This window comes from Sminthopsis crassicaudata, chromosome 3 (genome assembly GCF_048593235.1).
Source record: "Sminthopsis crassicaudata isolate SCR6 chromosome 3, ASM4859323v1, whole genome shotgun sequence".
Lineage (NCBI taxonomy): Eukaryota > Metazoa > Chordata > Mammalia > Dasyuromorphia > Dasyuridae > Sminthopsis > Sminthopsis crassicaudata.
The window spans coordinates 24,792,910-24,864,998 of NC_133619.1; the positions used below are offsets into that span (position 1 = coordinate 24,792,910).

The 72,089-nt window shown below is 35.5% G+C and overlaps 2 protein-coding genes across 2 annotated transcripts in view; both read right to left on the reverse strand.

Annotated features, from left to right (window-relative positions):
• Window positions 1-7,107: 7,107 nt before the first annotated feature.
• Window positions 7,108-45,239, reverse strand: SERPINI2 (serpin family I member 2). Its single transcript, XM_074307674.1, has 8 exons — window positions 44,972-45,239; window positions 39,489-39,719; window positions 36,254-36,448; window positions 35,434-35,626; window positions 26,680-26,777; window positions 15,561-15,647; window positions 10,573-10,662; window positions 7,108-7,342 (listed from the first exon to the last, which is right to left on the reverse strand). Exons 1-8 carry the CDS (start codon window positions 45,237-45,239, stop codon window positions 7,266-7,268), a joined length of 1,239 nt encoding a protein of 412 aa, XP_074163775.1. The 3' UTR covers window positions 7,108-7,265.
• A 15,537-nt stretch (window positions 45,240-60,776) lies between these two features.
• WDR49 (WD repeat domain 49) overlaps window positions 60,777-72,089 on the reverse strand; it is a 183,617-nt gene continuing 172,304 nt past the window's right edge. Inside the window, 2 exon segments of the mRNA XM_074307675.1 lie at window positions 60,777-61,310; window positions 65,698-65,860. Coding sequence (XP_074163776.1) covers window positions 65,715-65,860 — 146 coding nt within the window. The 3' untranslated portion in view covers window positions 60,777-61,310; window positions 65,698-65,714.

Genomic DNA, 72,089 nt, shown 5'->3' on the forward strand with positions numbered 1-72,089 from the left:
AGTGCAAGCTATTATTTAAATCCTAGTTTTACTGGTATGTAGAGAAAAGACAGCTTCATTTTATGACCAACTCTATATACTTCTCATGGAAATCATGGTCTTGCAAATATTTAGTGAACTTGATAAATTCACATCTCAAGACCCCAAATTCATCTGATTTGTTCAGAGAAAGGCCTTTCCTACATCCAAAAGAAAATAATCTCAAATATATGCAAGTATAAATATAAAGAGAGATAGATAGACAGACAGGCAGATAGATATAGAAGTACTTTGATCATTCTCCCTCATATAACTTTGTAATCACATTTATATTTATAGCTATATATTTGTAGATATATAGATATAGTCATATAGATAGATAGATATTTAAGGCAGAAAAAATCTTGTTAAATTAACTATTAAGCCAATGAAAAACAGAAACAGTAGCTTGCTTCCCACTCCATATCCACTCCTATTACCCCAAAACATAAGTTCCTCAAATACAAGGACTGTTTTTTGTTCTCATTCTTGTTTTTGTTTTTGCCTTTGTTTTTGTTTTTCATGTTTGTTCTTTCGTTAACTAATAAATATCAGGAAATTATTAAATGTTTTTGAATGAATGAATGAAAAAAAAATTAACTCTTCAGTCTGACATAAACCAAATATGTGTATATACATGTATATGTGCATATGTGTGCACATGCTTGTGAGTCTGTGTGTGTGTTTATTCCCAAAGGCAATCAAGTGGTGCAGTGGATAGTATGTTGGCTTGGAGTCAAGGAAATCTGAGTTCAATTCAGCCTTAGACATGAAATAGCGCTATGAGCTTGGTCATATCACTATATCTCTGTTTGCCTTTTTTCTTCAAATTAAAATAAGTATAGTAATAGCATCTAATTATGATTATTGTGAGGATCCAATGAGATAATATTTATGAAGTACTTAGCACAGTACTTGACATAGTCAGTGCTTTTTAGGTGCTAGCTATTACTGGTTTTTTGGTGTTTCTATTCAGAAAACAAGCTGAAAAAAAAAAGTTGACCCATTAGAATTCTGCTAAAATTCTATTTAGGCTGTAGTCAGGCTTTTTTTTTTTTTTGGTTGTGTTTTATTCAAGAAAAACAACATAGAAATTAAATTGCAATTTTATAATTTTAAGCAGATGGTTACAGCTTGGGACACCTTTTTTCCCCTTCTTTGCACAAAGGAAATAAAAGTGTGTGCAGGTTAATTAGTAGCACTTCTGACTTGAAATGTAGGTGCCTGAGGCTTAGCGGATCATTAAGAGATTTGCTCTGCTTCTTCTCTGGACAGATTATTGGAAACATTGGAGGGTGATTTTTTTTTCTCCTATCCTTAACTTTGCTAGTGTGTCAATTTGATCTCCTGAAGTTGTTAAATCTGTCTGTGCTCCTGGTAAACTAAAAACAAACTTGCATTTAATCTGGCAGCCTGTTCTAGCATATGTGCTTTTGCTCTTCTGTGAATTTATCATCCCTTCTTTGGCATCTCTTTTCTCCTGAGTGCCTTCTCTGCTTCCTTTCCTTATTTCCTTTTTTCTAAGAATCCTTTTCAATGATTCTAGCTAAATAGACAAGCTTTTTCTGGTATCAATTTATCAATGTGTGGTCATAACCCCAAGCTCAACTAGCATAGAGTTCATTTTTAATGGTCCCAATCCATGATTCCATTAGGGCACCCCACATATGAATACACTTCACCAAATCAGAACAGTAATTTGTCTGCAACCTGGAGCATCACAAGATTAAGTCACAGTCAATCTATGTCTAAGACAAGATTTTAACTCAGCTCTTCCTGACTACAAAAGAATTCTTGTATCCAGTATCCCCTGTTCCTCTGACACTCATGATAACAGAATGAACAACAAAAGCAATAATAACTGCCATTTACAGAATTTTTTAAGGCTTAAAAAACACTTTCCCTATATTATCTCACTTAAGCCTTATGACTATATTATGAAGAAAGTACTAATTTTGTCCCTGTTTTGCAGAAAAGAAAACAGCCTCAAAAAACTTATGATTGTGTCAATGTGATATGGCAGTCCACACAGTTAATGTTATCTTGGGCTCTGAGAAGGGAAAAGCTTATAATAGCATGCTGTCCTTTGTCCTGATCTGAACATATTAGAAATATTGGGTTCTGTCTGGAACACTCCATTTTAAGGGCATTGATAAGTGGGATGGCAACAAGAAGAGTTGGTCAAGGATGGTGGAGGGCACGAGGCACTATTTAACCTGGAGAAGAAATGACTTAGGAGATACTGATCACTTTCTTTGAGCATTTTTAAAGACTTCTACATAAAAAGGATTAGGCTGGTTTCACTTCATCCCAGAAAACAAAAGTCTGGACAATAGGTTAAGATGTAAAGAAAGACAGAAAATTTAGACTTGATGTAAGAAAAGATATTTCTTAACAGCTAATGCTCTCCCAAAGTCAAGTGGAACATCACGGGGATATAGTCTTCAGACAGAAGATGAATGGCAGCTTGTCAGGTATATTGAAGAAAAGATTCTATTTTTATTGTGGAAGAGTCGGTCCTTAAAATTACTTTCAACTATGAAATTCTGTGATTTTGTGATTCAAAATAATCTCATGGGCTTATTCACAATATCACTGTAAGAATGTGTCCCCCTTTGAGAGACCTCATTAGAGAATTATGAGAACATTCGGTCACACTTTCTTTTACTTAGTAATCATGAAAGGCTTTGCTTTGTTATGTTGAAGACTGATTGGTTCAGGACTGTGATTTCTGATGACTCATGCAACTAGAAACATCATCAACTTGAGCATTTTCAGCTAGTGCATTGTGTCACTCCCATGTATATACCCCATTCATTCAAAAATGGCTTCCTAGACAGGAATAAGGCCAAAAAAGGATTTACAGTAACAAGAGACTCTACAGCAAGGCTTCTTTTATTTTATGGGAAAGATAGATGAATTTGATTTTTAACATGATAATTATATTTCAAAATAATTTATTTCCCTTATAATCCAATGTATTTTAGTTTACGCATTTAAAAAAGGTTTTTCTGAGAAGAGGCCTATAGCCTTGCCAAAAAGGACATAGGAAGGGTTAAGAACTTTTGACCTAATCCATATTTTTATAATGAACATTATACCCTTGATCAACCAACCGTGCATCTACCACTTAAGGAAAAACAATAAGATCTCGTCAAAAACCGATGCTTGTTCCATTGTATTATTGAATCTCTGCCACTAAACTCCCTCCAGGAAAAAAAAAATATTCCTGTTGAATATCCAGGACAAGTTATTTTAATCAACCAGATGGGGAACATTGTGGAACGGGATAGTGAAAGCTGGAACTGGAGTGTCAGGACGTGTGTTCAAATCCCAACACAGTCAGCTACAACCTTAGCAACTATCATCCATCTCTGACTTAATTTCCCCATTTGTAAAGTGATGGCTTGGACTTCAGGAACTCTAAGGTCTCTTTAAGCTTTGAATCCTGAATGTGATAGTTATATGACTTGAGGTTCTTGGATCAAATCTGAATCCTGAATTAATAACAGAATCAAAGAATTTGAGAGTTGTTTTTTTTTCAAATTTTGGAGTTGGAAAAAACCTCAGTAGTGATCTGCCATAATCAAGAGCTGACCAAGAATCCTCTATCCATTTCTAACAAGTAGAGATTAAGCTTTTGCTCAAAGAAGTCAGATAAAGAGAAGTTCAGTACCTTTTCTGATGACTCATTTCACTCTGGCCAGCTCAAGTACTTAGAGGCTTTCTCTCCCTTAAATCAAATCTCAATTTGCACTTCTTGCTCTTTCTTCTTTCTTTTGGGTCAAGGGAGGAATAAATGAGGTATGGAGAAAAAGAGTACTCTAAAGTATCTTAGAAGATCTGATATTACCTGCATAATATCAGAGAAATCATAAACTCTCTGGGTCTCAATTTCCTTTAAAAATGGACAATTTGGGGCAATTAGGTAGCACAGTAGTTAGAGCACCAGCCCTGAAGTCAGGAGAACCTGAGTTCAAATCTGGCCTCAGACACTTAATACTTATTAGCTGTGTGATCCTGAGCAAATCACTTGATCCCAATTGCCTCAGGAAAAAAAAGGGGGAATTTAGACTTTTTGATCTTGAAGGTCTCTTTTCTCTTTATAATTGTGATCTCAAAAGTCTAGGCCTTTTTTTACCAAACAATCCTTACTTTACTTGAAAAGAGTTATCATGTCTTCATTAGACCTCCTCTTCCCTACTAATCCTCATACAGAATTATCTTTAAGCCCTTCCCTCTCCTTACTGCTCATTCAAGTTATGAATGTTATTTTTTCAAAATACACTGAACTAAATCCAATTCTCCAGACGAGAACTGACCCAATCAGAATTCAATGGAGCTTTCATCTCTCTTATCCTGGTAACTGTACTGCTCTTAATATAACCTAATTTTCAATTAACTTTTGGCCAAGCCTCTTATACTATTATTGACTCAGATTGAGCTGATAGATCACTAATTCCCAAATCTTTATTGTTGCTGTTTTTGATCTGCTGTAAACTCAATCATTTTAAACTTAGGTGAAAGGTTATGAATTTATCTCTATTCAATTCATTTTATTAGATTTATGCCAACTTCCTAACCCAGCCAAGAACGTTTGTTTTTAGCTCTCCCTCCCAAGTTTTGTGTCTTCTACATGTTTATTAAGTATATATTTTGTTCATCTAGACAAATCACAGTGAATTCATCAACAAATACAAGGACACCAATTCGTATTCTAATTACTAATTAGTAAGACATTTAAGTGAAAGGATGATGGCCTGAATTCAGCTGTTTCCCATTGGAAAGATGAAGCTCAAATTCCTCTTTCTATCTGTACTTGGTCTAGATGAGATTATATGTAAACCAGCCTACTACCCATAAGCCTTAGAATTAGTGGCAAAGGATCTTTAACTAGAATGGTTTTTCATAAGAATCTTGTCATATTAGGATGAAGAAAGTTGACCAAGAATCATCTCTAAATTATCAAGCTAGTTGAGAAGTTATTGATTTCTAGAGAAAGTATGTAGCACCTCTAATGTAGAGGGGTGGGGAAAAAGTGGGGCAGGTTTCCAGGTTTCCTTCTTTCCTCCACCTTTGACCAGAAGAGGATTCTTTGAACTTATCCTATCCATAGGATATTAACCCTTCTCTCTCCCCATTATTTTCTGATGGTATCTCTCAATCCACTTATGGTGGCATTTATATTGGGAATCAAGAAGAAATTGGATTTATAGATCTACAAGGATCCTTATATTATATAGAGATCACACTAATCCTACAGATCAAAAAGGATCTTTGTAAAGAGACTTTGTATAGAGATCATACTAGTCCCAAGGAAAACTTGTTGAGCACCTGATAAATGGATGTGAGGAAGACTTCATGCAATCAAGAACTAAATGTTACTCTTGCCACATGTATTCTCTAAACTTCTATTCACTTTCCTCTGGATTCCATATACATTTGTGGGAAAATTTGTCAGAGATATTTGGGGGAATTTTTGTACCAACTGGGCATATAGTAAATATTCTTTTCTAAAAGCTACTTAATATTAACCAGATGATCAATTAATTCTAAATTGATTATTAAATGAATGGCTCTCTGGCCATAATATAGGAGACAGTTGAATTTAGGACTTCAAAGGAAACAGCAGAAAAGGTAGTTTAAAAATTTTTAAAGTAAATAACAGAAGGTCTAATAACACCTCCAAAATATGCCTGATCTGAGTGTAGGCTTCCATACTTTGTGTTGCAGCTTGGCTGAGGAAAACAATTGGCAGAGAAGTGTAGCTGAGAAGGTTAAAGACAAGGGTCATGACTACTTCCTGAGAAATCTGGCCAAGAAGAATTATAGATTTCTCTTCTGAAGAGAAAATTATAAATAACACTCACCTTCAGGAGGGGAAGTATAAGTTGCAAGCAGCTATAAAACAACTTGAAATCTTACAAAGGGAAGGTCGGGCAATGCAAAGAGTAGAATGATAGGGCAGAGGCAAGCAAATGTACCCTCTCTCCATTCTAGGCTTATCAACCTCTAGGTAGTGATGGTGGTGGTAGCGTGGATAGTCAGTGTTTTTAAATTGTGTCTGACTCTTTGTGACCCCTTTTGGAGTTTCCTTGGCAAAAATACAGGAGTGCTTTGCCATCTCCTTCTCCAGCTCATTTTACTGATGAAGAAACTGTGGCATATAGCACTAAGTGACTTGCTTAGGGTCACACAGCTAGCAAATATCTGAGGACAGATCTGAACTGACAAAGATGAGTTTTCATGATTTCAGACTCAATAAGTACTCTATCTATTGCACTATTTAAATGGCAGAAGAAGCCAAAAGGATGGATGGAATGGGAACAATATAAGCATCTATCATGTAAACAGCAGTGTTGACATCAGCTGGAATAAGGAGAAATGTACCTCTCTCCTTCCTCCTTAGAAATCTCATCCCCAATCACCCAGCCTGCAAAATCCAGATTCCCTCTGAGGCCCTGAGTTATAGAACCTGGATACTCACATATTCTTATAAAGAAAGCTATTTATGAGAACACTATTTTCAAACAGAGTCTCAAGTGGCAAATCTATAGCTCAGAAGAAGCTGAGAGGTATGGAGTAGAGTGGGTTAGGGTTAGAAGGGTTCATATTGGGCACAACCACTAAGGGAAGAAAGTGGGCCATGTGTTTTATGATAGATTCCTGCTTTCATATTGAAGAAACAGTTTGTTGCTAGCACTCTCTAAAATTATATGCCTTAGGCAAAACTCCATTGCCCTACCCTAGTTATAACTCATATTTCAAACTATCTTTCTAGCCATAACTATTATTGGAACTTTTATAGGATCATAGATCCATGACTGAAAGTGCCCTTAGAGACTACCTAATCCAAGACATTCATTTAACTGATGAAGTAACTAAGACCTAGAGAGCTCAAATGACTTGCTCAGTTAAGTGACTCACCAGCTGAGAACACAGGGAATTTAATATCTCATTTGGCCATGTCCCAGTGTGAATGTTTTTATAACAAAATTTCAAAGAATTTCCCCATCTACTCTGTTTATACCTGCTATAAAGTACCAAGACAATTTACCCAGAGAATAGCGACTACATATACAGCGATAAGCCAATACATAACGTTCAATTTATTCGTTATACAGCCCTGTATTTTTCCATACTAGAAAAAAAGGGAAAGGAAAAGAAATGGTATTTTCATAGTAATCATGTTTGGCCAATCATTCATTTTCTTAGAATTCGTTTCTCTTCAGAGTCTATGTCTTCATTTACAGTGAATCTATATCTCGGCCCCTCATCTTTTGTGCCTCTGGGTTTGTCACCCTTCCCATAAACAAAATTGATTCTAGGAAAAGAAAAGAAAAATCATTTTTGCATTTTGGAAGGAATATGTAGGTTGGAGGTAACAGGGAAACCAACCATTAATTTATTTTTAAAACACCTCCTCCCCCAAATTAAAAAAAAAAAATCTTTTTTCCTGTGTCAGAATAGGCAGCATGAAACATTATCCCCTTCTCTTTCATGTTCCATTGTTCAACTGGCTTCATTTATTCACATCCTTACTCACCATCATTATTCATGTTATTTATTATTAATCATATCACATGGAAAATTATAAAGCATTTATGAAATAACCACATTACAATGGAAATCCTTCTTTGAAAGAGCAAAACAAATAAAGTATCTGTGGAAACCATACTCTAATAATATGCAGAGAGAGACACATTCGAGGTATAATAGCATGGTCATCGCCATGGTGGAGGCTTTATCTAAAGCTTAGTAGACATTTTTTAAATGCATGTTATATGAGCCCTGGAGGTTAGAGATACTACTTCCAAGCTCTCTTTATTCCACTCAAAATCAATATTTAATACTCAAGGAGATGTTTTTCATCATTAATGCTTTCAGACCTTCATAAGAGATATAAGGAAAAGATATAAAAGCAAACACCTGTTTCTGGCCATCCCTTTGATTGCTACTTAAGAAGAACTAAAGAATTAAGTACAAAAAAAGTCACAAATAAATATTGTGTCAAAATTAATTCACCTTTTCTCGAAAATGACCAAGGAAACTGACTCAAATGGGTTAAGTGTATGCAAAACTGTCAGTGCTTTAAAGGAATAGATTTCCTCCTAAAGTGAATGCATGACATTTAGAAAATTATAGTATGAATTCTAATGCATTAAAAAACAGACAATTAAAATAAAAATACTTGGCATTCAATATGATTATGGAACAATACTTTGTCATTGTCCCAAAGAAGGTCAGAGTCTTAAAAAATACAAAAACTACTTGTCAGTTGTGGTCTGTTATCAATTAATCATCATGTATTTATGAAAATATAGTTATGAAACACTTAGTATATGCCAGATATTGCAATTATCAAGGCCTGCTGATGCAAATGTAAAATTAAAACCATTACTGTCCTCAAGGAGCTTATAGTTTAATGTTGTAGAGTCGCTTAGTTGTGCCCGACTCTTCATAATTTCATTTAGGGATTTATTGGCAATGATACTAGAGTGGTTTGACCTTTTTTTCTCCTCCAACTAATTTTAATTGCAAGAAAATTGAAGCCAATAGGATTAAGTGACTTGCCCAGGATCATACAATTAGTATCTCAGGCCAGATTTGTATTCATAAAAGTGAGCCTTCCCGACTTTAGGTCCTGCACTCTACGTACTGCACCCCCTAACTGCCTGTACAGTCTAATACTCATTGATGAAAACTGATCATCAATATTGTTGAAATAGATGGCATACACAGACCCTAGCACTTGGAAGTAAGGACCGCAGGAGATAAGGAAAAACAAAATCCCCCCACCATCAACTGATCCTAGTAGGGTATTGACTGTCCATTCATCATATGATCAGTACTATCAGAACCAGCCAATTGGTTCCACCCTTTGCTGGCTCTCAAGCTCAGCCTCCCTTTTAGACCTTCTCATCTCAACACTATCCATAAAGTGGGAATTTTTCATTAAAGCCTAATGGAAGCTTCATCACAAATAAATGAATAAGTAGGATTTGTTTAGAACAGAGCTACACTGTGGTTTTGCTGATTGCTGTTATTTGGCCTTACACTATAAGCAGGTCACCCCTTACCCCCTTGGAACATTGGGAAATAAAGGAGGCAAACATAATCACAGCAAATGCCATTATTCTCTTGTCCATTGGTGCCCCCTGATGTTTTATTTCTCTCTGCTCTTGAGATTCAGTGATTATGTACTCATTTTAGAGAATAATAGTTATCTAAAGGTCAAAGATGTGTAGCTCAAATGACCTACTCTCAGCACATTTTTACATAGGCTTATCTCCATTTGCATTTATGGTGAGTGAAGAAAGTTCTAAAACTGTTCATTTCTTTCAAGATGTACTACTTCTCCTGGCTCAGTCAGCAAAAGAGACAGGTATATTCTTAGGTAATATCTGGTAGCACTGGGAAGAATACAGACAAATATGACAATAGCTGTCATTTATATAACATAGCAACTTTTCTAAAGAGAAGCAGTTGGGCAGAGAGAACCAACCAGGAAGGGCTGATTACAAGAGCTGCTAGAAATAATAATATATGTAATATATTATTAAATAATAATTATTATTAATTAAATAATTATATATAATAAATAATAATGATGAATACAGGCTGTATGAACCTGGATAAGTCATTTATTCTCACATCTGTTCTAATTTCATATGTTCAGTTGCCATTTTAATGTACCATGGTGTCTCTTTAAATGTAGTAGAAGCTAGTGTATATATCCCATCTGGATTTAACCATGAATCTTTCCTGTGTAAACTACTTGGTCTGGATAAACTTTTCTAATCCTTCTCTCTAAACTTTGTTCATATGTCCCCTCCTAGGGGAAGCCTATGCTGATTCCCAAGTGCAGACGCTAGTGGTCCTGCTGATTATTTTTATTTTTCTGTTTATTTTATATAGGTATACTTCCACAAGCACATGTCATCTCCTCTGTCCTTTAAGGGCAGGGGTTATTTCATATTTTCCTTTTTGTCTCTCTTTTTATCTTAATACATTTTAAAGATAAAAATTATTGTCAATTGATTGCTTCACCTGTACCCTATCTCTGCCCCTTTGGATGTCTTCTCCTTTTAGTGAGTTATTCCTGGAAGCTCAACTTTGGGAAAGGGCCCCAGACCAGAAATTCTTAATTCTCTGGACTTAGCCACTATGGCCCCGCCAAGGAAACTCTCCCTTCCACCATCTGCTTCTCAGCTGCTCTTTTATGTGTTGGCTTTCTCCGTTAGAATTTGAGGGCAGGAACTATTTTATCATATTTTTCTTAGCAGAGTAAGCATTTAATAAATGCTTATTGATTGATTTTTTTTTCTTCTCAATGTCATATAATAGAGTCATACTTTAATACTAGTTTACATGGCAACATATATTCCCACTATATCTTACCTCTGTTCTTACCCCAAGCAAGAGATGGCCTTTTCATATTAACAACACCCTCATATAAAAATTGTGCCTGGTTGCAGTTACCTCAGCTCTAGAAATCATTTTTTGCTATCACGATCAGTAAATCATTCAACATGAGGGTCCCAGTAAATTTACCTGTTGCTTTATTCTTCAAAATAAATAAGAAAGGCCGATCAGCTACAAATTGGTTTGAAGCCAGACTCATGATTGCAGGTACCTGCCCACCTATAAGACAAAAAAAGACATTATCAATAGAAAAAAACTGAGATGAGAAGGCTCAGTGGGAAAAATACCTGCATGGAGTTTTTGAATAGACAGGAAAGGCCACATTGTTTGAACAATTCACATGCAGAAGAAAGGACACATTTTCTAAACACAGAGAAATTTGGAATAAATTTAAGTGATAAAGAGCAAAAGATAAATATTGTATGATTTCTAAAGTAATCTTCTCTATACCTTTCTGCTAGCTGGCAAAGAATGTCAGCAATTATGTTGTATTCTATTACACTATATTAGATTACAGTGAAGCTGTGGAAAATTGGTATTCCAGTTGGCCAAGTATCCAGCTATTCCATCTTAATGGATGCTGCTGACTATTCTTCCATGATTGGCTCCTGTCTACCCTTCAGCTTTGGGAAGAGAATAAGCATGTTTCAGTAGCTTGAAACAGGTAAACACCAAATTTTGCAAAATTATTTTGTAATGATGAAGGGTTTTTTTTTCCTTGTTGCTGTTATGATTATTGCAAATATGCCCTTATATAAACAAAATTCTACATGCATGTATAAAATAAAATCCCCAAATATTTTGTGATGTATACTTATAGGATTTTTACTGGGAGACCTCATCCAGAGTATTGTGTTCAGTGTAGGGCACCTTTTTGAAAGGATACTGATGAACTAGAGAGAAATCTCAGGAAGGCATCCCCTATGGCAAAAGGTCTTGACAGAGGAAGATTAGTTGAAGAAAAGGAAATGCTTAGATTGGGGAAGAAATGACATAAGGAAAACTTAAGAGCTGTCTTCAAGTATTTGAAGGGCTCTTGGGTGAAAGAGGAATGGGGCTTTTTCTGCTTCGGATAGAAGCTATGGATAGAAATCACAAAGGGGGAAGTTGAGAAAAGGTAAAGAAAACATTCTCTACAGTTAACACCATTCAGGAGTGAAAAGGGCTGCTTTGGGAGCAGTGGGTAAGTTTCTCTGCTAACAAAGGTCTTCAAGCAAAGGATAAATAACCATGGGTTGGCTAGGTGATAAAGATATCTATTGTTCCAACAGGGTTTTTAGTCAAGAGGCTCCTGAAATAATCACCAAATTTAGACAGCTAGGTGGCACAGTGATTAGAGCACCAAGACTAAAATTAAGAAAACTCTTCTTGAGTTCAAATCTAGCCTCAGAAACTAATGCTAGTCACTTAACCCTATCTGACTCAGTTTCCTGCTCTATAAAATGAACTGGGAAGAGAAAGTGGTAAACAACTTCAATATCTTTGCCAAGAAAAATACCAAATGGAGTACTGAATAATTGAAAGAACTGAACAAAAATAGCAACTAACTTCCAAATTTGTTGTGAGGATCAAATAAGATAATAATTTTAGAGAGTTTAGGGTATATAGTAAGTTCTAAGTATCTGCTGTTATCCTTGTTGCCACTGGTGATTTTAGATTAGCAATTTGTAAATTGTATATGCTTTGATTCCCTTCTTTTTTGCAGCTAAATAGTACAATAATTAGAGTGATGGATCTTGAATCAAGATGACTTGCAGCCTCAGTCACCAGCCATGTGACTTAAAGGATATTTCAGTCTCAAGTCTCCTTATCTGTAAAATGGGGGCAATATCAACTCCTCCTTGTTTTGAAGGTGCTTTGAAGATCATATGAGATCATATGAGTATGTCATTTTGCAAGCCTTAAATCTCTATGTCAATACCAGCTATTATTATTGTTATATTAGTGTTTGTCAGTATTTTGGGAAAAAAGTTGATTACTTCCTTCTGGGCCACACCAATCTCATGCAGCTGATATTATTGGTGGCAATAACTTGTTTATCCTTGAAGACTTGAAATATGGAGATTTTTAAATGATTCTCAAAAACTCATAAAATATCTATTCCTCTCTTGTAAATATTTGATAGCAGCATAAAAGGATAAGAAAATGTACACTCTGTCAGAGATTTGTGACAGTTATGTTGTTCTTCAGTGTGAAACACTAGGTTTTCACCAATCAGTTGCTCATTTTTGTCTCAGTCTGGTTCACTATGGGAGGAGATGAGTGATCTTTCTCTACCAGCACAAAGCAGACTCTTCTCAACTTTTGCAATTCACATTTACATATTCCATTAAACCCCCTAGAGAATTCACAGAATTCCCTGGAAGCTTTCCTCTAGGGATTTTACTGTTCTCTCTCCTACCAGGGCTGGATTCTGCCTGCTTCCCTTCCTCCCAGTAAAGAAGCAAAGGCAAATGAGCAGTTAGACTTTTGCCCCTCTTGGATTCTGCTACTAGTTTTTAACCCTTGGCAAGGCACTGTGCAGTCCCACAACCTCACTTTGACAACAGGTCAGTTCTGCTTTCACTTCATTTGTGGCCTCTGTATCCATCTAGGAAATACTTTTACACAGTTGAGTCATTTAAGTTGCATCTGACTTTTTTTTTTTTTTAATTTTGACATGGCAATCAGGGAAAGGGGTAAATGATTTGCCTAGCCTGAGGCTGAATTTAAACTCAGATTCTCCTGATTCCAGGGCCAGTACTGTAACTACAGCATCACCTAGTCTCCCCGACCTAATGCTTTGTGATCCCTTTGAGGGGTATTTTTTGCCAAAGGACTGCAGTGCTTGCCCTTTTCTTTTTCAATGCATTCTACAAAGGAAAAAATCAGGCACATGAGGTTAAATGACTTTTCCAGGGCCATATAGGTAGTTAAGTATATGAGGCTAGATTTGAACTTATGAGGGCGAGTCTTCTGATTCTAGGCCCAAGATCTATCCACTGCTGTCCAGAAAGTTTTAATCTGTTATATACATATACAACTGTGTTTATGTATTTATATGTATGTATGTGTGTATGTATGTATGTATGTATGCATTCATGTATGGATGTATATATGCACATCCACACACATATACACACTTGTGTGCATTGTACATATATGTGCACTGCATAGTGTGAACATATGTGTATATTTGTGTGTATGTGTGTTGTGTACAAGTTCATATGTGTATACATATGTTTATATGTTTCTGTGTATATGTATATGTCTAAATATGTATGTGTATATGCACATATTGGTTGTGTATTTGTGTGTATGAGTATTAGATATATTGTGTATGTGTGTTGTATATGTCTGTATGTGTATATATTTTGTAGGTGTATGTAGGTATGTATGTATGTGTGTTTATATGTATATATGCATGTGTGTATGTATGTTGTGTGTATGTGTGAATGTGTGCTGTGTGTATGCATGTCTGATTATGTGTATTTGTATTCATATGTTAATGTGTTCTTAAGACAGGGAGATCTGGGCTCAAATTCTGTACGAGATACTTGTTGGTCATGTGTCCCTAATCTAGTCTCTTAACTTCTCAGGATCTCAGTTTCCTTATTCATAAAAAGAGGTGGATTTGCTATCCTCCAAGTCTCCTTTCATCTTGTGTATGTATATATGTGTGTGTGTGTGTGTGTGTGTGTGTGTGTGTGTGTGTGTGTGTGCATTTATCTATCTACATAGCTATATTATCCTGTTTACATTCCCATACATACATACATACATCTGGGAAGGGGATGGAGCCTGCCTGCTACTGCATATTTACACCCAAAGGACAAGGTCCCTTTTTGTGAAAAATGGGTATTACATGGCTATTAAATTCCTACCCGATGCTGATATTTTATGACACTAGGCTATAATGGTCCCCCTTAGCTTTACAGAGTAACTTCAGCACAGTGGACAGTTCCTCGGCTGAGAACAATATGGCAATGATAGATTTAAGGTCCTTCCATTTAATCTACAAATTTTCTTGATGTTGCATGCCATTTGCAAATTAATCTGAATGACATGTTTTAATGAAGCACTGTTCTCAATGTGGCTATTAACTTGTAGACATTTGTCAGATAGACAGATTAAAAGATATGTTTTTTAAAAAGGCATGCACTTGAAAATATTGGTTTGGAACTGAAACATTATATGATTAGACATTCCGATAAATCACTGGGAGACTCATTAGTGTTCGTTTGTCTTCAATTTCCAATTAGTTTTCCTAGGTTTAAATAAAAGTTTTAAAAATTGTCTACATTACAGAATCATGTGAAGCTTAGGTACTATATAAACTATCATTAATTAGGAGAAGTGGACCATGAAAGCAGCATTTTGGTATAGTAAATGGCAACAGTCACCAAAGTAGAATTAACTAATTTGGGAAAAAAATAGCAATAATTACTGATGATATCTAACATTTTAATATAGCACTTTAATGTTTGCAAAGCACTTTACAAATATTACCACATTTAATCCTTATAGCATTTAATCCATCTAAGATAAGACATATTCCCAGAAATTCAATTAAAATTATATTTTAAATCCTTGAATTGTTTTTTTTTTAATTTTCCATGAATTTGAAGAGCCTCTATATGCCAATTTACATATTGACTGGCTTACAAATATAATAATAGCAACAACTAACGTTTTCATAGTGGTATGTGCCAGATACTATGCTAAGTGTTTTACAATTATTATTTCAATTGCTCCTCACAACAATTGTGGAAGGTAGTGCTATTAGTATCCCTATTTTACAGATGGGGAAAATAAGACAAACAAAAATGTGATGACTTTGCCAGGATCACATAGCTAGTGAATATCTGAGGGTGAATTTAAATGGAGGTCTTTCTGATTCAAGATTCCACTACACCACTTATTTGCTCCATCTAAACCTTAACACACCAACAGATCTATTCCGGGTATTTACTGCAGCAAAACAATGAATATTTAACTTATTGCAACAATTTCATTATCTCGCAGAGTGCCCAAGCTATGTAAACAGGAAAGATATCTGTGGACAAGGGGACACCCTTTGATAGTCATTTTTCCCCAATTTTCCTGCCATTTATTTGCAAAGCAAATGTCGGTCTTACCAGTTGATGCTGCAGCTTCACTGCCATCTTCATTTATCACAAAGGCAATTTTTTGTGTTATTTGAGACACATACAAATCAGAGGAATCTGAAGGGAAAATGGTAAATATTTTCAATTATGCAAGAGAATAATCAGGAAACATTGCCACATAGACTTATGCGCACTATATTTCCTTTTTGTTTTCAATGATCAGTGAAAAAGAAGAAAAAACAAAGTTATTTTTATTTGATATTTAAGACCATAGGCCTTGAAATAGGAGGCAGATTAAACATCTAGATTCATTTACTAGAAAATTGTATTAATGAAATAGATTTGTTTTGAAACCTTGACCTAAGTTTAATCATAATTATATTTTCCTTATTTAAGTTAAATGAGTGTCTCATTTTAGATTGTCAAGTCAATCTATCATTTTGTGAGTAACTAATATTTCTCATGCTTGTTGAGAGAAGGGGCTTCCAGTTAGCTAACCCAAATAAGTAACAAAGATAAAAGTCTGAAATGAGGGACCTTCTTGCAATGGAGGAGCATGAGAACCTCCAGAAGATCCAAAATGGAACCTCTAAAAGATCTTTTGGTATGGCCTGAAGCTTCAGATGGGGTTATTTAGGGGTGGGTAAGGAAGTGCTTTCATGGATCAGGAGCTTACCACCCAGAGGAACCAATGACTTTATAGGAAGCTTGGGATGTGGAAAAAGGAAGCTTGGGAAGAATACAAAAGTAAGCTCTAAGACAAGACTAGGAAGTCAATTTTGGAAGAGTCTGAAAAGCAGACCAGTTATAGAACCAATAGCAATACAAATCTACCACAGTGCAATTGAATAGGTGTGGCAATCATTTCATTCCAGACAAGTTGAAGAAAAGAAAAAGGAACAGGTCTTCTATTCTTCAAGCTGTGCTTGACAAACTGATCTGTGGTTAGTCCAACTAAACTTGTATAAGAAATCTGTACTTTGTAAATATGTAAAATCCTTTTGGTTATTCTAAATTGTAAGGGGGTCTAAATGACTAAAGACACTAGGAGTTGTATTTGTTTTTTATTTATCTATTTATTTTTTTATTGTGTGAAGTAATTGGGGTTGACATAGCTAGTAATTGTTAAATGTTTGATTCCAGACTTGAATTCAGGTCCTCCTGTGCTCTATCCATGCTACCATTTCACTTCCTCTAGCTATATCTCTTTAAGTCCAGGAAGAATAAAAACTATTTTAGGAGCGAGGCAGACAGAGACAGAGAGATGGAAAGACAGACCAAGATGTACCCACAGAGAGACAGAGACAGAAAGACAAAGAGGAGCGAGAGAGAAAAAAAAAAACATAAATGGATGTCATTTTCCAAGAGAATGAAGAGACTGGCAGTAAGACTTGAAATGTCTTTACACTTAGATCACTAAGAGAACCCAGTAAGAGTTTTGTGTCATTGAAATTGCTGGAACAATGGGATTCACGCCATTCTGTTTCTTTCTTCCGTTTTCTAGTCAGAAACAATGAGTGGCATTGTTCATTATGAGATGTTTCTCCAAACCAACTGACTGGATCTACTACAAATTGATATTATCTGTTCATAACTAGGCTGTCAGTCTTTTTGAAATGATTCCCTATTATTCTCCATAGTAGCTATTTTACCTCCTTCATCTGTTCCCAAGTCTCCTATGACACCTTTCCCCACCTCCTCTACTGAACATTCTACCTCATAATTCTCTAAGAAAATTGTATTTGTGAAGAATGCCATATCTAGCTCAAATTTCTCTCTTTTCTCCATATCTGTCTCTTATATCCAAGGACCAAGTGAACATCTCAAATCAGATATCCCAAGGAAAATTTAAATCAAAGTTATTATCCTTCCCCCAAATCCACTTCTCTTCTCAATTTGCCTCTAGAGCAAAGGTACTTCCATCTCCCAGTTATTTAGAGTCACAATTTTTATATTGTGCTCAACTCCTTTTTCTCACTCCAAATATTATTATTTCTACCTTCACAACAACCTATCTCATCTATCTATCTACCTATATATCTATATCTATGTATATCTATAGATATACATATACATATATATGGATATATATATGTGTGTGTACATATATATATATATACATGTATATATATATATATATACGAACATATATGTATAAATACATAGAGAGAGAGAGAGACAATTCTTTCTACTCAAAGATAATAGTATACTGTAGTTTGAGTTCTTATCACCTCCTGCCTAGATTGCAGGAAGAAATTAAAGTATAAATGAATTCTCAAAATTAAATCTATTTAAATGTAAATATATGCATATGTATTCATGTACACACATACATCCATAGAAACATACAAAGTTTTATTAGCAAGAGTCTTTTAATGCATCTCTGTGTTCCATATCTATCCCTATTCTAACTCTTCCACCATTCATTTATTTAAGTGGCCTTTGTAAAGTGCAAATCTGATCAAATTATTCCATTACTCTATAAACCATGGTGGTTTATTATTATCTTCAGTATCCAACATAAAATATTCTATTGATAATTTAAATTGATTACTTTATTCATTCCTATATTTCCATTTTTCCTCTACTTTATTCCCATTGACAAATATTAATATCCAGGTAATCTGGCATTCTTATTTTTCCTTTTACTCCAAACTCCATGACAAAGGCTTTTGGACAAAGGCTTTCTAGGCTTTGTATCTGCTATTCTGCATGCTTAGAACGTTCTTCTCTACCTCTGACTCTTAATTCTAGGCTTTCTTTTAGATTCAGCTCAAATGTTTACCTTTGTCAAGAGGCCTTTCCTATTGCTCCCAGATTCTAATTCCTTCCCCTATAAGACTATTTCTCTACTACTTTGTATCTTTCATGTACAGCCCATCTATATTCTGTTTCATTAGAATAAAAGCTCTTGGGGAATACTGACTATTTTTTTTTTGCTTTGCTTTAAAATTTAGGTACATAGCATAGTAAATGGTATTTCCCCAACATTTTCAAGGCAGGCATCCTTTCTAGTTATCTACAGCTTTACATAGCATAGCTCATTTCACAGTAATCCCATCTGCACAACCTTTTAGACCCAGAGAACTGCCTGACATGCTAAGAGTTCACCACTTAAGGCTGAACCCTTGGGGACAATGAGGACATGCCTGAATGTATTTTATAATGATTAACATAATTCCAAGCTGTCACATTCACCCCAAATCAATGATTCTGAACCTCCTGACCAAACTCCTTTTTCTAATGATGATTCCTTTATCCTATTCTCTCTCTACTCCCTGCCCCCAAACCTTACCCCAGCACCACCAGCAACAAGCCCCTGTTTCAAAGTTGTAATCTCAGGAATGCCTGCACCATGCCTAACAAAGACATTTTCATCTTAAATCTTTTCTCCTGATGACACAACTATTTCCAGGACTTGATTTCCACTCATATTCTCCAGCTCACTCATCATGGTAGAGTAGCTGGATTGCTCCTTCCTCCTACAGGACCACTTCCCATCTCTCCCTCTACCACCATGATTCAATGACTCTTTGATGTTCATTCAACTGATATTTATAAGCCAATCAAAGTTCTTTAGTTTTTGCCTTTCTTTGTATCCCCAGTGCTAAAAAGTGCTTGGTACATAGTAGGCATTTAATAATAAATGCTAGATGATGGAATAGCAGGTACCTGAAATCCTTTTTGTCTTATGGGTGGCTTACTAGTCATTTGTATTTTTAGCAATCATTTTCTGAATAAAGAGAATTTAAATTTTATCATGAATTGGTGTTTTCACTACAAAAAGCATAATGGGTGAGGAGGTGAAACATATGAATAATTAATTATACCCAGTTCAGCTTACTAGGAGACCACCCTCCTCCTTGTCAATTAATATGCTGCCTGAGAGTTAAAAATATTTTATGAATTTGAATATATAATCAGTATTAAGCTTGAAAGCTTTCTAGTTTACAGAGAAAAGAAGTCTGTGACCTTTGTCCCAAACTAAAATTTTTAAAAGGTAATCTCATTAACTCCAAGCTGATATTTTTCTTTGTACCAGTGAACTTTGAGCATTCTCTACCCTGGAGGCAAGAGAAAGGAGAGAGAGGTGAAGCTGAGATGTGGAGAATAAGTCATGCTCTTTGCCTGGCCCCAGTACACAGAGGTAGCTATGGTCAGAGAGAATCATGTTTCCTCTCCTAAAGGGAGGGGCATGACAAGGGATCTTCACCCAAATTGCCCTCCATAAGAACATCTGCTGAGTTTCAAATTATTATTATTGCCCTTCCAATGGTGTTTGCAATGGCTTTCCTCACAGCAGTTTTGTGATAGGGGTATTATCACCTCCAATTTCAGAGGTACCTAGAGAGGAGATAGGTGGATATAAGCATAGTGGTTAGAGAGTTGACCTCAATGCCTAAAAGACAAGAGTTCAAATCTCATTTCTGACATGTACTAGATATTCGACCCCCAGGTAAATTATTGATTTAGGTAATTCTCTATGATTTGAAGTGCTTTGAAGATAGAATTCCAATCTGCATTAGTGGAGGAAGATGATTCTTCTGGGAGTTCCTTGTACTGTTGAAATCACAATTCCCAACTCTGTTACCCCATTTTATAAGTAAGAAAATTGAGCTGTAAATGGTTAAGCGATTTGTCCATAACCAAGTAGATTATCACAGAGGTAATATGGGATTCATAGCAAAATCTCCAGAATTTAAGTGACTTTGTCTTGAATTAATGAGGGAAAGGACTTCAGGGCTTCCTGCATGTCTGTTAGCAAGACAAGGGAACTATCTTATCTTTTAACTTATCTTTGTGACAGCCCTTGCTGCTTTTGCATTTGCATCCCCAGTGCTTCACCCATTTCTTAGCTCCTAGCAACCATTTAATAAATGCTTTTCATTCCCATGCAGTTGGTTAGCTTGCAATGGTGGCAAGCTCTGGAACCAGAGTTCAGCTAAAATCGCGGTGGAAAAGAGAGAAACTAGACATAAAACTGCTTATGACAACTGGGGACATTGATCTTTTCCTGTTGGGGATTTGCTTTTAACTCTTTTATTACTTTTATAACCTCCTCTAAACATAATGAGATCAAAGGTTCGAAGATATAGCACTGGAAGGTACATCAGTGGTGATTTAGTTCAAACCCTCTAATTTTACATATAAAACTGAAGCCCAGGAAAAATAACTGGCTTGGTCAAAGTGACACAGGAATTATCAGAAATAGGATTTGAGCTTGCAATCTCTTATTTCAGAGTCAGGCCTTTCTTCATTATAACAAGTATTATCAATTCAACTTAATAACTATGTATTAAGTATCTATCAAGGGTAGTAGCAGGAAGCTAGATGGTACAGAGTACCATACCTGGAGTCAGGAAGATTCATCTTCCTGAGTTCAAATCTATCCTCAAACGCTTAGTACCTGTATGACCCTGTATGATTCTTTGCCTCAATTTCCCCATCTGTAAAATGAGCTAGAGAAGGAAATGGCAGACTAGTGCAGTATTTTTGCCAAGAAAACCCAAAGAATTGGACGTGCCTGAGAGGACGGAACAAAAGGGTAGACTTGATTTGGTACTGAAATAGAAAGATATAAAAAGATTCCAAGCCTGCCTTCAGATGGTTTCCATTCTAATGGAAGACATGGATGAATAAAACATAAATGACAATATAAGAATATATTAAGTACAAAGGTTAAATCTATACAGAGTATCAAGAAAATTCTGAGGCTACAACTTGTGTTATCTGAAAAATAATGGTATTATAAATAGTATAAAAAATAGGAAGAGGACAGAGATTTAGGGGAAAAGATGAAAAGTTCAGCTTTAAACATGATGGTTTTGAGATCCCATTCCAATGGAATATTTGATTGAAAATACCCCCACCAAGCATATCTGGAGAGAGGTCAAGCCCTGAGATCTGGGTCAGGGATATATGAAGCAATTTTCTAAGAGGTGATCATTGAAGGGTTGAGAATGAATGAGATGACTAAAAGAAAAAAAAAAAAAAGAAAAAGAAATAGAATAGAACCAAGGCCATACTTTTAGTATACAATTTTATCTAAGGGGGGGGGGTGGAGTAGATTTAGAATTAATGAAAGAAACAGAGAAGGACCAATTAGACAAGAAAAACCAACAATTCAAGTGTAGAATCATGGAAGCAAAAGGTGTACACTACATCAAGAAAAATGATAGTGCCAACAATGGCAAATGTTAAGCAAAATCAATGTAGATAAGAACCGAAAAAAAAATGATCAGGTTTGCTGGTAGGAAGAACAATTTTCATAAATTTGTGAAGCAAACAGCAGATTGAAAGATATTAAGGAGTAAACAGGTAGCAGGCAGCAGAACCAGTAATTGTGTGCTACTCATTCTGGAAGTGTGGGAGTGAAGAACAGAGAAGAAATGGGATGATGGAATGGAATAAATAATAGTGTGATGGGAAGATTTTTTTTTTTATAATTGACCTTAACTCATTTGCATGTAAAGGAGAAGGAGCTATTTGAGAGGTGAGAAAGCAAATGTTTGCTAAAGTGAAATGAATTAACTATTTTTTCTCAATAAAGGAATCTATCTCTAAAGTAGTTTGTAAATGTTTCTTCTTAAGGAGGTATAAAGGAGAATCATCATAGAGAAATTTTGAGGAATAGCAGTAGCAAGTATGCCAGAAATTAGCTATTTAGCAGAATGTGATATACTCCATCTTCTCTGGGAATACAGTGAAAAAAATATTCATTTTTTGATTGGAAAAAAAATATAGCGTGAGGCTTTCATGCTGTTAGTAAGGAAAAACTGTGCATGCATGATTATAATGGTTTTTCTTTCTTCTGCCATAAAGATAAAATGGTTACAAAGATAGGAATGAAGAATCAGATATTAGTTTATTTGTTTGTTTTCCCTGCTGAATTTTTATTACATGATAGAGTGAGAATTGGGAAGATAGATAGTGAAAAATAGATAAGATTGGAAAGATAGATAAGAGACCACTGGCTAAGCAAGAGAGACAAAAAAACCAAACCAAAACAAAAAACAATTGAACAAAACTTGGCGATCACTAGCATCCATGAGAAGTTAATATTGTTTTTTACACTAAACTGGATTAATTCCCCAAATGAAGAACAAACCCAAGAAAAGGACAGACTTCCTATTAAACTAATTATTATCTATTATAAAGACCATATCAATTTAGTCCCATTAATATATTAGGAAATATGAAAAATAAAAAAGTTATAGGTTTGTGAGAAAGATATAAAATTGTGCCTCCATATTTATTTCACTAACATCTTGCTCAGTATCTTATACTAACTCTCAATTCATTTTGGTCATTTTATTTTTTTATTTTTATTTTTAAGAGTCACATTATATGTGGAATTATGTGCTTACTATTTTACAGAGGAAGGAGGGAGAGAGAAATATTTGGAACTCAAATTGTTATAGAAATTAATTTTTAAATTGTCTTTACAGGTAATTGGAAAAAATAAAATACCATTAAAAATAAATAAATAAGCAACATTACAAATGTTCAAAAAGGATGAAATAAAGGAAAGTCTGTTGCTCTCTTCTATAATAATAAAATGATGAATTTTTTATGAAGAAGTAGAGTATATTTCACATATGTCAGGTTACTTATTAATCTAAGCAAGAAGGCTTTCAGTGGAATTTTGAAGGGAAGGGAAGGATAAAGCTCAAAATGCAAAATTACATTTGAAGCTGGTAATATTAAATATGCATATAAAAGACATAAATAGCTTTCAGTAATTCTCATATAAAAAAACTAAGGAAGGCATATTACTGATGATTCAAGAAATATCAATGCTTAGAGTATAAATAATGAAATGAACTTTATATTTCATCAACAATATACAATCAAATAGATTTCATTGAGATTTTATAGTGTTATAGTTTAATTGTATGATGACCAGCAAAAGAGTATATTCAAAAAACATCAGATAATATGGAAAAGTACAGAGAAGAGCATTACCAGTTAAGAATGGAAACACAGTGGAGAATATTTGAAGGAAGATAATAGGAAAAGCAAAGCAATATTATTGGTAGAAAATATAATGGATCACTTCACAAGACAGAGGGAACAGACTATGCTTTCCTGTTATAGATTACACAATTCACTCAGAGACAAAGTATAAAGTTAATGATGGAAAAATTAAGTTTAAATCCAAAGTCTACTAGAGCTACAAGTATAATTTTGCTAAAAGTAGGGCATCTGAGAAACTCTTCAGGTAATTGGAAAATATTTCAGAAAATAGAGGAACGAATGAAGAGAAATAATCTGGACTAAGTTCTAGCTTATAAGAAAATATAGTAGTTGAAAAAGCAATAACAGGAATATTGGAAGAAAAGTAACCAAATTAACTTGCAATTTGTAATAAAAATATACTTTAAGCTTTAGGAAATGAAATTTCAAAAAAAATTTGAGAAAAGATGACATGATCCCATAGCCTGAGAATGTTATAAAAGGTAATATCGTAAAGGGTTAGTTTTTTTTTTAATTGCAATTCTATAATTATATTTGAGATTCATGTCAGTGACAATTTGTCTAAAGAAAATAATGGAACTACACAGGGAACTCTCTGATCACTTAAGATTAAATATATATATGGCCAAGAAGTGGGAAGAAAGACATAATTACAGATGGAAAATGGAGGAAGAAGAGGAGGAGGAAGAAGAAAGAAGAGGAGAAAGAAAGGGAGGGAGGAAGATATCAAGGCTACATTTCAGAATCCATCTAAATTTATCATCAATCAGTCCAGAATCAACAAGTGCCTACTATGTGTCAGGCACTGGAAATACAAGTATAAATATAGAAAAAATGTCTACTCTCAAAAAACTTGTATTCTAAAGAGATCTATGTCTTCTAAACCTTCATCCTGAAGAAGCATAAATCAGGGCAGAGATAGGCCAGTTATTTGAGGACAATGAGAGAGAGAGAGAGAGAGAGAGAGAGGCAGAGAGACAGAAACAGAGACAGAGACAGAAAGAGAAGAGCCATTTAATTTTTGTTTTACTTCTCTCTCCTCCAGAAGATGTAATTGTCTTCAATGTAACAAGCAATATAAAGAAGAAATGAAAGACCACCACAGATAAAAAAGATATTAAGAGTTACTTCAATGTTTAAAATATGTTCAGACCTAAAAAAATAAAACAAAAAAACAAATAAATTTACCTTACAAGATACTAATAAATATGTCAATATATTTCTAGGACTTGAGTTGGTGATATATAAGAAGTCATAGGAAAGATGATAGAAAATGGAAGATGTATTATTTTAGATTGTTGAAAGGAATCAAATAAATTGAGAGATAAGAAGAAATAGCACTTCAAACACTTACACAGAAATTCCAGAATAGAAAAATAGAAATATGGGGAAAGGGGAAAGTATTTGAATGGGAAAGAAATAAAGTAATTTTGCTGTGAGGACAGATAAAGAATGCCTTTCCTATTTTGTATCCTTCTTCTCCCCCCCCTTGCTGCCCCACCACTTTCCTGTTAATATTTCAGTGAAAGTATTCTTCATCAGCTCTACAAATTCCTTGCCATGCAGACTCTTTTTAGCTGTGGTAAAACATACACTCTTTCTTTGTAGAGGTCTACATTCTATTAGTATATAAGAAGAGATTAGTCTACTTCCCTGTACATTATTCTTTTTTTCTTTTTTGCTATGCATAATATAACTCTTTAGTAATAAAAATTATTCTATCTTACAAAAAGGAAAAAGATGCATTTGGGAAATTTTACTGCAGCAAAATTCTAGTGGATAAATAAATAGTTAGGAAGCATTTTGAAAAGCAAAAAGAGGTCATCTGCTGGCCTTTGCATTTCATCTGTAACTTCTGCAAAACTCCCCCCCCCAATTTTCCATTTAATTCTTTATGTTGATCTATGATATTTTAAAACTATAATGAGAAAAGTAGCAGTGTAGAAGAGATAACTATTGTCAGTCTGTAGCAGGATTTAAATTCAGATCTTTCTAATTCCAAGTCTAGTGCCCCATCCATTACACAACTAGTCATTTTCTTTAAGGACCTTCCAAGATCTAATCCTATAATATATACATAGTTATTATATTATATTATGTTTATATTGTACTAACTAAAGGATTATAGGCATGTCCATAACAGATTAACACGTTGGATCTTTCAGAAAACATGATATGTCAATCAATAATAAGCATTTACTGCCTTTGCAATTTAGCAAAATAAAAATATCAATAAATCTGTAAGGACAATTTTGCTTTTCCCTTCATGTTGTAAGGATACATCCTGAACTTCTAAAAAACCATTTGTGGGCCAACCATTGTGCATTGATTGATCTTTGATTGGATCTGGAGCTCAATGGCACTAACTTATCACATTGTTTTCTACTCACTCACCAAAGGAAAAACAGGCCTTCTAGGTGTTATGTTCTGTTTGTATGGCAACTGACAACTGTGGATTAAGATGTAATCTCAGCAGAGGCATTCAGTGACCAGCTTTGTGCTATAGATTTTCAGTGGAAAACCTTTGTCTAATTAAGATTTACTGAATACAATCTAGTATAAAATCCTTGAGGGTGGGAATTGTGCTTTATTCATCTTTGTACCTTCCCATGCTGTGTCCAGTTCCCTGGGCATAGTTGGCCCCCAGTGGCCTGGCACTAAAATGTACTGGCGTCTTAGAGATGCTCTCTCTATCCTAGATCAGAGAGTAGTGGCAGCTTGCAGATGACTGTTTCAAGGACTTTAATATCCCTACATTAGCATTTGCAAAATGGTTTATGAGAGTTTTTATTAGCTTTCCTTAGAGAAGGGTTATGAAGTTATTATTCCCATTTTAGAGATCTAGAAATGAAAATGTCTGAAATAAGGACTCCTAGTTCCATTTTAGCTCCATAAATACATTAAAAATTGCAGTTACCAGGCTTACCTAACAGTTCTAAAATGTTTTCTGAGTTCCACAAAGGTAACCATTTAAGCAGAAAGCATACTGAGAGCTTGTTGGCAGTTAGAATGTACAGAAGTGACATTTATGTGGTCCATGCTTATGTTTTATGGGGTGTATTGTTTTAAGTTTGAAAATCAAGTAGTTAAGGGGCATAACTAAGGGGAAAATACAACCTGAAAACATACTTTAAAATATCTGAAATAATATCACAATCATCCATCATACTACCTGCTATTCCTGAAAGGTCACAGCCACCACTAAATATCTCTGTTATATTCAGCGCTCGGAAAACTTCCTTGAAATCTAATTTTTGTTCTAATTGAACCCTGTAGGGGGAAAAAAGAAATGTTTGAAACATTCTCCAGCATTCTTAACAGATTATTTTTAACTATAATTGACTGTGAAACGAAATACATTTTTGCAGTCGTTGTATTTTATATTTAATCAAGTTTTGTCCTCTTTCCCAGACCCCACATAAGTTAAATCTTCTAGTTTTTATTAATTTCTCAGAAACAGTTGGAAAAATATTCCCAGTGGAATTTTTTTGTTAAATTAACCATGAAGAGAATACTTGAACAAGCTGTTTGTGCCGTGCTCTATTTCAGAGATCAGTATATTATCATAAGCATAAATTTTGCAAAGCACTTTGGAAATAACATATCATTTTATCTTTACAATAGCCACACAAGGAGATTCTCATTTCTATTTTACAGATGAGGAAACTGAGGCAGGCAGATATCTAATGACTTGCTCAAACTTAAACAGCTGATAACTGAGGCTTCATTTGAACTCAGATCTTCTTGACTCTAAGTGCAGCAATTTATCTACTGCCATTTGATAAGAGAGGTCCAGTGTATCACACCATGGATGGCTTTTGTATACCTCAAGAAGCAACACTGAAGTGGAAGGAGATCTGAGTTTGGAGTGAGATGATCTAAGTTCAATTACCATGTTGGTCACTTACTACTTGCCATATGATCATAGATCATAGATTTAGAGTTAGAAGGAAATTTAAAAGTCACTGAGTCCAGCTTCTTCACTTGACAGATGAGAAAACTGATGGTAACAGACATTAAGTGATTTGACCAACGCCACACAACTAGGAATTGTCTAGGTTTTCCTGACTCCCAAATCGAGAATTCTATCTGCTTTGTCATTGGTTGCCTCTAATATCTTGGACCAGACTCTGAATCTCATTTTCATCATTTGCACCAATGGGTGATTTGAACTGAGGTCTTTTACCTCATTTCTAAATTTGAGGTCCTGAGAATCTTCTTCAATTAGAAATGTCTCCTAGACTGAGTGTCAAAAGATACCAAGAAAACAGCTAAATGTTCTATTCTTTAATTTTTCCTAGAGAAAAGAAGCCTTCAATGACTATTCTCAGACCTGTGTTATATAGCTTGGAAATGGACATGAAAGGTCTAGATTGGTCCAGTCTACAAGCAAAAAGCATTTATGAAGTGCTCACTGGATATAAACTATTTCATGTTAGGAAAATTTTCCTGAATGGTAATTGATCTGTGATAGCTACTGTACTGTTCATGAAAACCAAAAGAGCATCATTCAAAACTGGCTTTTGACACTTGTTGGCTGATTCTATTATGCAAAGCAAATTATTTAACTTTGCTGGACCTCAGTTTCCCCCAAAATTACAATGAGAATAAGAATATTTATTTGAGATGCAACATGGTGGTGTAAATTGAGTTTTCCTGGGAGTCAAGAAGACCTGGATCCAAATCCCACACACAATGGTTGTGTGAGCTTGGGCAAGTGAAAAACCTCCCATTCATCTCTGACTATAATTTTCAGAAGAAGGTTACCCACAAGGAGCTCTCTATTCTAGAGAAAAGAAGAAAGAAAGAAAGAAAGAAAGAAAGAAAGAAAGAAAGAAAGAAAGAAAGAAAGAAAGAAAGAAAGAAAGAAAGAAAGAAAGAAAGAAAGAAAGAAAGAAAGAAAGAAAGAAAGAAAGAAAGAAAGAAAGAAAGAAAGAAAGAAAGAAAGAAAGAAAGAAAGAAAGAAAGAAAGAAAGAAAGAAAGAAAGAAAGAAAGAAAGAAAGAAAGAAAGAAAGAAAGAAAGAAAGAAAGAAAGAAAGAAAGAAAGAAAGAAAGAAAGAAAGAAAGAAAGAAAGAAAGAAAGAAAGAAAGAAAGAAAGAAAGAAAGAAAGAAGGGAGGGAGGGAGGAAGGGAGGGAGGGAAGGAGGAAGGGAGGAAGGGAGAGAAGGAGGGAGGGAAGGAGGGAGACAGAGAGGGAGGCAGAGGAAGGCAGAGAGAGATAGAGACAGAGAGACACAGAGAGACAGAAACTGACAAAGACACACAGAGAGAGGGAGAGAGAGAGGCAGACAGACAGAGAGGGAGAGAGATGGGGGTGGGAGGAGAAGCAGAAGTAGCAGGAGCAGGAGAAGAGAAAGAGGAGAGGGACAGGGAGAGGAACAGGGCAGGGGGAGAAAGAGAGAGAGAGAGAGAGAGAGAGAGAGAGAGAGAGAGACAGAGAGACAGAGACAGAGAGAGAGAGAGAGAGAGAGAGAGACAGAGACAGAGACACTGAGAGAGCAAAAGGGATAGATAGTGAGAGAAAGAAGTGGAAGAGGAGGAAGCAAAGGAGAAGGGAGGGAGGAAGGGAAGAAGGAGGGAGAGAGGGAGGGAGGGAGGAAAGGAGGGAGGGAGGAAAGGAGGGAGGGAGGAATGAGAAATTACATGTTCTGATGCTTGATAGCAAGAAGCTTCCAATCTAGTTGTAGTGCAGATAAATGCTATAAATGGCACTTTAAATTCAGCAAAGAGATTTTCAAGAAGCATCTCATCAGACCCTCTCAAAGATTCTGTAAAGTAGGCACTTGTGTGGCTTATTAAAAAAAAAAAAAAAAAAAAACCTATGCCTTCATTGGCATAGAGTCTTTCCAGATGAGGAAGTTCCCTCTTCCAAAGCTGATCCGTAGTTGCTATGGCCCTAAAGAGTTGCCTAGGAAATGAAAAGCTAAGTGACTTACTTGGTCAAGGTGTCATAGTCAATATATTTGACAGGTAAGATTACAAAAGTCTTCTTGACTTTGAAGCAATTCTCTATCCACCATACCATGTGGCCAAGCCCTAACACAAATTACACATGGAATAACTAAATATTGGTAGATCTGGATAATTGCTAACAATGAGTTTCAACACCATCCATCAATGGATCTGTAAGCAGTCATTAAGTAGGTCTTATGATGTGGTTCTAGGGCTGAGAATATGAAGATATCCAAAGTTCAAAGTGGTGCCTTCTTTCCAGGAGCTTACATTTTCCTCGATCTAAACCTGGGTTTTAGTGTTGATCCACTAATTATATATATATGACTTTGGACAAATCATTCAATTTTTCTTTAACCTAATTTTCCTTTCACAGAGAAAATGCCTCAAATATCAGGATTTTATAAGTATTAACTGAAAAAAATCTGATATAATAATGATATTATTAATAATATTGAGAAAAGGTTTCATTTATTAAGTATTTTAAGTTTTGCAAAACCTACTAATTTCTCTTAATGTATTCTCACTCTAATCCTGAGGTAAGTGCTATTATTACCCCCATTTACAGATAAAGAAACAGGTTCATTGATCTTAAGAAACCTGAAAAGCTTTGAGATCAGTTCATACTAACTACCCATTTTTTGATTCATTTAATGGTCTAGCAATATGTAATCATCTTGCCAAACTAAAAGGGTGTGAGTTATTGCTAACTATACACTTTGGAAGATTTTTCAGGTAATATATTCATAAATAATACGTACATTTATGAACGTTCTCCTAAATTCTCCAGACTCAACCATCATAGCTCAACTGTCTTGTTTTCTTTGTGCTTATGGCCTCCTTCTCTCATAGGTTAAATACTTTTCAGAATCATCATTCTGTGATTTTGACTATCTTCATGCTGCCCTACTCCTGGCTCTCTATTGGACCCTTCTTCCACATCACTGTTCCAGTTTATTCTCCCTTCTACCCTTCTTCACTTCACTTTTATGTATTGTCCTCTCCTGTTAGAATATAAGCTCCTTGGTGGCAAGGATTGTTTGTTTGTTTGTTTGTTTTTCTTTTGGTTTGTCCTTGTATTCCCAGAACTTAGCGGGAGCCTAGCATATAGTAGAAATGCCTGTTGACTTTGTTATACTACCACTTACTATAGAGTTATATAGGATAATGTCTTACATTGATCATCCAATATTTAAAATAAATCTGACTTAAGTAAAACAGTAAAAAAGTCTTCTTACAGTATAAACATGCCTTCCACTTTGTACTTTTTTACTTGAATTTGTAAAAATAAGTTGTTCACAGATAGGTTTTTGGGAATAGGTATTCTTAAGTATTAGAGATGATATAAAATGAAAATAGGCATATATCAATATATCAAGATATATAAAAGACACAAATTTAAAAATATAATAATTTCTTATGAAAATATTTAAAAATTAGAAATACATTTAGTAACCATGGCTCAATCTTATCAATATACTAAAACCAATGATACTATCAAAAAGTAATTTACATCTCTAATGTTATACCAAAGGAACATCCAATGGTATACTTTATAGAAATAGAAAAAAAAAAGTTTTACACAATTCCTTAGGAAAATATCAAGTCTAGAACTTCTGGGAAATAGGGACATCTAGGTGTCACAGTAAATAGAGCACCAAATCTGGAATCAAGAAGACCTGAGTTCAAATCTGTCCCTAGACACATAATGGCTTGTGTGACCTTTAGCTAATCACTTAACTCCAATCACATTACCAATTAAAAAAATCATAGTAAATAATGAAAACCATAAGAACAAATGGTATCTGTTATTGCTGTGATTTATATTCTATTATAAAGGGGTAATTATCTGATTTCATTGATATAAAGAACTCTCAATGAACAAATTCCCTCTGTCAATGAAGATAAATAACTACTCTCTATTTGAATGTTTTTGGAGAGTTGTCTAGTCAGGAATAAGTTAAAGAAACTATAGTCACAGATCCAGCATGTGTCCAAAGTGGACCTTGAACTTAGGTCTTCCTAATTTTGAGGTTCCCTCTGTTCCCAACACCATTCTGATTTTTAAGATACTAATTAATAGTGAAATAGATTAATTAAAGAAAATCCAGAATTAATTGACATGCAAGAACTAAAATTATTGAAGAAATAACTATTTGACAAGAACTACTGGAATAGTTGGAAAGCAGTTTGGTGAAAAATAAGTTTAGATCTGAAACCTTTCCCAGATAATCACATTAATTTTAAATAGCAATATCTACACAATGTGTTCATGCACAATGTAGAAACATTTCCCTTAATTTTCCAGACTTAAGCATCATAAACTCAACTGCCTTCTTTCTCTGTGCTTTGGCTTCCTTCTCTCACTGGTAAATCACACACACACACACACACACACACACACACACACACACACACACACACATACACACACACACACACATACACACACACACACACAGATACTTAAATAAATTGGAAGAAATTGAAGGAGATACTTTTCAGATATGTGGCTAGGGGGAAAGTTTTAAACAAAAGATAGAAGTGTTCATAAAGTGATAGAGCCACCTTCACGCTTCCTGCCTAATACCCAGGAAATAATTTTCTGCATGAAAGTGACTCAATGAATGGTGAGTCCTTGCCTAGAATTGTCACATCATTCATTCAAAGGCACACTCTCCATTTCTGCTTCAAGTACTGGCTTTCTACTCTACCATCACATTGTTTTTGTTGTCATTGTTGTTTGTCTGCTTTTTACTCCCTCTTCCTTGTTTTTTTATTCTCCCACTTCTATATTCCATTCTCTCTCTCTCTCTCTCTCTCTCTCTCTCTCTCTCTCTCTCTCTCTCTCTCTCTCTCTCTCCCTTCCTCCCTCTCTCTCTCTTTCTCTCTTCCTCTTTCTCTGTCTCTCACTCTCTTTCTCTTTCTTCTCCACCATATCTTTGCATTCTTAGATATATACACACATGTATGAAAAAATAGAACATTCAGATTATGAAAAAAATCTTTTGCATTTATAAAATTCATGCAGGTGGAATAAAAAGAAAAACTGTTGAAAGTGGACATTTTTAAAAATAAAATAACATGAATAATTCTGTGATATTTACACATATAGGAAACTTCCAAAAATACTTAACGTCTGAGGCATTCTTTAATAGCTACGTCATCATATAGTGTGAAAAGTTTTCAAGGGAAAAATGGGAAACTATCAATGGCCATATAACATTATGTCCCAAATCATTAATAATAAGAGCTGTAAATATTAGAACTTCTACGGGTTTCACTCTCATACTCATTAAATTGGTAAACATGAGAAAAATTGGAAATAGTTAAACATTAAAGGAATTTTTGGAAGACAACATATTAATACATTATTGCTGTTGTCCAGAAACAAGGCTGACTTCAAAATGAAAGGCATCTATAAATATTTTTAAAATATTCTTTAGAAATTCTTTCTGTAAACTTATTTTTTTCTGTAAATGATTGGGTTTCCTTATATTTAAATGAAGAAAGAATACTATATGACTTTGCCATAGCAGTGGCTCTGATTTTGATGACTATAACCTGAAGGTGAATCTAGTTGAATTAGACTGAGAAGATAATTCTATTTTCACATGGCTACTCTTGCCTTTTATAAATCTGGATGTTCCTGTGTGAAAATAGAGGAAAGCTGGCATAAATAACTCCTTAGAACTAGAAGACATATTTCTATGTTGAAACTATGCCCAGATTTTGGTTGTGTTGAAAACTCACTGTTCATTCCTATAAAACTATTGATTGAGTTTTTAAAAGTAGCCAAATAACCAAAATCTGTTTCATTTTACCCATGAAAAGTAAACAATTTCAGAGTTTCATTTCAAAAAAATTGGGGACTCCTGTTTGAAGGGGATGGAAGAGATCACTTGATAAATACAAGGTATTAAAAAGAGCCCAAGGAATCACATCTCTATTCAATCAAATCTTTATCAGTAATCACCCATGTGATCTTGGGTCCAGTCACTTTGTTTGACTTATCACTTTCTCATCTATAAAATGAGATGGTTCTACAAAATGGCCTCTAGGTCATTTAGATTTGCTCTTTGACTTTTCTATTTCAATTATAACAGATATTTATACAACACTTGAAGGTTTACAAAGACTTACAAATACTATTATCTCATTTGGTGTTTTTGATAAAGCAGAGAGGTGGATGTTATTATTGTCTCCATTTTGAAGAAAAGGAAAGTGTCAGAGAAGTGAAAGGAATTGTCTAGGATTATACAGCTAATAAGTAACTGAGGTAAATTTAAACCCAGATCTTCTTTAATTCAAATCCAGTGTGCTTTCCATTGCACCTTTCTGCTTCTCAAATGTTTTAGTGAATAACCACATTGTGAATTCTGATCATAAAGTTCCATTTTTTTCTTCCCAGTGAAAGAAATTTACTAACGGACAAGTGATATTCCAATTGGCTTCTTGCTAAATCTTGATTAGGATGAAATAAAAGAAGAGGCAACATGGTACAATAGAGAGAGCACTGGATTTGGAAGTGAAGCTCCTCCATTCAAATTCCTGCTTTGCCACTTATTAATTATATGATCTTGGGTAGCACTTAGTCACTATGGTCTTCAGTTATTCAGATATACAATGAGACAGGGGAAAGAGGTGAACTAGGTGGCCTTTAAAGTCCCTTCCAGATCCTTTAAATCTAGGTTCAGAGAGTAAGAATTCAAATGTGACAAGAAGAATACATACAAAATGCTAGACTTGGTTCTAGGAATATGTTAGGATATTTTTAATACTGAAATCATAAATGTAGGCAATGTTTATTATAGAAAGGGTTTATGTAGAGAGAAGACAAGATGATCTCTTAAAACCCCTTCTACCCTTTGAAGCTATTCCTATGATCCTATTTTACATTAAAAATATAAAATAGAAAGAACTTGTACTTGTCATAAGTTGGAAATCAGTCCCAAAATATCTGTTAAGATGAATACAAATCCACAGTGAATAAATGTGGAATTTAGTGGGCACTGAGACAAGGATGGGAACCCCCTTCACCAACACTGTATATAGGCATCTCTGACTTAATAGTATTCTAGTATCATAGTTTAAAAATTAGATGAGATCATAAAGACTGTTAACATATATGTCTAAGGAAGTTCGCTGAAGTAGATAGAGATTAAGTAATTTGCAGGTCATATAGCTAGTAAATGTTGGAAGTAGGGTATGATTCCTGACCCTCAGTTTAGGCACTATGTTGTGCTGCCTTCCAGTCTATGTAAAAAACAATAAGAGCAGCAGCAACACTAAACTAACAAATAAATGGATAAAGGGAATCAATTACAGGCTATAAGTTCATTCAGAATCCTTAATAGGTAGGCATATATTACTTTAATTCCATTTAAAGCAGTCTTATTGAAGAGATCCTTTATATTTCTCCTTTTATCCACTCCCTCCCACCATTCTTGCCACAGGGAAAATGCCCTACTTTTATTATAGATGTACACGTTAGATTTAGTGTTCAAGGGCTGTAGTTTCTTTTTTTTTGGGGGGGAAGGGGGGAAGATAAGGGTGGCTTCTTCTATTTTCCATCAAAATCCTTACTTTGGGACAAGGGAAATACTTTAAGCTCTACTGGAAGAATAAACTGAGAGAAACCTAAGGTATGGCATAAAACGATTATAGTAATTCCACTTAATCGTATTAGTCTAGTCTTGCATTTCTTCATCCCTTCCAGAGAAAACTGAGCTCTTGAATCCAGTTCCCCTTAGAATGTATGTATTCCAAATTAAGTCAGTTTCATATTGGTGTCAACAGATAGAATGCCACCTCAGAACGATTTTTTTTTTCTTTTCACTAATGTCATTAGTCTTCTTCAAACATTTGCCATCTTTCGGCCGACTATTCTTAATCCTTGATAAGGAAAAGGAAGTATATGGAGTAAGAGAAAAGGGAAAGAGACTAGAATGAAAACAAAATATTATTACAAACCTAGGAAGGCTTATTTCCACATGTTCTTCCTGCATTTCTCTAAGCCAACTTTGCATTTGATCCACAGAGATTCTTTTTTCTACTTTCTCAATGTCTACACCTTCTGCTGGAAGCAGGAGAATTAAACTAAACTCATCCCCTTCATAAGGCAATTCCACCACCTGGTACTTCATTTGTGAATGAGTGAAGTAACCTAGAATCAAAAAAGGAGAAGATAAATCAATCGATGAAAAAAAAAAAAAGCATTTATTGAGTGTTAACTGTATTCCATATACGTAGGCACTGAGCTAAATGCTTGGTAGCTTATTTTCAAAAGGAGGAGATAATGCACAGATATGTACATGATAGTAAGGAATGGAAGAAAGGTAATCTCAGATGGGAAGACTGGTGTAATTAGGGGGACTTGGGAAGGCCTCTTATAGATGGTATCATCTGAGTTAAGGCTTGAAAGAATACAGGGATGTCCGTGGTTTGAGATGAAGATGGGGAGCATGTCTAGTATGGGCAACAGCCAATAGAAAGACACAAATATAGGAGATGAAGTACCATGTACAAGGAAAAGTAACAAATCTGGTATGTCTTGGCTATTTAATGTATGTGAAGTGTGTGCGTGGGAGACAGGGAGGTAAATGTGTTCCAATGGACATTGCTAAATAAATGTACTCAAGGTGATAAGTTGCGACTATTTTTTTTTATATTTAGGATTTCATCCATAGCCCTTATATGGAAACCCCTATCCAGATGCAAATGGTTGACTCCTATCCCTGGGCCTGAAATGATCAGAGGGTTCCTTATCTCAAGCAGTAAATCTCAAAATTACCTAATTTTGTCCTCAGTCGCATTTTCATCATTGGTACTTTGACCACAGAGCCATCTTTAATGGTAAAATCCATTGGCTGTGTCTCTTCTTTTCTGAATTTTTGTTTCCAGGTTCCCTTGAAATAAATGGCATTCACCAGCACAAGTCTTGTTAAAGGACCAAAGTCTTCAGTTGAAAACATGTTTTTTATTTTTCCTTTGGGAAAGAGAGAAAAAAAGTGAGAAAGACAAAGAGACAGAGACAGAGAGCAGAGACAGAGAGAGAGAGAGAGAGAGAGAGAGAGAGAGAGAGAGAGAGAGAGAGAGAGAGAGAGAGAGAGAGAGAGAGAGAGAGACAGAGAGAGAAAGAAAGAGAGAGAGAGAGAAAGAGAGAGAAAGAGAGAGAGAAAGAGAGAGAGAGAGAGAGAAAGAGAGAGAGAAAGAGAGAGAGAGAGAAAGAGAGAGAGAGAGAGAGAGAGAGAGAGAGAGAGAGAGAGAGAGAGAGAGAGAGAGAGATGGGGTAAGTACTCAGGAAATTACTTAGAATTAAAATATCTACTGCCTACCAGCTATAAAAACTGGCAAAATAACCATTAATAAGTTTTTGTATTTTAGGGAAGGGGAGGGGAAAAGGAAGGACAGAACAACCTTTCCCCTTTCATTCTGTATAAATTTGTAAACATCTTTCTGATTAAACGTTGTTATAATACTGAAATGTAGCTGTCATATGCATCAGGGGTAGGATGAGTCAGTCTTTAAATCAAGGACTTCTAATGGGTGAATGGTACAATATGAGTGGCCAATCAATCTTCAATTCCTAATCATTGACTGCAGAGCCAGTGTAGCTGTATCTCTCATTATGGGTAAGAGGTATTGAAGTTTAAAATAGCATTCCAGTTTAAGGGCAGGGAAAGGCTGGATGGAGGTTGCTGAAATGCTTTGTTTTTCCAGTCCTCACCAGGCTTTTTATATAGAAGAAAGATTAGGTTTGTCTGCTTGGTGCCAGAGGTTAGGACGAGACATAATGGGTGAAGATTGCAAATACAAATTTAGATTTTACGTCAGAAAAAGCCAATTAGTAACAAAGCTATCTCCAATGGAACAAGCTGTCCCAGAAGATAATGGGCTCCTCTTTAACAGAGATATATAGGAAAGTTTGGATAGCACTAGCAAGTTCTGATATAAGGGGGAATTCTTGTTCTCCTATTTGTTAGTATAAATGGCTTTTGTGATCCCCTCCCACTCTGAGACGTTGTCGTTATATGATTCAAATTTAGGAGTAGGAAGTGGTAAGAAGCAAAACAAGACCTCCTGCTAATCCAGCCCTTCCTTGCACCCTGGTGCCAGATATCCCGGCAGCAACTTCTATTCAACATCACCCCAATCTCATGCATTTCCATTGGCTCACAATTTATAGAACATTTTTAGGAAATTCTATTTTCTTATTAGAGATTGAGAAATTGGGTCCCACAGACAGAAGGAAGGAGCATCATCATATTCCCAAATGATTCAAATTTGTAGAGGAACAGAGTACTGGCATGATAACAGTTTGGAATCAAAAGAAACAACTTTAAACCCCACTTTTGTTGCCATTCCCTGAGTGATCTTGAGCAAATCATTTCACTTATTTGAAATTCAAGTTCCTCCCTGATAAAATGAAGAACTTCTACTAGTTCATAGATTACAGTTCTAAAATACTACAAAAAATATTGTAGTCCTGATAGAAAAACTAGCTTCTCAGGCAAGGAGTTTTATACATACCTCACCCTTCTTGATACATTTCCTGTCATGATCATTTTCTGCAATTTTCTATGTCTAGAATCTAAACCGGGAATCTTGGAAACAAGAAACTTCCATTTTCTTGGATAACTGGTACCTTCCTAACCTCATTTGTGATATCAGAGGGAAGGAAAACAAGTAAGACTTTAAGAAGGTCTATATTTCTCTCCCTCTAAACTACCTGGCCCAGTAGATTCTAGACTCTTTCTGTGGCCAGTGGTCAATCAAGTCCAAGGATCTTTGATGATATCCTTGGTTTTATCCCTTCACTTCATTTTTTTTTCTGTTTCTCTTTGAAACATCATCCAGCCCACAGTGATAGAGACATAGAAACTCCTAGTGTGGCATTAGATGCTTCAACTCAATGCTATTCTTACATTGTTCCTTTCTTGGCTTTTCTCTGTCCACTATGCTCTTCTAGGTATCCCAAGTTAAAATTTGTGGACTTTCCTTAAACAAATCTAATGAAAATCCTACTATTTTAGCATTAACTGAATTACTTGGGCTTTTTTGGAGGGAAAGTACATGTAGAAAGGAATTTTACCAAACTATCACAATGACTACCTTTTGACTCTCAATGTAGGCCATAAAATGCATTTGCTCATAAACATGACTTCCTTTGTGTTCTAAATCAAAGGTGCTAGGAAGTGTCTACTCTTCCATTTGATTGGCCAGTTGGAGAAATAGTATCACGGTGGATAAAGCATTAAGACTTGAAATCAGAAACATTTAAGATGGAATATTCCCTCAGATCCTAGCTGTACAAACCTGACCAAGACACTTAACACCATTCTTCATCCATGCAATGAAGATGGCAATAACTACACCATAGTGTTGTCAAAATTTGTTATGTAAACATTAGATTATTGTATAAATTTGAACCGAGACTTCTTATGAAGGATATGACAAAAAGATAAAAGGCTTATCCCTCAATAAAGATTTGGGAAGCCCCAAACCATGTCTTCTTTCATTTACATGAAGGAAAGATGAAGGTTCTTGAGATGCATGTTGCCAGGAGGGTTAACAGGACATGCCGCTAAGCATTTACACATTTAACCAAGGGTATTAATGATTTACAGTAAATGTGGGAAATAAAGCACTTGTCACTAATGGAGTGAGTACATCATCAGCTGCCTTCTCTTTGACAAAAATAAACGAGTGACTCCATGAAGCTGGGGTTGGCGCAAAAATTGCTGTTCATCGTTATCTGGTGAACCATAAAAAATCGATGTCACTCAAGTCAAGAGCATTAGTCTAAAGCTGCTCTCGATTCCTCTCCATTTTAGATCCAAGTAACAATAAGAGTGAAAGGAAGTAGAGTTTCTCACTTCTTAATTCCTTTGTGCCTATGTTTCTGCTCAGTATTAGTTTAAAAAAAAAAAAAAAGCACACAAAAACCAGTCATTCCCAGCTTGAAGGCATATAGAACCACAAATATGAATAGCAAATAAGGATTCTGGGAAAATGGACAGCTTTACCATCTGTTTTGTTTTCCACCCAGGTACTGATTTCCTCTGCACAGGACTTTGCATCTTGGAAATTCACCAGTTTTACAGCACTCTGAAAAAAAGCCTCGTTGCTATGGAGATACTCTTCTTTCACCAGGAATCCTTCCTGAAGGTAGAGGGCATTGGCAAGATTAAATGTAAATTCTTGCCTTTTGGGGGGTATGGCAGAGAGGAATGACTTCAGAGCCGAAAATTCTTCCCCTAAAAAATAATTATAACATATACTGACATCTTGAACAACATAAAAACAACAGCTTTTCAGCGCAGCCATCTAAGCATTCTGATATATACCATAATTCCTTAGACCCTTAGGTATAACTAACACTGCATTTTAAGTTACCATAAATATTTTAAATGTTTCCTTGCTGCAGAAAATGAGTTTTTGCAGAAAACAATTTATGTTGAGGGGGAAAGGAAGTGCGTGTGGTTTCAAGTTTTACCAAAACAAGTTCAATATGTATCAAAAGAATATGGCAGAGAAGATAAAGTGCTGGGCTTGCACTCAGAAAGAACTGAATTAAAATTCCACCTCTGACACCTGTACCAAGTATATTCACTTGGTTCCTCCACTTCCTCATCTCCAGAAAGGGAAGAGCATCGACCTTGCAAAGTACTTCTTTAGTTTTATAATGCAATGTGTTGGTAATTATTTACAGCAGTCCAAAGGAAAACAGTGTATTCACAAGCCAATTTTGCTCCCAACGGGATTAAGAATTAGTCTTTAAGGAACCATTTATGCATAACATGAATTTATGATCATCCACAAAGTGTTAGACCAATTAATACTCTTCAAGATCAAAGTCATAAAGTGTGAGCCCATCAATTGAGGAATGGCTGAGAATATTGTGTTATGTGAATGTGATGGAACATTGCAAAATAAACATCGACAGCTATGAGTAATTCAGACAAAGATGGAAAAGCTTAGATAAAATGTATAGCAAAAAAAGGAAACAATGGGGAAATTATATACACAAAGATTGCAATTGTGTAACAATAAAAAAGCTAATATAAAATTATGAAAACTTATCTAAAACAGAAGAAGAAGAAGAAGAAGAAGAAGAAGGAGGAGGAGGAGGAGGAGGAGGAGGAGGAGGAGGAGGAGGAGGAGGAGGAGGAGGAGGAGGAGGAGGAGGAGGAGGAGGAGGAGGAGGAGGAGGAGGAGGAGGAGGAGGAGGAGGAGGAGGAGGAGGGAGGAGGAGGAGGAGGAGGAGGAGGGGGAGGAGGAGGAGGAGGAGGAGGAGGAGGAGGAGGAGGAGGAGGAGAAAGGATTACTCTGACATTGGTAGAGAGGTGGGTGGGAAATTATAGGTAAAGACTGGTATATACCCTGTTGCCAAATAATCGATCATTGACTTTGAGTAATTCTTTTTCTATATAAAAATGAAAAGCTTATTTGTGATGAGGGGAAAAGACTCTATCCATAAATTATTGATATAATAACAAATAGTGGGTTTTTTTTAAAATTAATCCAAAAGGATCATTTTTATACCTGACTTTTGAGATTTTTTAAGAGACTTTTTTTCTCTCTGAGTCACTGCCCTTGCTAATTTTCTGGGAATTACAGCATGGCAACTCGAATCTTCATTATAAGAGAAAACTTGCCTATATTATCCTTTTCAGAGTTAGATTTAGAATATGGATTTAAAATCAAGATTAAAAACAATCCTTGACAAATTAGATTATTAATCCAAATAAAGTTTAAATTTACTAGAAATAAATGTGAACTATTATATCTGGGTTCAAAAAATCAACTTAATAATATAAGATAAATGAAGCATAAGTAAAGAATACTTCATCTGAACAAAATTTTGTAATTCCCAGAAAATTTGCAAGGGCAGTGACTCAGAGGGGAAAAAGTCTCAAAAGTCATGTCATGTACAAATCAGCTGAAGGAATTGGACTGGGAATTAAGAGACTTAGTGTCTAAGAATAAAGCATATTTATTTAACTATTTACAAAGTGCTTTCTTTACAACAACCTTGAGAAGTAGATAGCATTAACGCTGCTATACCCATTTAGTAAACAATAAAACAATCTCAGAGAAAACAGTAGGGTAGAGTTGAAAGTCCACTAAAAAGCATTGCAATCTCAGAGGAAAGACACTAGCAAGTGAGGAACCATGCAGGAGAGGATTACAAGAAATTTTTTGGTAGTAGCTGGTATTTTATTTGAAACTGGAAAGAAGCTAGAGAAGCTAGGAGATATAGGTGAAATGAGAAAGAATTCCAAACTGATAGATGACCACTGAAAATGAACATGTTTAGGAGATGAAGTCTGTTGCATGAGGAATGATTAAAAAACAAAACAAAACTATTTTAACCAGATTGAAAGGTACATGATGGCAGCTAGATGGTGCAGTGAATAGTACACCTGGCCAAGAGTCAAGAAGAATCATCTTCTTGAATTTAATTCTGGCCCCAGACACTTCCCATCTATGTGCCCTTGGGTAAGTAACTTAGCTCAATGAAGTGGATAAGGAAATGGCAAATCATTCCAGTATCTCTGCTTGGAAAAGCTACATGAAGTCAAAAATAGTGGGACATGACTGAAAATGACTGAACAATAATAACAGGAGTACATGATGGAGAGTAAGGTGTAAGTTGATTTAAAAGATAAGAATGAATTAGGCTATAAAGGACTTTAAAAGTCAAAATCAGATTTTATATACGAAGCTAGAGACAATTGGGAGCCATTGTAATTTATTTCATTGGAGATTGGTAATATAATTAAAACACCTGTGTTTTATAAAACTCACTTTGACAGCTCAGTGGAGGAGGAAGAGGAATGAAGAGATGCTTGAGATAAGCTAACCAGCAGGTTATTGGAATACTCTTAGCTCTAAGTAATGATACCAAGATGGTTGCAAAGCAAGAGGGAAGAAGAGGTTGTGTAGAAGAGATGTTGCAAAGGTAATAACAGCAAGACCGGGCAATAGATTGGCTATAGGGGGGTGAATGAGGGCAAAGAACGGAAGATAAGACTTAGATTGCAAGGCTAGGTGGCCAGAAAGATATTGGTATCCTTGGTGGTAGTAAGGAAGGTTGGAAGAGGATTTGGGAAATGGGGGACATTTTGGATTTATTGAGTTTAAGATGTCTATAGGATATCTAGTTCAAAATATCTAATAGGTTATTGGAGATTCTAAACTGGCAGATAAAAGTTTTGAGCTCTGAATAAATGGAACTGAGAACCATCTGCATAGAGATGAGAACTGAATATACAAGATCTAAAAATCTAGATAACTCTCTAGATAACTAGAGAGAAGAAAAGGCCCAGAAAAGAGGATGGACGGATAATAACAGTAATCAAGTGCAAACTGATTGAGAATTTGGAAAAAGGGACTGAAAATTAAAGCCTAAATAGCCACAACAACTCCTATTTATGTTGCATTTAAAGGTTTATAAAGACCTTTGTAGATATTATCACATTTAATCCTTATAACAACTCTATGATATAGCTGATATTCCCATTTTACAGATAAGGAAATTGAAACTGAGAAAAGTTATATGTCTTGCTCAGGATCATTCTGCTAAATCAGTGCCTAAAGCAGAGTTTAAACTCCAGTTTTCTTGACCAGCTTTCTTTTTCAGTACATTGCATGATCTCTGGGCAACTATTCCAATTCTATCACTTGTTGTGTGACATCATCACCCCTCTCTAGAGTATAAAATTTTTATTGATTTTATTGATATAACATTTTAGAAAAACAAAACACTTTTTAGTTTCATTTCATTTGATGCTGAGTAATAAACTCTCAAAATGCATGGGCCAAATACTCTTAGACCCATTCTACAGATGAGAAAAACAAATCCCTTCCAGCTCTCATACCATTTTCCTAGAATGGGGAAAAATCTTTCACCTTTCCTAATGAATTACATTGCCCAATCTTCCTTCCATTGGGAAGTTAATAGTATCTTTTGTTTCCATTTCCTAATTTCAGGAATTGCTTCTGGGCTATTTAAAGGACTGGAATGACCAAGCTGGCACAGAAGCTTCCCTCTAGCTCTTTGAAACTAGAGAACAGCCTTAAGACTTTCAGAGTGAGGGGTAGGGGGCAGAATAGTTCTAAAGAATTAATTAAGACTCAAAAAGCATTTGGCAGAGTTTGAAAATGATTTCCTGACATTCTGTAATTCAGTAGCTTTTCTTAAAGGGAAAAAAATGCAGTTCATAATCATTTGTCTGAGCAAATGGATTTATGTCTTGTACTTAGGCCTTAAGAATGTGTGACAGTCAGCAGCCCTTTGATAAATCACAATTCTTGGAAGTTAGTAAGACAGTGTCACCATGTAGTAGGAATTGTGTGTGCATGTATGTGTGTCTCCATAATCAGCTTTATAGACTAAATTTAATTTGCAGATAAATGACCTGTATTTAATAAAGACTTTAATGGAATGTCATTACATGAATCACATTCTAAGAAATGAAAATCTATTTATTTGATTTTCTAGGAAACAGGGCTTTTCTGCAGCAGGAAGAACTGAGAAATGCAGTGAAGGTGGAATAGGTAGACTTGCATTTGAATCTGACACTTGCCTCATCTGTAGGAACACTAGACTAATCCCTTCAGAATTTTTAAGGAACCAATGAGTAGGTTGAGGCCCTTCTAGTACCAGATCCATCTTCTCTCTGATTCTATATGTCCTTCCCTCTCTTTTTTTTGATGGTTCTTGTCTCTGTCTTTCTGTCTCTCTCTGTTTCTCTGTTTCTGCCTCTGACTCTGTGTACCGGTCTCTGTCTCTCTCCCTTTGTCTCTCAAACACACACACACACACACACACACACACACACACACACACACACACACACACACACACACACCATACCCCTCCCTAATCTCTACCATTCCTCAAATCAATTTTGCACCAAGTGGAAAAATGTTTCTCCTCATGAGATAAATGGGTGGTTTGATAGAGGTACAGAACAAATCTCTATCTTTGTATCTTTGCCTTTTCTAGTCAAGGGATCATAGAATATAAAAGTTGGATCTTTTTTTTTTTAATCTTCTCTCACGGATCTTAAATAACAGTCTAACCCTTTAAAAAATTAGAAACTATGGGCAGCTAGATGGTGGAGTGGATAGAGACTCTGGAGTCAGAAGGAGCTGAATTTAAATTCAGCCTCAAACACTTAACAGTTACTAGCTGTGTGAACCTGGACAAGTCACTTAACCCCAATTGTCCCAGCAAAAAAAAAAATAAAAAAAAAAAATTAAGAAACTGGAGCCTGATGTGATTTGCCAAGTTCAAACAGATTCTTGAGTGTCAGTTAGTATACAAACCTAGGTCCCTTATCTCCTAACTAAGGCTCTTTCTGCTATTCTACATTGACACTAAAAGGAAGTCTTCTGAGAGTTCTGTAACCTTTTATGTCATTCTTTTTTGATACCTGATCTCAAGTTGGTAGATCTAACACAGAGGAAAGGACTATGATTCTCCCTAAGGAAATCTCACCAATTGAGTCTTCCTGGAGTCTTAGAACTTCTCTTATCTGGTGATAGGCTTTTCCTTTGGCCCCCATCTGTACCATTCCCAAAACCAATTTTGCCCCAAGTGGGGAAAATATAATGTTCTCCTCATGAGATGAATGGATGTTTTGATAGAGGTTCAGAGCAAATTTTGCACTGCTGTCGGCCAAGAGACTTGAACTTTGAATCCGTATAAAGAGTAGCCCACAAAGGGTCAATAAACATTTCCAAAACCAGATCTGAGTCATAGTCATGCCTGTGTAAGTGAAGAACCACAATTAAACATCAACAAAATACCCAAAAGTCACTGCATTTAAGTCTTAAAAAAAACCTTTTATTCACAATTGACAAGACGATGATGTGAAGTAAGCAGAGTCTCTGTAATTTAGAGTTTTCTCACCATGCATCTTTATTTTTAGGAGAAACAAGACTGATGGTTTTAATACTCTTTTCCTTGGAACTATATTTTGAATGTTTCTTGCTTTTTTCTGATATGCATCATTTCAATTCCTAACAAGAAGCCCCTGCACCAGATATCCACCCTCCATTTTCCTGCCCCCCTTTATGTATTATCTCCCCCTTTAAACTCCTTGAGGGCAGAGACTCTTTCTTTTTTTCATTAATTATCTCTACAGCCTTAGCACAGTGATTAGACATAATAGTTGCTTAATAAATGTCCATTGGAAATGCTGGATGGAAAATGCCATCCACATCCAGAGAGAGAATTACCGAGACTGATTGTGAATCAACGCACACTATTTTCACCTTTTTTTTTTCCTTTTTTTTTTTTTTCCTGATTTTTTTCCTTTTATTCTTATTTTTCTCTCCCAACATGAGTCTTATGGAAATATGTAAAAAATAAATATACATGTGTATTCTAAGACATTAAATTAAATTTAAAATATGTAAAAAATTGAATGTACATGCATAACCTAAATTTTAATTAATTTAAATTTAAAATGTTTATTGGATTAAATTAGATAGAAAATCTTAGCCTATGACTACATGAATATAGGGCACTTTTGTGAAGGGAAGATCCTTCCACAGAGGAAGATCAGCCATTTATTTGTAACTTGAATTCTTAGAAAAGCTTCTGGTGACTGAGTACATGTTAGAGATAACTAGTAGACTTTTGGGTAATTTTTAAATGTAATATTTCACAAGGGGAGACCACAGTCCTGGAATTTTATCAATCCACTCAGAATGCTTCTTTCCTCATCTTTCACCCTATTTGTGAGCTGTTTTTCTAGAACTTTAATATCAAAGTCCCTGGAGCTTCTTAATTTGGATTAGTATTTGAGCTATGGCCTGAGGAGAGAAATGCACAACTTGAATGGATTTCACCTACTGCTGACTTTACATAGCTGCAATTATATAGTTCATTGGAACAATAAAGCTTTACATGTACAGGCAGTTGCAATATTAGCAATCAAATTTTTTAAAAAACTGATTCATGTGCACTCACTGCTTGGATTATATAGAGTATTTTTTATTATTCAATTAAAAACTACCTAGTTTTGGTGATCACTATCTCATAGAGAAAGGAGAAATCTCAAGCAGATGTAAAAAGAAGTTGTTTTTTTTTTAGAACACTGAAAAAATATTCTAAAGTATCCAACAAATATTTTACTAAGGAATAAATTGATACTTATGGATTGAGGATGTGTCTGTTTTAATGAGTAAACCAAATTGACCAGAGGAGATTTCACGTATAACATTTTCTGTGAACAAGTATGTTTTGACATACTGAGAAAGAGATTTCTTGTGAGGTTTTTGAACAAAACATCTGCTTGCTATTATGCAAATAACTAAAAATGATAGAAATGTTTATAATTCATCCAATATCAACCCCATCAGGGATTTATTTTACATCCAAATCCAAATTAAAATAACAAACAACATTTTTCAAGCATAGAACATGTTTTTCTTGCTTTTAGTATAATCTGAAAAATCAATCCGAAAGCATTTATTAAGCTCCTACTGTATTAGGTCCTTTGCCAGACACTGGAGATACAAAAACAATGGCAATAATCCCTACTTTCAAAAAACTTATAGTGTTTAGGAACATAAGTAAATACAAAACACATTATCTTATTAAACCTAAAAAAACCAAAATTTGCATAAATGTTGTGCTCATTACAAGACAAGACATTGCAAATTAGATTTAGAAACAGAAGACATTTAGATGCCATGGAATTCAACTTTATCATTTTATAGTCGAAGGAACTGAGGGGATTCAGGGTGAGATTAGTGACAAATTGTGTAAGTTTCTGAAGCAAGATTTGAAGATTTCCAAGGCCAGGAGTCTATTTACTACTTTTGTTCTTGCTATCCGCAAATTATCCCATTCTAGAGACATCTTCCTTTAGCCCTGGAGTTGAGGGTAGCAGCTGAGCATGTCTGTATTTTTATAATAAAAATCTTGGTTCAACAACTTTAAATTTAAATTTAAATTTATTATTAATTTCCATAGTGAAAGCCATTACGATGAAAAAACTATCCATTAATTGTTTAAAATTACAATAATACCCATAGAGATTCAACCTTTCTCAATCCTGCTGAATCGTTATAGGGGGTCCTATCACACACCTATGTTATTCTAAAGGAGTTTGTGAGATAGGTATACTTACCTTAAAAAATGCCCGATGGTAAGTTACTAGATGTTATACTTACAATGAGCTTCCTGGGAACTGTTAAGAGCCTGGCTCTGTGAAAGGGCAAGGGCAAGCACATTTATCATGAAGGTTACTTGATTAATTCTTCCGGACTCACAGCAGGTGTTAAAGAATTCTGTTATGAGAGCACTAAATGATAACATTAACTGATTATCCTTAAAATCTGCAATAATTGATAGGGAACATCATTTCAATGAACAATAAAAGGAATAGCACCAAAAAAAAAAAAAACCTCACCACTCAGAATCCATTGAACAAATATTACCATTAGTCTTTATTTTTTTAAATTATGGCCTGATTGGAAATTGATTTTGGAAGATTATGTGGTTGGTTCTGAAATGAACTAGTAGCTTATTCTTCTGGTTTCACATAGAAATTTAACACATTCCACATGGATGCCATCATCAATATTTAGAGATACCCATGAGAAAGTAATCGAATAGAAGTTTAATAGAGGGTGCAGTTATGTCATATCATTGTATTTAAAAGAAAAGAATGGAAGGCTGGGCTATCAGTACAATCAACAGTGAGTTCCTGAAAACTTTGCCATCTTATCTTTCTAGTGGTCATATTATACTATTGATTCATGGCAAAATGCTAGTCACTATACTTTTACATCTGTAACGATCTAATTGTTTTTTAATCTATTCATTCATTCACTAATATACCTAGCTATTTTTTCAGGTACATTATTATCTAGTCACAGCTCCATTGAACTGACTTTCTAATTTTAATTGAGATATAGTTCTGCATCTGGTCATGGCTCCATTGTATTGACTTATTCATTTGAATTGAAGATAAAATTTTGTGTCCATCTTTATTAAATCTCTTATTAGACACAGCATAACCTTTGAACGTGACGATAGCACCTGACATATTATCTATAGCTCTTAATAGTCTTCTTGCCTTTTGATTCTTGGCACATACTCAATGTTCCATTGGTACCGGCCTTCTTCTCACACTTCTGACTCCTCTTCTTTAAACTGACTATCCACATTTCTATCATTCTCTCCTTCCTGATAGCTACCTCTTGGCTTCCCTGGTTTCCTTTAAGCCTCATTTCAGATCCACCCTCTCCAGAATATTCTTTCTAAACCTCACTTCTTTATTTTTTTATGTACATATACTACTTTTCTTTTCTTTTTTTTTTATTAATTTTTATGATTATAACATTTTCTTTGACAGTACATGTTCATAGGTATTTTTTTACATTATCCCTTGTACTCCCTTCTGTTCCAAATTTTTCCCCTCATTCCCTCCACCCCCTCCCCTAGATGGCAAGCATTCCCATACATATTAAATATCTTATAGTATATCCTAGGTACAATATATATATATACATATATATGTATGTATATATATATATATATATATATATATATATATATGTGTGTGTGTGTGTGTGTGTGTGTGTGTGTGCAGAACTGAATTTTGTTGTTGTTATTGTTGCAAAGGAAGGATTGTATTTGGAAGGTAAAAATAATCTGGGAAGAAAAACAAAACAAAACAAAACAAAACAAAACAACAGTGCTCACAGTTTATACTCATTTCCCAGTGTTCCTTTTCTGGATGTAGCTGATTCTGTCCAGCATTGATCAATTGGAATTGGATTAGCTCTTCTCTATGTTGAAGATATCCACTTCCATCAGAATACATCCTCATACAGTATCATTGTTGAAGTGTATAATGATCCCCTAGTTCTGCTTGTTCCACTCAGCAACAGTTGATTTAAGTCTCTCCAAGCCTCTCTGTATTCCTCCTGCTGGTCATTTCTTACAGAACAATAATATTCCATAACCTTCATATACCACAATTTACCCAACCATTCTCCAATTGATGGGCATCCATTCATTTTCCACAAACCTCACTTCTGATACTACTTTTCCTCTGAGATAACATTCTATTTGTAATGTATATATCTAGCATCTATATGGAGTTTTTTTTTTTGCATGTGATTTCTTCTACTAAATTAGAGTTGCTTGAGATAAGGATATCCTTTCTGTGTTTCCCTAGCCCATAGTACAGTTCTTAGAACATAATAATTGCTCAATAGATGCTTGTTGACTGACTATATGTCCAATTTTCCAATTCCAAGTTTCCAATTTCCAATATTGCAATTTTAAAAGCATGTTATCCATGCATTGTCCAAATACGTTATGAGGATATTAAGGTAACACCATAGGAGGAGCAAAATAGTGGCCCTGGAGACAGAGGACCCAAGTTCTTATCCTACTTTTAGTATTTACCATTTGTGTAACTTTGAAAAAAAACATGCTCTTGGGCCTTGGTTTGCTCACCTGTAAGTAAGAATGTTGTTTCCAGCCATAGATTTAGGATCCCATATTTAAGCAGCATAGAACCAAAGATGGATGTCAATATTAAGTTCCTACTATGTACAAGGGACTACACTGGGACACAAAGAGAAAAAATGATACATTATCTGCCCTTGGGAAGTTTATATTTGTTATTTAGCCATTTTTTCAGTTGTATTCAATTCCTCATGACCCCATTGATGGAGTTTCAACATTCACCCTTGAAAAATCTTGTATTCCAATTTTTCTTCTCTGTTCTTTTTCCCCACCCCTTTCCCTAGAGAGCAAATAATCCAATATATGTTAAAACATGTACAATGCTCCTATACATATTTTCACAATTATCATGCTACACAGAAAAAAAATCATATCAAAAAGGGAAAAAATAAGAGAAGAAAAAGCAAGCAAGCAGCAAAAAGGTGAACATTTTATGTGAACAATTCAGTTCCCACAGACTTCTTTCTACTCCGATCCATTTTACTGATGAGGAAACTGAGGCAAACACGGTTAAATGACTTCCTTAAGGTCATGTAGCTAGAAAGCATCTGATGTCAAATTTGAAGTCAGAAAGATGAGCCTTTCTGATTCCTAGTCCATCTGCTGTGTCACTTAGTTGCCCAATTTTATTAAAAGCATACAATACCCAAACAGATCAAGTTATTATAAAGTAATTGGAGAAGGATGAGATCATTAACAATTGAATTGGAGGAGGATGAGAAGAAGTTCAGTTTAGGAGAGGGCAACTGAACTGAGCTTTGAAGAAAGTTTGGGATTTGAAGAGTCAGGGATAAGCCCAGGCTAGGATATAGTTTGGTTGACTTTAATGAGTTGAATCAAAGAGGATCCGTAAGTATTCTCTTAGCATGTTCCTTTTTGTTGTTGTTCAGCCATTTCACTTGTGACTGAATGACTTTTCATGACCCCATTTGGGATTTTCATGACAAGATACAAGAACAGTAGGCCATTTCCTCCTCTAGCCTGTTACAGATGAGGAAACTGAGGGAAGTAGGGTTAAGTGATTTGCCCAGGGTCACCCAGCTGATTAATGTCTAAGACCTTCTTGAATTCAGGCCCAGTGCTCTACCCATTGTAACACCTACTATTATCCCAACTATTTTCCTACTTATATTAGCTTTCCAATTTTCTTTTCCTTTCCCTCTTTAGGCTCTGTATTTGTTTATTGAATCATGTGTGATTTATTTATTAACAAGGCATTTATTAAGTGCTTCCTATGTAGAGGGCCCTGTGACATGGAATGAGGGGAAAACAAGAGCAAAAAACAAATTGTCTCAGCCCTCCAAGAAGTCACAAACTATTACTCCCAAGGGAGTCATGCAAAGATGACCAAGATCATTAGCACAGGGAAGGGTTGGATGGTGATGAGCTCACAAGCTCAATGACATGTATGGACTTGGTAATAAGTTCTGAGTCTTTCCCTGGAAACCGAGAACTAACATCTGTACTCATAAATCTTCCTGCTTTTTCCCCAGCCTTTGAGTAACATTAGAGAGCTTGATGGAAGGTATATTCTCTGATATCATGGTTTAGTTGAACAATAGCAGCTTATTTTTTGTGACACAGTGAAGAATAGCATATAAAAGAAGGTTGTAGCAGCTCAATCAGTGAGCCTAATTGTGATATCCCTGTCAGTTATTATGCTTTCCATAGTCTCTCTGCTTCTGTTGATCTTTCTAAGACAGTGTGATATTCATAAGACCCACCACAAACCCTCAGGGAAACTAAGTGGCACAGCAGATAGTATGCTGGAAGCCAGGAAGAATCATTTTCTTGAGTTCAAATCTGGCCTCAGACACTTGCCAATTGTGTGACCTTGGACAAGTCATTGTTTGCCTCAGTTTCCTCATCTATAAAATGAGCTGGAGAAGGAAATGGCACACAACTCTAGAATCTTCACCAAGAAAATCTCAAATGGGTTCATGAAAAGTTAAACTCCACTGAAAAACAACTCAATAATTAAAACAAACCACAGGCCCTTACTATAGCATCATTTAAAATAACATGCATTCTTAACTACTTGGAGAGTTTTAGCCCAGATAAGGTAATTCTACATAAATTATTCCTTTATTAAGATTCCTGATAATTTAAAAATGGGAAACTGTCTCATTAGGCAGGACAAGGCGGTTAGAATTAATATCATTTGGTGGGATGGGAATAAGCTTGCCATTTCAATTTGGTGTTTCTAGAAACTTGGCATTATTGCAATGGGCTATGAACAATATAAACACTGCCAAACTTCAGTATTAGGATAAATGTTCTTTTTCGTGGGAAATTTTACTCCTGTTCAATTTGCTATGACTATATGTTGTTAATATATTACCTGTAAATCAGTAATCTCATAGTTGTTTTTCAGGCATTTCAATTATATCCAATTCTTTGGCTCCATTTTGGGGTGTTCTTGACAAAGATAATGGAGTAGTTTGCCATTTCCTTCTCAGATCAGTTTACAGATGAGAAAACTGAGGTAAACAGAATAAAGTGATTTGTCCGTCATATAGCTAGTAAGTGTCTGAGGTTATATTTGAAGTCAGGAAGATGAATCTTTCTGACTCTAGGCCTGGAACTCGATCTACTCTGCCATCTATCCTCTAGCTATTACTTGTAAAACAGTCAATCAGCACGCATATATTATGTGCTTATTATATCCACAGTACTGGGCTAAACATTGGGAATATAAAGAAAGACAAAAATATGGTTTCTAGCCTCAAAGTAATCATATTTTAGTGGGAGCAACCAGTGGGTGACATCTGAGGAAAGGCAGATAGGAGAGGAAAGAGGAATGAAAGAGAATTTGAGGCAGGGGCTTAGAGAGTTAGAAAGGAGTGTTAAGGACATTAAATTTCAAAGAGAGGATTTTATATTTTATTTTGATGGGTATAGAGGGCCCACATAATTTATTGAGTAAGAAGTTTGAAATGGTCAGACCTGAACTTTTGGGAAAAACCATGTTGCCAAGGGGAGGATGGGGCAGCTAGGTGGTAAAGTTGCTAAAAGTCTGATCCTGGAGGAAGATCTGAATATATATATAGTCTCAGATACTTATTAACTGCGTGAACCTAGACAAGTTACTTAATCCTGTTTGCTTCAGCTTCATTTCATCTGTAAAAATGAGGAAATGGCAGAAGAAGAAAATAATAAAAACTCCAGTCTCTTTGCCAAGAAACTCCAAATGTAGTCATGAAGTGTCAGACATGACTAAATTGAAAAAAAAAAAAAAAAAAAACTAGGGGAGGATGGATTTGGAATGAAATTTGCCACCTAATTCAAGACTAAAATATGTTCAAGTTGGCCAATTTATTGAAGGACTTGTCTGTGGGCCTACAATACTATTTATGCATCACAGTATGGTTCTTCCCTTGCAATTATAAGAAACAGCTTTGACCAAAAGGAAAATGTAGTTCTGAGACAATTCATCAAAATAATCTTTAAGATGACCTTAAATGAGGCACTGTTAGAGCACTCTTTTCTAGAGAACTTTATCAGGTGAATGAGTATGCTACTCCCATAGATTGGCCATCTGGAAGATTGAGAGAGCATGGAGATGGATGCCAATATATAGGCAAAGGAAGCTTTCAATTCAGGTAATTGTGGGCCAACCAGCCAAATCAAGATTCTCATATTTAGCCATAATGGTCTTGCCACAGTTTTGGTCTCAATATGGAACCTTAAGCACGTGAACAGGTAAGTGCCAGTGAACCTGCAGTTAAGACAGTGGAAGGGAATTACATGGAGAGGACTGATTCTAAATTCCAGAAAGATGAGGAAAACATCTTCATTTCCCAGAGTATAGCTTCTTTAGCATTATCCTAAACTTTGATTTTGGCACACAGGTCCAAGGTAACACCTACTGCTGTGCTTTTGGGGAGACCAAAGTAATGTTCCTTCCTCAAATGAAGGTGACAAAGGTGTGTTGAGAGACCATCAAGACTCTACCAATGTCAAGGCATGGTGAAGGGAGACAAATAAGACATCTTGGAATGAACAATAAGGTTTAGTATTGAATTTATAGTCAAGTGAACTGGGTCCAAGCGTACTCTCTGCCACTTTCAACTAGTTTGATCTAGGGCAAATCATTTAAACTCTGTGGGCTTTCGTTTTCTTATCCGTAAAAGAGGGGGTATGGATTAGATCACCTTTGAAATTCCTTGCAGCTTTAAGTCTATGATTTTATGAGCCTACCTATTAAATCCTAAAGGAAGTTTGGAGATAGGATGGTAATGATAATCATAAAAATAATTGACACTCCTACCGTACTTTCATTTTTACAGAGTCCTTTACATATGCATTATCTCATTTGATCCTCTTAACAGCTTTGTGAGGTACATAATATGAATAGCATTATAGTCATCATTTTACAGACAAGGAAATAGACTCACTATATCATTTTCTTACAATGAGTGTGCATCAGAGGGAGAATTTGAACTCAAATACAAGTCTAGAGCTTTATAACCATTGCACCATGCAATTGACCATCATCTTTCTCCTTGTAAAGAATGTGATCCAAAAAGGTTTGTATCCGGGGCAAGGGGATACTCTGATGGAATATATATAGCAATCAGTATTCTTCAGCAGGTGGAGGAACCATAAAAATGCAGGGTTAAGATGACTCTGATTTCTCTAACTTTCCATGAATCATCTATTCAAAGGAAGAAGTGACATATTTCTCTCTCTAATTTGCTACTTGCAGACTATTTCTTGACCTGTAGCCTTCAAAGATATTTTATTCTTCAAGATCCTTTCACCCCACTTGCGGTACTTTTTTCTCTATCCTTGTTAGTGCCACCAAGTGACCCTCATATCATAATCTGTAACTTTTCAATAAAATTCATTCGTAGTTTTTCTAACCACCCTTAATTTCACAATAATCTCTGGAAACTGTTTTTCAATTTTCACACTGACAACCTTTTTTAATAATCTTAACTTATAGTTCTTCCATCTCCACCTCATTTTAGTCATGCCCTGACATGGCATGTCTTAGATCTGTTCTTTGAAATTGCACTCTGAGATCTGGTTTGCAATTGCACTCTTCAACTACAATCTCTGTTCCTTTTGCCTCTGTTATCTCCCCTTCCCTCCCCTTTGCACTCCCCATAAAGCAAATCTCCTCGTCACTGAAATCATGACCAATATCTATTTTTTAAACTCGTCTCCTACACTCTTCATGGCAGCTTTGCCAATCCAGGCTTGATGTCTTGGCGTTTGCTGTATTGTTCTTGATCGTTTATTCCTCTTAACCTTTGAATCTTTATCCTTGAATGTCCTATCACCTGATTCTTTTGTTCCCACCCCCAGGTTCATGAGAATTGTTGGTTAATGATAAGAAATCTGGCTGATGTAACCACTAAAATTATGAAAGAAAGAACTTCAGCTGAAACACTGCTGTTCCCTGACAAGCACCTACTGGGTTATTACTGATTCTTGATCTCATTCACCAGAGGAGCTATTTCTAACCTGTTCTATCCTCCCCTCATGACTCACCATACTACTTCTCCTAACACCTGCAGTGAGCTTTTCTTCCATTTTCCTGAGATGTGAAACCATTTGACAAGAACTCCTTAACTGATCATTCTCAGCATCAACTCAAGAGTCTCCATCTCTGCCTCTCTCTATTAAGAGTTTATGTTACAGATGAGTTGCCTATATGGATATGGAGGGAATTTCACAATAAGGAGTCCCTCCCACACAACGAAATAACAGATCATGAGCCAATAGTAACAATATCCTTAAAATATTAATGCATGTTATAATTACCTGAGTTTGAAACTCACTCACCTGTTAGAATGTAAACTCCTCAAGAATTAGAACAGGGTCTTTATTAAGTTTTTATTTTACCTGTTCCTTTGATGAATTCTGCTGGAGTTGATACAGAATTAAATGGATTTAAAATAAACATTTTTTCCCAAAACAATTTCTTAAGAAATAAATATAATTAATGACACCATAATCTTTTATCTCTAGCTATTGTTTCAAATGTATTTATCAAAGGCAAACACAATAGTTTGTCGTGAGCAATTACACATCAATAAAACAGAGGTGGATAATTCGAAATGGTGCTATAATTTCAAACTGACAATGTCCATATGATGGCTATATTTCTGTGTAGCCAAGTATTGTTGCATACACCTGGAATTCCTGCTTCTAGGGAGGATGAAATCAAGGCATTGTTTGAGTTTGGAAGCTCTGAGTTATAGTAGGGACTAAAGCTGATCAAGTGTTCACATTAATATCGTAAGCCCCCAGGATTTGGAGGCCACAAGCTGCCTAATGGAAGCTAAACTTGTTCAATTATGGAAGAAAGTAAGTTGAAAGCCCTATGCTGATCTATAGTGAGTTTGTGCCTATGACTAGTTGCTGCATTTTTAGCCTGGACAAAATAGGGAGACTCCATCTTAGAAACAAATTACCTGAGAAAGTATGTCACCATCACTAGGAAAAAAACAATTTTAGTGACTCTAGAAATAGATTGCTAGACAAGGAAGAGTAGTGAATATTAAGGCAGAACACATCTCTGTTTTCTAAAGAGCAAACCATGGCTGCTGTGTTCCTCTCCTTTTCCTCATCCTTCAACACCTTCTCCTTCTCTTTCAGTTTTTCCTTATTCAGAGTTAACTGAATGGGGGTAGCTGCTGGTCTTGTCCTCAAATAATACATTCCAGTCTTCAGACCCTGCTTCCAACCATAGAAGTGCATGCTGGTGAGTTTGCCATAATTGGGCTCAGCAATGTGGATATTCAAAGACTGACTCTGATCAATGAACGCCCCTCGATCAGCTGCCATCTTGAGAACAATTTTCTGCAAGATTTCCCACACAGTCTTATACAACTGCTTCAAGTCTTCAGGAATTTCAGGGATACTCTGAATAGAGCCATTACATGCAATTATCTGGTTTTTCATCTCTTCATTCCATAGGCCTCGCTCTGTCAGCTCTTTCAGCAAGTGAGGATTCACAATCTGAAATTCTCCCGACAGGACTCTCTGAGTATAAATATTGCTGGTGTAGGGTTCAATGGACTCATTGAACCTGTGATCAAGTGTTGCATGGGACATGTACTTGCTGTGTGACTGAGGGAGCAATCAGATAAGTAGGGGTAATGGGATTTGTATATTGGCTTCCAGATAATGAGTCTACTGAATAGGACTCAGGAGTATCAATGATTGGAGAGATGACTTCTGGGAGAGACATAATATTAGGCAACAAGGTCCTCCTTCAACATTTGATCTTCTTGAAAATGGAGATGTTATATGGCCTATGAGATCCCTGGAGGTCAGTTTTAGAGTTGGCAGGAGTAGGAAGAGGTAAGAAGAAGGTCAAAATGTTTTGCTTGTACCAGAAAAAGTCCTGAGTGGGGGTGAGGAGAAACTGGAAATGGAGACAATCCAAAAGGGAAAATTACTTTGGAGTGAGAGGCAGGCAGTGACATCTCCTAACCCCATTTATGGTGCAAGACAAAACCCAAGAAGCTGGACTCTCAATGATAAGGAGCCAACAGGAACAGGCAGGGTGTCTTGTCCCTTTGTTTATAAGAATGGAGACCTTGTTTGTAGGAATTTTAGAAAGGAACTATGTAGCATCAAAATCAACTGTTTAATTAGAAGCAATGATAGAGCACAACATTTTAGATAAAGTTTAAAATCATTTGTCTACCTGCAATTTTTTTCACACTAATCGATGCCAGAGTAATGCTTCATGTACTGGCCTTGGTTCTGAACTCGTCCTGGTGATAGAAGAACCTAAATAAAGCAGTCAAAGAGCACTACTGAAGTGGGAAAGAAAACATGTTCTGCAGGAACTGAAAGAGACTTCTTTGAAAGCACATGAGCAGAGGATGGAATCTTGAGTTTGGGGATCATCCATTAGGACTCTTTTTGGAAAGAAATGAAGGGTAGTCATGTGAATCAAGGTCAGAATAGGGAACTGAAGAGAGAATAGTTATCAAAAGCCCTGGAAACAGTTCAAATATCTTTACAGAGGGAGGGATTTGTGGATGCTGCTTTTCTCTCCTTTCACAAAATTCTTCCTTATTAATTGACTCATTTCTTCTAGGTATATCTTGATTGTTCTTCAGACTTAGGTTGTATGAATTTATATGCCTACAAAAGCAAAGGTAAGACTGCATTGATCTTCTCTCTGTCTCTGTCTATCTCTGTCTGTCTCTCAATCTCTCCCTCTCTTTTTCTTTCCTCTGACTTTCTCCTTCTCTCTCTTTCCCCCTCATTTCTGTCTCTATATTTATTATACATAATATATACATATATTATCTACTTAATCCCATATGTATCTTTATATGATATATGTGTATGCATTTCTGTATGTATACACATATATACATGCAGAGGATTTGTGGCCCTCAAAGACAGGGTCATTTTTTTCTCTTTGATTCATAAATAATTGATCTGAATCTAGAAGATCATCATTCAGTAACATGTCCCATTCCCACATGGAGGCATCAGTCAACATCCATCATACATCTTCCCATTATGAGATTATGTCTGTACATTAGTGAAGCCACAAGATGATTTATTCAGGAAATGGCCTTTCCCCCCTCACAGAGTGAAACAATAGTACACTCTGCTGTTAAGTTTGTTTGATGAAATGCATCTTCAAATACCTTTGGGATAGCGCAGCTTTCCCTAGAACATGACTTCACTGAACAGCCAGAGAACGCTTAAGCAGCATCTAAGCCTTCCCCCTCTCCACAGCTATAAATACCTACAAGCTAAGCAGAGTTAGGATCTGACTCCCTCTTCTTTTTCCAAATCCCGCATACTTTTCACTGCACCCTTTTACCTGTTTCTATAAATGCTTATTCCAAAGTAGCTGTTTACCCAAATTATCAAAATTATCCTTGTCTCCATTGCTAATTCATATCCCTATATCCAGCCACTGAGGCTTGTTAGTTATTCTTACAATGATAATTGTTCTTTATTTAGCACTTTAAGTTTTGAAAAGGATTTTGCATAGGTTTATTTCATCTGGTGCTCATAACAAGTCAGTGACATTGACATTATTTAAATTCCCATTTTCAAGATTAGGAAACTGAGGTTTGGCAAAGAGATTGAGTGATGTGTCTAGTTAGTAAGTTACTAAGGCTGGATTGGAAATCAGATCTTTCTGACTCCGAGTCATAAGTTTCTACCATTCCAGGGAGCTACCTCAACAGTCCTTAAAGGACAAACTCTCACCCTCTCTTTCCTGGATTATTATCAATTGCCTTTTAATTGGTCTTCCTGTTTCCAGCGTTTCCTTTCTCCAACCATTAGGTCAGCAACCAAAATAGTATTCTTAGGCACAAGCCTGAATATCACTACCACTCTCAAAAACCTTCCATGACCGCCTATTCCATCCCAGATCCAATACAACTTCTTTGGCCTGATATCCCAGGATACACAAAATCTAGATCCTACTTTCTTTGCCAAATTTATTTTTTTCATTATCTCCCTCTCCTTGTTCCCTACCTCCATATGCTTTATTCCACTTAAACTAGAATTCCCCCTTCAATTTATAGTCTATTCCTTTAGACCAGGGGTTCTCAAACTATGGCCGGCAGGCCAGAGGTGGCCTGCTGAGGACTTTTATGCAGCCCGCCGGGTTATGGAAAATGGGCTGAGGGGCGGAGACAGAGTGTGAGCTTTTGTTTTTACTATAGTCCAGCCCTCCCACAGTCTGAGGGATAGTGAACTGGCTCCCTATTTAAAAAGTTTGAGGACCACTGCTTTACACTATATATCTATATCTATCTATATATGTATATATATGTATATGTATATATATATATATATGTATATGTGTGTATGTATATATATATATATATATATATGTGTATATATATATATATATATATATATATATATATCCCTCACCCCAAGCTGAGAAGGTATGATATTATTACCTTAACATAATGGATAGATTGCTATACTTCGAGTCAGGGAAACCTGGATATACATATATATACATATATATACATATGTATGTATATATATGTATGTATGTATATGTATGTATATTATGTATGTATGTATATAAAACCTTAATATCTTTAAATCTCAATTGATACATCTCTAAAATGTGTATGATATGAATAGCACCTATGGCACCCTGTAGTTTTATGGACCAAGTGACATGATACATAACAATACTTTGTAAATCTTTAAAAGTATTCTTTAAATAACAACTATTCACCTAGTAGATTTTCCTTAAGCATATGGATGGTTTCAACATACATTATTAGCTGTGAATATGGTGGACTCAGCATTGATTCTAAAGTTAAAGCACCTAGATTTTAAGAAAAAGTCCTTACACTCATGACTTATGTGATCTTAAATAAATTACCTCCTTGATCCTTTATTTTCCCATATCTAAAATGAAGAGATGAGACTATATGAGCTCTAAGGAAACCTTCCCTCTAGTTATAAAGTGATTACTGTATACATAATAATCATTTGATTTTTTTTTTAATTTCCCCAAATTCTCTCCTTCAGGACTCACCTTAGGCACCAAAACTTTTCCAAAGCTTCTCATGATTGTTTCAAAGGATTCTCACCACTTTCAGATACCAAATAATTAATTATTCTCTAGATGCATGGTCTTATATATACATTTCTCCTGTGCATCAGAAACTGTTTTTTTTTAACAAAGATGGATTCTAATTTTGTCTGTTTTCATACTATTCATTACAAAGTGTTATACACAGTAGGATTTTAATAATGTTTATTAAATTCATTTTGAGTAAGTCTGATGAAAATCTTGTCATATAAAATGTCAACTGAAAAGTTTTTTGTATATGAAGACACAAGAAAAAAGCAAATCTATTTTTTTCCTTTTTGATCTGATTTTTCTTGTGCAGCATGATAACTATGGAAATATGTTTGGAAGAATTACATATGTTTAATCTATATTGGATTACTTGCAGTCTAGGGGAGGCAATTGAGGGAAAAGACAGAGAGAAATTTGGAACACAATTTAAAAATTAAAAAGCTATTACCAAAAAAATAATTAAAAAGAAAGAAGCAAGTCCATCTAGCATGATTAGGAAGATCATAAATTAGTAATATCTGAGTTGTCATGGTATCCAGTCGTGGAGGAACCTGGGGATACATTGAAGAAATCTCAGTGAATTCTGTCATGGTGAAATGGCTGGTGTCAGCATTTTAGTAACTTGCTTTTTTTTCTTGAAGAAGGAAAAAAAATTGCACTGACTTCCAAACTTTAAAAAAGTACAACCAAAGCAAATATTTCTGTCAATGAAGTATTTGTTGCTCACGTTTGTTCTTCAATTTAAGGTCACAGAGGTTTTAAGTAGTTCTTTTAAACTTGTTCTGTCTGTCAAAAAGAATGAATCATTCACTGTAACAAGAAAATAATGGGTTGAGCAGTACTTAATGTAAAACTATATGGACCATTTGAAAATTACAGTGTAGTATATGTAGTAGTTTATACATAAGCATATAACTTCTTGTCCTTCTCTATGAAGTAGTATGGAAGAAATATTCTTGCATTTGGATTCAGAGGATCTAGATTCAAAACTCAATCCAGCCATTTTTTTAAAAGTATATGACCTTAGGCAAGTCATTAAACATTTCAGGCCTCAGTTGTCTCATTTGTAAAATAAGGGAGGCATTTAATTAAATGATGTCTATCATTTCTTCCACTTCTTAATTTATGATCTCATAAATATGGCTAAGTCATTTATAACCTGCATGATCTTGAAGACTGTTTTTCCCCTTCTAATTTCCTCCTTTGTGAAAGAAAAAAGTACAGATAGCTTCTACCAGCTCTAAATCTAAAATCCATTGGTGACCAAATTATTTCAACATACTCAAGGACTCCAGAAAAATAGCCCATCAAATAAGATGCTTTTAAAAAAAATTCCCTTGATTAACAAGCCTAGTACTTGTTAGAAGGAAGAGAAAGCGAAGAAGGAGGAGGATAAAGAAGAAAAAGAAGAAGAAAGAGATAGATAGAAAGAAAGAAAGAGAGAGAGAAAGAGAGAAAGAGAGAGAGAGAAAGGGAGAAAGAGAGAAAGAGATAGAGAAAGAGAGAGAAAGAAAGGGAGAAAGAAAGAGATAGAGAAAGAGAGAGAAAGAAAGGAAGGAAGGAAGAGGAGAAGGAAGGAAAGAGGAAGAAAAGGAGGAGGGAGGAAGGAAAGAGGAGGAAGAGGAGGAGGAAGGAAAGAGGAGGAAGAAAAAGAGAAGGAGGTACACTAACATTTAGAGAGTATTTTCAAATGTACAATGTGTTTTACAAAAAGGGTGTCTCATTCTAATGGTGCTGGCCATGGTGCTTAAGATTTCAAGATCTTAGATTTGGTCTATTGCTGTTGGGTTAACTGTGTGATGTTGAATTAAGTTATTTTCCTCATATGTTAAATGAGGGGTTTAGACTAAATTTTTCCTAAGGTTCTTTCAAGCTGTGAATCTTATGAACCATTAAATACTCCCTAAGAGCCTATAGCTTTAGATGATGGGAAGAATCTTAGATTTTGAATCAGGAAAGTAGGTTCAAGTCAGTTTTGGGACATGAGCTGGATGATCATGGGCAAGGTGACAATTCCAGTCAAAAGCGACCCAGGCACATAACCCCCACATACTTCCTACCTATGTGACTGTGGGCAGGTTGCAAAATTTTTTGCATCTATTTCGTCCTCTGTAGAGATAACCATTCCTCCATGATAGAGTTGTAAGGGGGAAAGTATTTTGTAAACCTTAGAGAATGCTGTTTAAGCAGGAGTTACCATTATTGCATAGAATCATATTTGACATTTTGTGCTTTAAGGCTGATAAAATGAGTATTGTTGAATCTCCTAATAATCCTGTAAGATAGATGTTACTATCATCTATCTCACAAATGAAGAGCTCGGGGCTCAGTGATATTGGGTAATGTGCTCATAGTCACCTACCTTTTTAGTGGAAAAGGTGGGTTTAGGGTCCAGTATTCCTCTCTGCCTAGAAAAATTAGCCCATGTTCCACACATCATGTCCTATATTGAATCAAATGAGATAATGTGCTTAAAGTGCTTTGGGAAACCTCAGATGACTTTAGAAATGTCACCTATTATTTTCCTCCCTCCTATTTTTTTGTATTTTGCTTTCAAATGCAAATGGAAATATTTATCTCCTAAGAAAACTTAGCTTAAAACAGCTTTTAAAAATCATTTATATCGTTAATGCATTAAAAAGGTAAATATTTGCCTCATTCTACATGGAGCATGTAGAACTAAGATTGACCTTGTTTTATCTATGCCCCATCATACTTCCTTAATAAGTGGATAGAAAGTAAATGGATTGTGGGAGAAAAAAGATTCTTTTATCACTTCTCTGAATTTGTAAAAGAAGCAATTTTTATTGATGTTATCATTACAATTGGACTTGTATTTGGGACCAGACTTTAGATTTAAATGATGTAGAGAAGTGCCCTACAGGAGGTATGCAGCAGAAATAACTACCTCTACTCATGAAGGTTCGTACATTTTCACCAAATTAATGTGTTATGGAGTTGTCTCTTGGCACTGAGAGGTAAATGACTTGTCCAGGGGTGACATGGCCAGAACACTCAGAGGCAGGAATTGAATCCAGTATTTCTTGATTCCAAACCCAATTATCTAACTATACCAAGGCTACTCCTTTGTCTTTTTTTTTTTTTTTTTTTTGACAAAGCAATTGGAATTAATAGACTTGCCCAGAGTCACTAGGCTAGAAAGTGTTAAGTATCTGAGGCCGGATTTGAACTTATGTCCTTCTGACTCCAGGATTGGAAATCTATTCAAAACACCATTTAGCTACCCCCTAAACCAATTGTTTTGGTTGTCATTGGCACCTTTGACAATCTACCTATCGATCCCTTCTTACAATCTGTTAAAAATTCATAAAATAAAATACATAAAATCACTTATAAGAATGCAATTATCATTTTTTTCAAAGTTCACATAGCCCAGGTTAAGAACTACTCTATTAGACCATGCTGGCTTTCACTATAAATAAATTAGTAAAATTCTTTCTAGTGGGAGGAACATATGTCCAATTGAAGACTTATGAAATTCCATTAGAATACCTCTAACATCCAATTTCAAGTGTTGTCTAGTGAGCCAAAAGAAAACGTTATCACAGGAAAATTTTTCTCACTTTCTTATAATGAAATTTGGAGTTTAAACTCTAAAATGTGTTTTGTATAGAGGAATATATGCAAGTGTTATTTTATCTATGAGAACATAAGCTCTTTGAAGGGTAGAGATTGTTCATAATTTTTCTTTGTTTTCCTAGCCCTTAGCATAGAGTGCTTAATAAATGCTTTTTGATTGTTTGATATTCTCCTGCTTCCCTCCAACAGAGCAATTAACCTTGTTTAGTACTCATGATTCAACCAACATAAATCAGATCTTCTTTCAGTGTCATCTATATCACCTATAATCAGGAGTAAAAGATCATTGCTAGGTTGGTTGGAAATTTCCAAAGATCAGGAAAAGAAATGTTACATTGTGTAATCATTGATCATGGAGAAATGAAATCTCTACTCTAAAATTTCAAAGTAAATTTTTGTTATGCTGCTTTGTGTTGTTGTATAGAAAAATCCAGTACTGTTGGGTCCACTAATTTTCCAGTAAGTGCAAAGAAGAGCAGTGAGAGTTAGATGGCATAATGCATTGGGTACTAATTCTGGAGTAAAGAACTGAGTTAAAATTGTTCCTTAGTGATTTACTTGTTGAAGTCACTTAATATCTTTATGGATCAAAATTCTAATCTGCAAAATAAACTAAACATTCTATGATTGCTTCCAGTTCTAAACATATGGGCTTATGATTTTCAGTTGACTTAAGAATTATTCAAGGATTAATTTTTAAAGGTATGCTCCTGGAAAATTAGAAAAATGTCATGATCAGAGTTATTAAAATAAATAGGAAGTTCAGTCCATATAAGGGAATTGGTCATATGACTAGAATGCTGACGGTCAAGAGACCCTCACGTAGAATTGCACCTCTGGCATTTATTGGCTTTCTATAGCTAGGCACATTCCTTAACTGTTCTAAACTTCAATCTGAATAATGATTCAGATAAACATATTAAATACCTAGAGTTCCTACATTTTTTTACTTATTGGGAAATAATGTAAAGAATTCTGGATGTCCCAGAAGTTGTAGGGCATTATGAAGCTAATAATAAGTACATAATAATAAAATAATAAAAATAAATTATAAAAGCTAAATAATATGATTATTCAGGTGTAAAACTGTACTAAAACTTTTGGAACATCATATATATACATATACATATACAGATACAGATATACATATATATATATATGACTCTTTGGTGAATTTTCAAGTATCATAGAGTTATTTTTATTGTAAGCTAATGAATTTTTCATAATGAAAATAAATCCTGATGAAATGCTCAGCTAAACAATGAGAACCACAGCTGTTTAAAGGTTAGCTGGATATTTGTAGTGGAAAACTCTGTGTTTTTTCACCTATCTTGATGCTCAAAGCTAAAATACCCAAAATGAAATATTTTTCCTCTTTTTTCTATCAAATTTCATATTAAGTATCTAGTATGAGCAAAGGATGATGGGTAAAAAGCACCACAAATATAACAAAAATCAACAAAAAGAAATACCTTTTGTCAATATCCAGGTAGTAGGACATATTAGCCTTCTGGATTATTTTCTCTATATGTGTTTGCATGTGTATAAAGTTTATGTGTAGTAACCCTCTTACCTCCTGTAACAAAAGATTTATTTTTCTTTCAATGATATTTGCTTCCGAATTCTTTTTATCTTTCCTCTACCACAGGTTGGCTGGCATAATTGCTTGGCTTTTCGTTCCCGATCCAGGATTTCTTTGGGGAACAGACTTTTCTCATCAAATGCTGCTCTCAGTGCTACAAAGGCGATGAGAAAATTCACATGAAAATTATAGTCTGGTAAGAATCCTGGGAAAAATTAAGCAGTGATAACAAAAACACCAAATTATACTTGAAATAAAGACCTTTTGGCTTTTACATAATTTGAGAGGAAAATCTGGCCTTGAGGATATTGTCTCTAAACTTCTGCTATTTAATTTTCATTTGCATTCTAAATTCCACACAACTAATTTTTTTTTGAATTTGCCTTCATCATGATACAAAGATCTCCTATTAAAGAATAGGGGAATAAGAGAGTTAGTCCATTCCAACTTTATTCTTTTCAATCTACTTGCTGCTATCAAGGACTCATAAAAAACTAAAAACAAATTATCCTTTATAGAAGTAAAGCAATTAAAGTAATCAAACTATGGTTTGAACGTTTGCATGGCCAAATGAGTGCCTAGTGCAATCACATCTTTAAAAAGACTCTGATCAGTATGGATGTGTGTTCTCTTAAAAAAAATTTCAGATTGTCCCCCAGGGATGGATACCAAGGTTGCCATGGGAGGATGTAGAAAGTGTACTATGCATTCAAGAAGAGAACTTAGTCCTTTCATTCTATTTCTACTTCTTATTTTATGGTTAGATGAATCAATGCACTGTACTCCAGTTGAGTGATCTATTTTGATCACTTTTCTTGATAGCTCAAAAAACTGTTTCATCAGTGCAAAAATGTCCATCTTTGACACAGATTACAAAATTTTCACCATTGATTCTAGGAGATGTTTTAGTCAAAAAGGGTGAGAAAAGAGAAGAAAAAGAAGAAGGAGAAAAGGGAGAGGGAGATCACTTATGATAAATAAAGCACCTAAGCAATACAAATTTCCTCACTGGCAATGCCCAAACGCATGTCTCATTTAGTACCTTAAATCCATCACCTCTTTGCAGATGGGCGGTCTATTTCATCTTGGGTCCTCTGACATGAACTTATCTATCTCCTCCTTTTATAGATAAGGAAACTGAGAACTAAAGAGGAAAATCCACTTACCTAAAGGTTACAGATAGAGCAGGAACTTGAATTCAGGTTCTCTACCTTCAGATTAAGGATTCTTTCTATTCTGCCATCCTGCCTTCCATCTAAAGCCATTCTAATTCCTAAATGTGGGCTCCTATGCTAAGTTCAGGGTACCAGTCATGTCCAATTCTTCATGGCCTAATTTGGGATTTTCTTGGCAAAAATACTAGAGTGGCTTGTTACTTCCTTCTCTAGCTCATTTAACATGAGGAACTGAGGCAAACAGGGTTAAGGGACTAGCCTAAAGTCACACAGCTAGTAAGATTCTGAAACCAAATTCAGATCTTCCTGATTCCATGTCCTACACTGCTCTACCTAGCAATCCTAATGCCATAGGATTTGAAAAATCCAAGGTCACATGATGAGAAATTGAAATAACACCTTAGTAGAAGACTTTTACTTACAGAAATAAATAAATGTATCAAAAAGCATATAGCAAGCACTTGTTATGTGCCAATGACTAGGGCGACTAATAGAATGAGCTAGACAGTCTCTGGTTACAAGGAGTTCATATTCTAATTGGAAAAATCAAAGTATAAAAGAAAATTCAGCTGCAGAATTAATGGGAAAGACTAGAAGTCCTAAGGAACCAGCAGAGGCAGATGATAAAGCAAGAGATCCTTAGGTTGGGTCAGTGGTTAGGATGATATTGCTGGGGAATCTAAAAGCTGTAAAGGCAGAACAAATGGTAAGATAAAATATCACTATGTTACTACTACTACTACTGCTGCTGTTATTACTACTAGGGCTACTGCTATTACTACTCCTTCTTCTATTACTACTAATACCATCACTACTACTTCCTCCTCCTCCTCCTCCTCTTACTCCTTCTCCTTGTTATTCTTCCTTCTTCTACTTCTTCCTCCTCCTCCTCTTCTTTGTCCTTCTCCTACTACTACTATGATTACTACACTCCTATTGCTACTTCTGCTACTAGTAGTAGTGTTTCTTCATCCTCTTCCTTTTCCTCTTCCTCTCCTTCATTTCTCGTATTCTTATGTCTTTCTTCATTATGTCCTCATTTTCTCCAATATAAATCCCCCCAAGTATTACTGCCTTTCTTCCCCAACTACTATATATTTATTTTGCATTTATCATTCATTCATTCTTTGTCCTTTATTCTTGAAGAAGATCATGGCATCAGGAACATGATGTCACGACTTGCAAGTGAATTGGATTTAAATAAGGCAAGGCTGTACAAAGTCAACAACCTCACTTTCTCCTCCAGAGCCATTTGGGTCCAGTGTCAAGTTATAGATCAAGGCAATTAGAGATGGCTCCAAATGCAATAAGAGAGCTTAGCCTTTTTAAACTAAGGTCTTTCCCAGATTTCAGTATGATAAAGGCAATATCTATTCAGTGATTATGGGTAGGTAACAAATGGCGCAAAGAATGGCCTCTTTTACCTCATTAAAAAATCAGTCTGAGAGACTGTATTTATTCTTTATATACATCTAATATGGAATGTAACTTCCTTGAAGCAAAAGATTGTATATTTTTCCTTATATCTCTAGCACTTATGAGTATCTGCCACATAGTAGGTAGGTGATTATTCATTGATTGACAGTGAAACCTTGACCATTGCTCAACTATTCTAGATTTCTGTGTTGGCAATCCAATTGGCTAACAGTAGCTGCCAATGGAACACCCATTTTCTAAATACACAGCTTAGCCCAAAATACAAAACCAGTTCTCTTAAGCATTCTAGACTCATCTCATGCTTTTCTTAACCCTAACAGTCTGAGAAGTTGCAAAGTGGAAAAAAGCACTGAGCATTGAGTGAAATAAAAACTCGATTGAAATTTCACCCTTGACATTTAGTAGTTGTGTGCCCATGAGCTAAAGCATTTAGCTCCTCTATTTCCTCATCTCAAAAAATGTAGATAACAACTTTAGTGCCCAAAGGGCCATTTTAAGGAATCACATGAATTGATATTTATAAAGTGGTATATAAATGTCAGCTCTAATTACCTTGGACCTGCTACGCATTCAGATCTTAGCATCATAATTATGGAACTGGAAGCCCTTAAGGGACCCTTTAGACTTTAGAACTTCTAAACCTTTTTTTGTATCATGCAATTCTTTGACAATCCAGTGAAGCCTATGGACCCCATCACAAAATGTTTTTTAATGCATAAAATAAAATGTATAGAATTATGTCAAAATAAAGATGGTGTTTGTTTTTTATCCATCCAATTCCATAGATCCCAAGAAATCTAATCAAGTTAAGAACCTCAGATCTAGAGCCCAGCTTCTTAAAGCTGTGGTTGACAACTCATTATGGGGCCTTGCAAATGAATGCGGGGTTGCAGAATTATGACTATCAGTAAATGTTTGATTTGTATACTTATGTTATATATCTTTATACCCAGGGTCATGTAAAAGTTTCTCAGCTGAGAAAGAGTCAAGAGTTTAAAAGTTTAGGAAGTCCTGATCTAGACCAATCTTCTCATACTGCCTAGTTAACTTGGGGAAGTCACTTAATCTAAGCAAACATATTTCATTCAAAAATTGGGTTACTCAAAGATACCCCAAACACACTATTTTCTCTATCCTGGAAAACTTTCAAGAGGTTCTCAGGAATCTTTTGACAAAGCAAGACCAAGAGTGAGGTCTCAATAGGTTTCAGATTTGGGAATAAAGCACATGAAACTTCATGCTGTTTAACCAGCTAATGAGGACTGTTAGAAAACCATAGAGAGAGTATGAAGGATCCTTTTTAATTTCAAAAGCAGGAAATGGAGTAAAGAAAGGATATTCAATGTTAGAGGGAGGGGACCTAAAAAGGCACAGAGGGAAAATAAAGCATCTGCAAATTGTCCCAGGTTCCACAAGTTATGGTTTCAAAGAATAGATGGCAGTGAGACAAATTCCCTTTCTTCTGGACTATACAATTTCCAAATAACCTCTCACTTACCACAATCATTCAGATTGTATGAATTAATGTTAAACTTGGGACTGACTGCAGATTAGAGTGAATGTAAAGAATGCATAAATCATTGTAATTTTAATCTTCTTTTCTAGCAATGAAATTTTAATCCAGTGGTTACTCTTTGAGAAGAAAAGAGCAATTTGAGGGAAAATGTCAGAAAAAAACCCCAGAAAACACAAATCCATGGATAATATTCTAAGAGCTAGGAAGCCAAGGCTAGAAAATAAGCAAATGTTGCAGCCTGCTATGTGCCAGGTACTATGCCAGGCCCTGAGGAAGTAAAGAAAACCAAGGATGAAGAAAACTAGTCCTGCCCCCAGGAGCAGGGGTAGGTGGGTGGGGGCTAGAGTGGATGGAAGGTGGCAGATGATATAATATCCAAATAGAAAAGCATGTGAAGGGAATCGGTGAGGTTTTGTGATGGGTGCAATAGGCACAAAATCTAAGACAGGATTGCAGGCAAATAGGCATAAAAATGCAAAAAGGTAGAGGAGGGGCAGGGATAGCTTCACTTCCTAGCCCTTTGTTTTTGTTCGATTTCATTTGGGGAGACAGAGGCAGAGGCAGAGAGATAGACAAAGAGACAGAAATAAAATGAGAGTGGGGAGGAAGAAGGGAGAGTAGAAAGGAGAAAGGGAGGCAGGGAGGGAGGAAAAAAAGGAAGGCAGTAGAGAGAGATGACAGAGAAAGAGAGAGAGGGAGGGACAGAAAGAAGGAAAAGAGGGAGGGGAAGAGAGATGAGGCAGGGGAGGGAAGGGGAGAGAGAAATGACAGAGAGAGAAGGAGTGAAAAATAGAGGGAAGGAAGGAGGGAGGGAGATGAGACAGAGAAACAGAGAGACAAAGAGAGACATAGAGAAACAAAAAGACAGAAATTGAATGAGACAGAAACATAATGAGAGACAGAGCTAGAGAAAGATAGAGTGACAAAACCAGAATGATAGATAAACAGAGACTTAAAAAAGAGAAAGACACAGACAGACACACAGAGAGAAACAGATACAAAGAGAGAGAGAGAGAGACAGAAACAGAGAGAGACAGACAAACAAACACACAGAGAAACAGAGAAAGAGAGGGACACGGGGGGGGGGGGACAGAGACAGAGACAGAGACAGAGACAGAGAGACTGAAGTTGCAAGCATGTAGCAGAAGCTGGCTGTTTCCCATTTCTGCTTTTCAGCTTGCCTTGCTAACGACTTCTACCATGGGACTCCTTGGATGAGATCCGTCCCTCTTTCTTGTACTCAGTTACTATCTTGCTCCCAGCTAAATAATTCAAAGCATTCACTCTTGTACATTTTCTGTACCAGGAACAGATGGGGGAAGAGAGGGCAGAATGCCTAGAGTCAGGGAGACTCCTCATCTCTTCAGCTATGGAGTCAAGGAGATTTCTTTTTCTGAGTTCAAATCTAGTTTCAGTCATTTATTAGCTTTGTGATTCTGGGCAAATCATTTAACCTCTGTTTGTCTTAATCCACTGGAGAAAGAAATGGCAACCCCCGCTATCTTTGCCAAGAAGAAACCACATTGACAGTATGTCCATGGGATCATGAAAAGTCTTACATGACTGAAAACAATGGAGCAACCCAAATTACACTGCTGGGAACTTGACTTATAGGACACTAAACTATATGAGTTATAGTATAGTATAGTATAGTATAGTATAGTATAGTATAGTATAGTTAGTATAGTATAGTATGATACAGTAGAAGTGTGTACCCACATAGTAGAGTTACTCCTAGGTCCCCAAGACAGTTTAAGTGAGCTGCACGGTGGTGACTCTTTTCAGGGAACTGATGCTCACTGGTTAAGGACAGATCGGGATGAATGAGTCAGGTCAGAGAGTAAATATGTTGACTTATGCCTGAATGCATAATGGCACATGCAGACTTTACAAGCTTTGCAATACTTTATTAAGTATCTATTTTTGGAAGAAATGGTAAACTTAAAAATAACGGTAGCTGATATTTCTGTGGTCCTTTTATGTTTAACGAGCACTTTATATCCATTTGCTCATTTGAGTCTTTATTAGTTGGTAGGTACTACAAGTGCTATTCTGCCCATATCATGCATATGCTACCCTTCTGAGATAGTAAAGTCAGGAAGTACCAGAGTCAGAAGTTGAATGGAATCCAATCTTTTTCTCTGCTGATCCTATAAATGTAAAGAACTACAGCTTCAAGGAATGAGCTGGTGATTCTTCGTTTCCAGAGACATACTATAAATGGAAAGCATAATTTCATCAGATCAATTCTTGGA

Excerpts from the sequence above, each read along its gene's own strand:
- SERPINI2 (XM_074307674.1), bottom strand. The coding sequence starts at position 45,239 with ATGACTATGACTCAGATCTGGTTTTGGAAATGTTTATTGACCCTTTGT. Across the intron at positions 35,627-36,253 it reads GCGACTGAGGACAAAATTAG|GTTACTTCACTCATTCACAA; the intron begins GTAATTTTGAGA and ends TTTTGATTCTAG. Across the intron at positions 26,778-35,433 it reads GTGGAAATAAGCCTTCCTAG|GGTTCAATTAGAACAAAAAT; the intron begins GTTTGTAATAAT and ends TTCCCCCTACAG.